The sequence below is a fragment of the Chiloscyllium plagiosum genome, unplaced genomic scaffold (genome assembly GCF_037043375.1).
Source record: "Chiloscyllium plagiosum isolate Xiang-an unplaced genomic scaffold, Cpla_swu_hap1 HiC_scaffold_30, whole genome shotgun sequence".
Classification (NCBI taxonomy): domain Eukaryota; kingdom Metazoa; phylum Chordata; class Chondrichthyes; order Orectolobiformes; family Hemiscylliidae; genus Chiloscyllium; species Chiloscyllium plagiosum.
The window spans coordinates 24211719-24272666 of NW_028270168.1; the positions used below are offsets into that span (position 1 = coordinate 24211719).

Genomic DNA, 60948 nt, shown 5'->3' on the forward strand with positions numbered 1-60948 from the left:
GCTAACGGGCTTCAGGCCAATTCACATCTGATAACCTGCTCTGAAAACATGCGCAGCTGTGACAAATTCCACAACATTTTGAAATGATCAACAATTTCCTAAATCAAAAAAAATTGCACAGATTTGCCCTAACTCCCAATGTTAACAGGCAGAACCTTTAAAAAAATTTCCAAGACCCAGATCCACACTTCTGGCCAAAACTGATCAATTTTTCCTTGAGCCACAGCCTATTTGTGTAGTCCATTTTAATGAACTATACCCATTACCTTTTGAGATATATTGTTTACAAATTGATTACTAGCACTATCTCCAACCACCATTGGTTCAGAGGTAATGACATATTAAACATCTGATTTTCGTTTCCTCACTTTTTAAAACAATGCCTTCCTCCTCTTTTTTCCTTTCTTTTCTTTTTCTTTCTACTATTTCAATCTGATTCTGAAATCCCTCACTGAATTTCCCTTTCCAGTAGTTAAATGTGGGAGGTCTTGTGGTGTAGCGGTAGCATCCTTGCCTCTAGACTGGAAGCTCTGAGTTCAAGTCCCATCTCAGACCGTTGAGTGGGATGAGATATCGTGTGCCAGAACATGTTGAATGTTGGCAACCAAACAGATTGATTATGAGTCTATAAATGCTTCTGACACACTTACAGTAGGAGAGATTCCCAATCAATCCAAACCATGTGGTAGCTGCAACCTATCAGCCTCCTCATCCTCATGTTAAAACAAACACACACACAAACACTTCTCATGAGCAACATTGTCCTCATTCTGAGGGACTACACGAATTAAACTAAGTCACTAACATCATCTTTACTTCACTACTAACTAAAAATGATGGGGTGAGTTTTAGCTAAATGCTTTCAACTTTCAATAATACCCCCTTCTGAAATACCTGGGTCATTTTCTCTTTGCAGTTTACACAATTGTCAAACCTACAAGGCTTTTTGCTAAGTGATCGAGACCAGTTTCAAACAAATCCTGGTAGACATTATCCCATTCTACTTCGTATCAGTCCCTTCACTGACACGCACCAAATAAGCTGCAGTGTTTTAATTTGGTCAGCAAAGGGAAAACAAGACAACAGAGGGGATCTTGCCTTTACCGCTTGGCCTGGGGAGATCTGATCACTCTGGACCCATCATAAAACCCAACTTTTACTCATTCGTCCAATTTCTGTCCCACCTGTTTATTCCCCACACTGTGAAAGATAAAAATTCACCCATCATCTGTATCCCTGCACATAAGTGTACAGAATATAAGGAGATATGAGACTGGGATTTGAAAATACAAAAGAGTGAGTTTGCGCTGCTTCCATTTGTGGGATCTTGCTGTTTGCAAATCAACAGCTGCATCTCCTACATCACAACAGTGACAAGCTGCATCAGTGACTTCACTGGTTTAAAGCACTTTGGGATGTCTTGAGGTTGTGAAAAGCACTTTACAAATGTTGGTCTTTCCTTTCTTTTTATCTGAACATGTCTAGGACAAAGGAATTGGAGTGATTTACCCATATATTGTTAAACACATACTGTGGTTTGATGAGAATGAAAAGGAGATCTTAAAGGAAAAAAACAAAAGAACTGTGGATGTTGTCAATCAGAAATACAAATAGAGATTGCAGGAAAAGCTCAGCAGGTCTGGCAACATCTGTGAAGAGAAATCAGAATTAATGTTTCAAGTTAACTCCAGTTTTGAGGAAGGGTCACCCGACCCGAGATATTAACTCTGGTTTCTCTTCACAGATGCTGGCAGACCTGCTGAGCTTTTCCAGCAATCTCTATTTTTGTTTAGGAGATTTTTAAGTCTTTGTTCAATCAGGAAAAGAAGAGAGAATATTTCAGCACACCAATGATGCAAACCGGTAACAGTTTCCAAACTGACTCCTCCACCATTTGCTGCACCTCATCTCAGATTAAGAATATGCAGTGGATAAACAGGAAATGCTGCAGGGTGATGATGAAAGAGCAAGGGGCTTGGGGACAAGTGCGCAGCTTATTACATAGAGCCAGAATAGACACAATGGGCTGAATGACTTTGTTTGTAATAATGCTGCCATATTTGAACTTGTGAAGTTGCTCAGATTCCTGATAACCACAGTGCTGACAAAGTGTAACTCCAGGCGGATAATCTGTCAAGACATGGTGCCAGCAGTCTTGTGTTTTTGAATCATTTCTAACATTGGCTGACCACAGAGAATTCAACATGCAACTAAACCAACAGGGAAGGAATTTAAACAAAGGTGATGAATCAGTATAAGTACACATTCTCCTCCAATGTACAATATGTGACAAGACAGGTCCTGCTGATGACCCTGTTTGCTTCACTTTCTCTGCATTGTGCAATGAATCACAAGGTTTCAATTTGAGTTCATGAGTCATGCCAGTAGCTTGCATTGTGTTGAAATGAAGGTTGTTTTTCTTCATCTTTTCCCAGTTTTAACATCTTTTCAGCTACTTCCAGGCACTCTGAACTAATATTTTACACAAGCTCTACTTGTTTTGATCACCTTTGGCAACTTCCCATTCCATTTCGTTCAATGGTAAAGACCAATTTCACTCCCTTGAGTCATTCATCGGCCTTTTCTCTTCTCTAACCTTGATGGATCTTCTCTGTATTCCCAGCATTTTGTCCTTCATTTTTTGCTATTCAACATTTTTTTGCACTTTTGAAAACCTCGTGCATCTTTTCTAGGCCTTAAACTGTAGCGATCTTTACTTTCCTAACTTTCCTAAACCTAAAGACAATTAAAAGTCAAGTTTCTAGCCACATAATCGTGCTTCATCATATATACCATATAGAGTGTCAAGCTCCTGGGAGTGGTCATCCACAACAAGCTTTCTTGGACTCTTCATGTGGATGCACTGGTTACAAAGGCCCAATAACATCTCTTCTTCCTCTGGCAGCTGAGGAAATTTGGCATGACAGTGAATACCCTTGCCAACTTTTATACGTGCGCCATTGAGAGCTATCTGTCTGAATATATCACTACCTCAGATGGCAACTGTACCATTCAAGATCGGAGATGGTTACGGAGTGGTGAACTCAGCCTGGACAATCACAAAGGCCAACCTCCCATCTATGGAATCCATCTACCAGGCCCACTGTCAAGGAAAGGTCTCCAACATTCTCAAATATCCATCCCACCCTGGCAATGTTTCTCTACAACCTCTACCATCGGGGAGAAGGTACAGAAGCCTGAACACCAGTCAGTTTCAAAACAGTTTCTTACCCTATTGTTGTTAGAATACTGAATGGACTCACAAACTCTTAATGTTCGACTGTACCTGTGTTTTGTTTTTGCCACTGTTTACCTATTATTTACTTATCTATGCTACTTAACTCTGTGATCTGCCTGTATTGCTCACAAGACAAAGCTTTTCTCTGTGCCTCGGTACACATGACAATAAATTCAATTCAGTTCAATTAAATCATTATCGTTTTTTTGTGTCACGTGTAAAAATGCACACATGCAACATGTTATCTTTGCTCATCAAAGTGAATGTCTCTGCTTCTTGAGAAGCCTGATAAAATGGATTTCAAACAATTGGGTTAAACGGTGGATTCAGAATGAGGTGTGTGAGTCATGTATCAGAAATTACACCCCTAGATCTTTCCCCAGTTTGTATCTAGCTGGGGATCTGATAGGAAAATCTCAGTATATGCAAGAGAACTGCCACCTCATCAGATTAACATCTGAGAAGGGCAAAAAAAGGCTTGGTGCTGGTGACAGATTTCCTGTCAAAATACAACTACCTGTCAGAGCTCAGGCATTTCCCACCGATGAATAGAAGATAATAAAAGGGTGGCTCAGTGGTTAGCACTGCTGCCTCACAGCACCCGGGACCCAGTTTCAATTCCAGTCTCAGCTAACAGTCTGTGTGGAGATTACACATTCTCCATGTCTGTGAGGGTTTCCTCTGGGTGCTCCGGTTTCCTCCCGTAGTCAAAGATGTGCAAATTATGTGGATTGGACATGCTAAATTGTCCCATAGTGTCTAGGGATGTATAGGTTAGCCAAGGGTAATGCAGCTTTCTTGGGTAGAGGGATGGGTCTGGGTGAGATGATCTTCAGAGGGCCAGTGTGGATTTGTTGAGGCCAAATGGCCTGTTTCTGCATTGTAGGGATCCTATTAAATAAAAAACGCCAAAGCAGCATCAGTTGGTAAAAGCTTCATAGGACGTTTTTTACAAATGTAAGTTTTTAACTAATTAATAATTTAGTAAGAATTTGTCTTAAAGTTTAACATTTTGTTCCTTAATGTTCTCTGGAAGAAGATTGTGACCCCTTTGTTCATTGATCACATAAAGTGAAGACACTTGGCCCGGAACTCTTCTGTATTACAATGAATTCCACAGTGTGATAACATTCAAACTTCCATTTGTATGGCTATCTGCTCATTGATCTAGACAATGTGAAAGAGTTGAAGAGAAATAATATGATGAAAGTAGGACAATCTCTTAAAAAGAGCCCCCCGAAAAAAGCCACAAGTGCTGAAAATCTAAGATAAAAATAGAAAAGACAAAGGTCCCTTAAATAAAATGCTTGTCTCTTCTTGTTCATTTCAGATGATGCATTTGCAGCAGGATATATTTAAATTATTACCTAATTCTCACAAAACAGAAACAGGCCATTGGACCTGACAATTCCATGCAGCAGTTTATGCCCCACACAAGCCCATTCTCACTCTCTCATCTCTTATTCTTTTCTCTCATCGTGTTTATCTAGCTTTCCATGCTTTTCATCTCAGCTCTCCCTGATAGCTGGTTCTAGATTCTAAAACACTCTCTGGATGAGCGTGGTTCTTCTGAATTCTCTGCTGGATTAATTAGTGACTATATTAGAGTTACAACCTCTTTTTCCTTCTAGTGTCTACGTTTATCCTATCAAACTCTACTGGTGTCCCAATCAACCAAAGAAACACCTTTCTGTTTAAACAAATGGTCATCTGCCACTTAATGTTTTACAACCTTTACTTGCGCAGATCAAGATACCAATGACATTTTCAGCCAGAGGCTATCATATCTACAAAATTCTATCACTTGGTTCAAGTTGACCCCTGGCCCTCTCCCCTGCCAAAATGATATCTGCTCTGAACAGCAAGAACCTGTACTTAGGCAGCACCAATAACATAGGGTGTGTCTCAAGGTGTTTCATGAGAGTGTAAGCAGACTAATATCCTTAAGGCAAAGAAACTGCCATCCTTACCTTGTCTGGCCTACATGTGACTGCAGACCCACAACAATGTGGTTGACTCTTAACTTAGGGATGGGCAATAAATGCTGGCCTAGCAAGTGAACCCTCATCCTATGAATTAATAAAAAAAAGAATCAGACACAAATTAACCCTGAGCCAAAGCAGAACGTCATTAAATCCTGGATTGAAGAGGTGGGCTTTGGGGATTGGTGTGAGGGTTAGTGAAGAGGTGGGCTCTGGAGATTGGGGTAAGGTTATTGAAGAGGTGGGCTTTGGGGATTGGAGTGAGGGCTATTGAAGAGGTTGGCTTTTGGGATTGGGGTAAGGGTTAGTGAAGAAGTGGCTTTGGGGATTGGGGTAAGGGTTAGTGAAGAGGTTGGCTTTGGGGATTAGCGTGAGGGTTAGTGAAGAGGTGGGCTTTGGGAATTGGGGTAAGGGTTAGTGAAGAGGTTGGCTTTGGGGATTGGGGTAAGGGTTAGTGAAGAGGTGGGCTTTGGGAATTGTGGGTAAGGGTTAGTAAAGAAGTGGGCTTTGGGGATTGGGGCAAGGGTTAGTGAAGAGGTGGGCTTTGGGGATTGGGGTGAGGGTTAGTGAAGCGGTGGGCTTTGGGGATTGGGGTGAGGGTTATTGAAGAGGTGGGCTTTGGGGTTTGGGGTAAGGGTTAGTGAAGAGGTTGGCTTTGGGGATTGGAGAAAGTGTTAGTGAAGAGTTAGTCTTTGGGGATTGGGGTAAGGGTTATTGAAGAGGTGGGCTTTGGGGTTTGTGGGTAAGCGTTAGTGAAGAGTTGGGCTTTGGGGATTGGGGTAAGGGTTATTGAAGAGGTGGGCTTTGGGAATTGGGGTAAGAGTTAGTGAAGAGGTTGGCTTTGGGGATTGGGGTGAAGGTTATTGAAGAGGTGGGCTTTGGGGATTGGGGTGAGGGTTATTGAAGAGGTGGGCTTTGGAGTTTGGGGTAAGTGTTATTGAAGAGGTAGGTTTTGGGGATTGGGGTAAGGGTTAGTGAAGAGGTTGGGTTTGGGGATTGGGGTAAGGGTTAGTGAAGAGGCGGACTTTGTGGTTGGGGTAAGGGTTATTGAAGAGGTAGGCTTTGGGGATTGTGGCTAAGGTTTAGTGACGAGTTGGGTTTTGGGGATTGTGGGTAAGGGTTAGTGAAGAGTTGGACTTTGGGTGAGGGTTAGTGAAGAGTTGGGCTTTGGGAATTGTGGGTAAGGCTTAGTAAAGAGGTGGGCTTTGGGGATTGGGGCAAGGGTTAGTAAAGAGGCGGGCTTTGGGGATTGGGGCAAGGGTTAGTGAAGAGATGGGCTTTGGGGATTGGGACGAGGGTTAGTGAAGAGGTGGGGTTTGGGGATTGGGGTGAGGGTTATTGAAGTGGTGGGCTTTGGGGATTGGGATGAGGGTTATTGAAGAGGTGGGCTTTGGGGATTGGGGCAAGGGTTAGTGAAGAGATGGGCTTTGGGGATTGGGACGAGAGTTAGTGAAGAGGTGGGGTTTGGGGATTGGGGTAAGGGTTAGTGAAGAGGTTGGCTTTGGGGATTGGGGAAAGGGTTAGTGAAGAGGTGGGCTTTGTAATTGGGGTGAGGGTTAGTGAAGAGGTTGGCTTTTGGGATTGGGGAAAGGGTTAGTGAAGAGGTGGGCTTTGGGGATTGGGGAGAGTGTTAGTGAAGAGTTGGGCTTTGGGGTTTGTGGGTAAGGGTTAGTGAAGAGATGGGCTTTGGGGATTGGGGTAAGGGTTAGTGAAGAGGTGGGCTTTGGGGATTGGGGTGAGGGTTAGTGAAGAGGTGGGCTTTGGGGATTTGGGTAAGGGTTATTGAAGTGGTGGGCTTTGGGGATTGGGGTAAGGGTTAGTGAAGAGATTGGCTTTGGGGATTGGGACGAGAGTTAATGAAGAGGTGGGGTTTGGGGATTGGGGTAAGGGTTAGTGAAGAGGTTGGCTTTGGGGATTGGGGAAAGGGTTAGTGAAGAGGTGGGCTTTGTAATTGGGGTGAGGGTTAGTGAAGAGGTTGGCTTTGGGGATTGGGGAAAGGGTTAGTGAAGAGGTGGGCTTTGGGGATTGGGGAGAGTGTTAGTGAAGAGTTGGGCTTTGGGGTTTGTGGGTAAGGGTTAGTGAAGAGATGGGCTTTGGGGATTGGGGTAAGGGTTAGTGAAGAGGTGGGCTTTGGGGATTGGGGTGAGGGTTAGTGAAGAGGTTGGCTTTGGGGTTTGGGGTCAGGGTTAGTGAAGAGGTGGGCTTTGGGGATTGGGTTGAAGGTTATTGAAGAGAGGTGCTTTGGAGTTTGGGGTAAGTGTTATTGAAGAGGTTGGCTTTGGGGATTGGGGTAAGGGTTAGTGAAGAGGTTGGGTTTGGGAATTGGGGTAAGGGTTAGTGAAGAGGTGGACTTTGGGGATGGGGTAAGGGTTATTGAAGAGGTGGGCTTTGGGGATTGGTGTAAGGGTTAGTGAAGAGGTGGGCTTTGGGGATTGTGGGTAAGGGTATGAGAAGAGTTGGGCTTTGGGTGAGGGTTAGTGAAGAGTTGGGCTTTGGAGATTGGGGTGAGGGTTAGTGAAGAATTGGGCTTTGGAGATTGGGGTGAGGGTTAGTGAAGAGTTGGGCTTTGGGGGTTGCGGTAAGGGTTAGTGAAGGGGTGGGTTTTTGGGATTGGGGTGGGGATTAGTGAGGAGTTGGGCTTTCGGGATTGGGGTGAGGGTTATTGAAGAGGTCGGATTTGCGGATTGTGTTAAGAGTTAGTAAAGATGAGAGAAAATTCCAGAACTTAGAGCCTTTAGATTGAGAAGCCCAGATGTGCTGCTGTCCATCCTGCCAATGGCTTGTTACATAAGGAGAGGGACAAAGTCTTTTTGACTTGTTTTCCTCCTGCCACTCCCTCAAACTGAACCTAAACATAGGAACTTGATGGTAAGTATACTTGGTAAAGCGTTATCTCCTGTTAGAAAATGTCACCTTTCACTACCATGGAATTCAGAACTACTTCTTGAAAATTTATTTTCAATATCTCATCTGCAGCTGCATCATACAGAAGGAGACAAACCAGTGAGAGAACAGTACAGAGGCAAGGAATACTTGCATAAGTGGATGATCAGTAACAAAAATGTTAACACACATCAGACAATTGGAGAATGCAGATTTCAGTGTCAGCTTGACTCAGTAACTCTTGCCTATGGGTCACTGGGGTCATGGGCTCAATCACAATTTGAGCTTTTGGACATATAATCACAATTGGCAATTGGGAGCAGTGCTGAAGGCATGTATTGGCAATCGTCCCATTGGGGTTTGGTAAATGAATCTACAAGATTCTGTGGTGCCGTGTGAAGAATGGGGCTTTCCACCAGTTCATTCCTCACAACTGGTTAACCATTTATTATACTTGTAACTTGTAGGACCTTGATGAACATGAAGCAGTTCTTACACTTTCGGGAGACAGAAACACTTTCTAAACTTCTCAAATATTCTATCAGCAGAGACATTTAGGACTTAATGAGGTTGTAAGTAAATGCCAGTTAGTTCTTTATTTCTATCAGTAAGCACCCAACATTTCTGTTCCTTTTTAAAATCTGACTACATTCCCTTGCAGAAGAATGCCATGTGTTAATTCATAGAAACACAGAAGTTAATTTTCTTCCCATTCTAATATCACAGCTCAACCAGTGAAATCCAAATGGACTTTCTAAATGTTCGCTGACTACTTGCAACATCATCGATAGACTAGAGACTTAGACTTCATACTTTGAGGTTATTGTTGGACAAATCTGATTTTTCTTTTCAATTGCTTGAACAGAGTTATGATGTGGAGGTGCTGGTGTTGCACTGGGGTGGACAAAGTCAGAAGTCACATGACAACAGGTTTATTTGAAATCACAAGCTTTCGGAGCACAGCTCCTTCACCTGATGAAAGAACAGTGCTCTGAAAGCTTGTGATTTTGAATAAACTGTTGGACTATAACCTGGCGTTGTGTGACTTCTTATTTTAGTGGAGTTGTTAGATCAAACAAAAGCAGTCATTAAGTTTTGCACTTGGTCAATTTACTATTTAAAATTTGGACCTTCTGCAGAGATTCCGAAATAATTTTGTTTGAACTGTCAAGAACTTCCCCCAGTAATAAATCTGTCCTTAGGCACCATTGATTTCAAGAGATAATTAGGTGAATTGATCACTCAGAGAGCTGGTGCAGATATAATGAACTGAATAGCCTCCTGCTGTGCTGTAACAATACTGTGATTGACGGATAGTTTCACTTCTTTCATGGTATTCGAACAGATGAAAGACTCACCAATCAAGGTATTTTTAATGTATAATTTCAGTTACATCACACTGTAAATTTTTGCTATAAATTCTGAGCCTTACAATTGTGTCCTCCACAACCATCTGGTGAAGGAGCGGCGCTCCAAAAGCTAGTGCTTCCAATTAAACCTGTTGGACTATAACCTGGTGTTGTGACTTTTAACTTTGTACATGCCAGTCCAACACTGGCATCTCCAAACAATGGCAAGGAAGCATGTCAAGAAACCTCCAGCAGTACGTCCAATTAGAACTGAAAACCAAATCTGAGGGTATCCAGTTCTCATGTAACTGCATTGTAGCCAGACTTGGAGGCTTTTAGGAGGAGAGGGAAATTGGAGAAAAGAAATGTTTTATTTTAAAGAGTTAATCCATCTGAGGGATGATAACAGGCTGACTCACTATGATCTCAGCAGAATGTTTGCATTCCAGTGGTCTGTCAAAACTAAGAACTGATCTAGAGATTGGAGCCATTGAAACTCTGATGAGATGATGGCACCTTGATCTGAGGGGAAGCATTGTTCACTGGCCAACTGTCGCCTGGGGGCTTCCTCTTAACCAAACAGAAGGAAGGGAAGGACTTTGATATCACTGATTCTGTGGTATTCAGGCTTACATTGAAGAGCATACTGAAAGAATCATCATCCAAAAAAAATTCCAATTGTTATCTTTCCTTATATCTTTGGACAGGCAATATCTCCACTCATTACTGTAACAGCTCATCTGTGTAGTTTAGAAATTCCAGCAACGCAGCTTTAACCTGGGTTTCTCAATGAATCTTCCGCATTAATCATTGACCCCCTCCACGCCCACCAGACTGCATGTCATCATTTATCATACCACACCCAGTCTATTTGAACCATTCCAAATGAAGTCATTCATCCTTTCTCAATGCATTAAAAAAACAGGAGTTAAAATTATAGGGGTCCTCACTCGACAAGGCCTGGGTGTATTTGCAAGCAGCTTGGCTTGGGACCTCCAGCATTCAAATAGAAAGCCACTTTTCTCCTTTTGTGGTGCCTTAATGTGCACAGGGAAAAGGTCCCCCCATAACGCCGAGCTACACGGAGGGAACCAGTAATTGCCAGGAATGTAACATGCACAAGGTCAGAAAGGTTTGAATGTGAGGAGCCTTAGAGGCCGAAATTACACCAAACTGTTAACAACTTTGCTTTGACTTTTTGCAAAAATCTTTAACCAGAATGTTGATAGCTGCAGAGATGTTGCAAACTTTAGAAGTTCAAATCTGAATCGAGCAGTGAGCAGAGTCTTGTTTCAATTTATTTTCCTGGTCAAAAACACAATGGAGGAAGGATATGAAGTCATTGTTGAGGACACAGGATTTATGAAAACCATTCAGAAGATGAGACTTTAGTTCTGTAAATGGGTTGGAGAAGCTGAGGATATTATCCATTGTGAAGAAAAATTAAGAGATGTGATTCAAGTGTTGAATATAGTGAAGAGCCTGAACAGATCAATGCAAGACTATCCCTATGAGTGGAAAACACAAAAACCAGAGGCAACATGAGGGAAAGCTTTTATTATACAGCAAGTGATTAGGATCTGAAATGAGTATTGTCAGAGTGCAATACAGGTAGATTCAATCACGACTTTTGCCAAGCAACAAGATGATGAACAGCAGACAAAGAAATTGCAGAGTAAGATGACTTAAGTTACAATGAGCAAAATTACCACCTTCAGTACCTTAACAATTCACAGATTCTATGAAAGCTTCTCAATGTCATATGTTATTCCAAAACCTGGGCAGCTCAGCAGAGAGATAACCCTTCTGCAACATCAGGCTATCAGTTAGAGGAGATTTGAAAACATGGGACCTATAATTTCCCCCTTCCAGGGTTAAATACATTGAAGGTGATTTTGAATTGCTTACACGGACCACAATAAACAATGTCTCATATCAGCTTAAATAAGAGATAATTATGTTTAACCATAAAAACAGAAACTCAACTGGAAACTTTGTTTTAAAAATCACAAAATAATATAGACAACAGTGCCACTTGCTGGCCAAACCTATTACAACAAACTACCTTCAAAAAATGCGTAGAGAAAGTAGAGTTAACTCTTTCAGAGAACAGAGGCTGCTGTCTTCAGGAGCTAGCCAGTGCTGGAGTAAATGTCAAAATTAACCATCAAACATTTGCAACCCAATAGCACAGACAAGACTTTGGTGTATGTATTAAGCAGTTGTACAACATTATAGATGACAGTAACCGTGTGTTTGGGAAAATTAACAAACAGTGAAATTCACAACTAATCTTAAAGGAACCTGTTTGGGAGAGGTCAGCACAGAAACAGCTAAGTGAATATTTTAAGTACGACCTTACAGTAAGTCTGCAGTAGTGAGTAGAATGGGTTATTTCATGAATATATGTTATATTGAGATATGTCTCTTGATTAAACATAAAAATATAAGCCATAAGTATTAATTTAACTTGGAGCAGTGTTTTGTAGAGGAATAAGACGGAGCTATTTTCTGGGTCTGCAGATTGAAAGAAGCAAAAATGGCCTTTAGTAGAGTGATATGCTCTTTTTGTCGGATGTGGGAGTTAAGGGAGAGTTTACAGGTTACTGAGGATTATATCTGCAAAAAATGCCATTGGTTGTGAATCCTATCAGATCGAATGGATTGGTTGGAGTGACAGCTAGAGGCAATGAAGAATTTACAAGAGCAAGGAGATGTGATGGATGGCAGTTATAGGAAGGGGGAAAAGTCGTAGATACAGTCACATAGATGGGCTAACTTCAGGGAAGGTAAGAAAAGTAGGCAGGTAGTACAGGAATCTTCTGTGGCTGTCCCCATTTCAAACAGGTATGCTGTTTTGGAAAATGTAGGGGGTGATGGATTCTCACACGAATGTAGCACGAACAGCAAATTTTCTGGTACTGAGACTGGCTCTAATGCAATGAGGGATATGGCGTGTTCCAAGAGATCAATTGTGTTAGGGGAGTCTGTAGTCTGTGGCACAGACAGATGTTTCTGTGGCCAGCAGTGAAAAATCCAAATGGTGTGTTGTCTCCTTGGTGCTAGGATCAAAGATGTCTTAGAGAGGGTGCAGAATGTTCTCAAGGGTGAGAGGGGCCAACAGGAGGTCATTGTCCACATTGGAATCAACGACATTAGAAGGGAAAAGATTGAGATTCTGAAGGGAGATTACAGAGAGTTAGGCAGGAATTTAAAAAGGAGGTCCTCAAGAGTAATAATATTTGGATTACTCCCAGTGCTACGAGCTAGTGAGGGCGGGAATAGAAGGATAGAGCAGATGAATGCATGGCTAAGGAGCTGGTGTATGGGAGAAGGATTCAAATTTTTGGATCATTGGAATCTCTTATGGGGTAGAAGTGACCTGTACAAGAAGGACGGATTGCACCTAAATTGGAAGGGGACTAATATACTGGCAGGGAAATTTGCTAGAGCTGCTCAGGAGAATTTAAATGAGTCAGCTGTTTGTCAGGGTGGGGGGGAGCAGTGTTACAGGGAGCTACTGAAAAAAGAGATCAATCTGAGACTGGTACAGTTGAGAACAGAAGCAAGTCAAACAGTGAGGGCAGGCAGTGGCAAAACAAAGAACAAGGTAGGACTGATTAATTAAACTGCATTTATTTCAATGCAAGTGGCCTAACAGGGAAGGCAGATGAACTCAGAGCATGGTTAGGAACATGGGACTGGGATATCATAGCAATTACAGAAACACGGCTCAGGGATGGACAGGACTGGCAGCTTAATGTTCCAGGACACAAATGCTACAGGAAAGACAGAAAGGGAGGACAGAAAGGGAGGTAAGAGAGGAGGGGGAGTGGCATTTTTGATAAGGGATAGCATTACAGTTGTGCTGAGGGAGGATATTCCCGGAAATGCATCCAGGGAAGTTATTTGGGTGGAACTGAGAAATAAGAAAGGGGTGATCACCTTATTTGGATTGTATTATAGACCCCCTAACAGTCAGAGGGAAATTGAGAAACAAATTTGTAAGGAGATCTCAGCTATGTGTAAGAATAATAGGGTGGTTATGGTACGGGATTTTATCTTTCCAAACATCGACTGGGACTGCCATAGTGTTAAGGATTTAGATGGAAAAGAATTTGTTAAGTGTGTACAAGAAAATTTTCTGATTCAGTATGTGGATGTACCTACAAGAGAAGGTGCAAAACTTGACCTATTCTTGGGACATAAGGCAGGGCAGATGACGGAGGTGTCAGTGGGGGAGCACTTTGGGGCCAGCGACCATAATTCTATTCATTTTAAACTAATGATGGAAAAGGATAGGCCAGATCTAAAAGCTGAAGCTCTAAATTGGAGAAAGGCCAATTTTGATGGTATTAGGCAAGAACTTTCAAAAGCTGATTGGGGGCAGATAAAGTGATGGCTGGAAAATGGCTAGCCTTCAGAAATCAGATATTGAAAGCCCAGAGACTGTTAGGGTGAAAGGAAAGGCTGTTAGGTATAAGGAATGTTGGATGACAAAAGAAATTGAGGGTTTGGTTAAGAAAAAGTGAATCCTTAGAAGAGTATAAAAGCAGTAGGAGTATACTTAAGCGGGAAATCAGGAGGGCAAAAAGGGGACATGAGATAACTCTATTTGCCAAAGCTAAGGAGAATCTAAAGCATTTAACAAATATATTCAGTACAAAAGGGTATCTTGGGAGAGTATAGGGCAGAGGCCTCACCTTCATTCCCCTACGCTCCCGGATTAACGAGTTCAACACGCGGCGTGACATCGAATAATTCTTCCGTCGCCTTCGCCTCCGTGCCTACTTCTTCAACCAAGACTCTCGCCCACCCTCTGACGACCCCTTCTCCCGCCTCCAACACACCCCATCCACCTGGACACCCCGTGCTGGCCTCTTACCTGCCCTTGATCTCTTCATAGCCAACTGCCGCCGTGACATTAACCGTCTCAACCTCTCCACCCCTCTCACCCACTCCAACCTCTCACCCTCACAACGTGCAACCCTCCACTCCCTCTGTTCCAACCCCAACCTCACCATCAAACCAGCAGACAAGGGAGGCGCGGTAGTAGTTTGGCACACTGACCTTTACACCGCTGAGGCTAAACCCCAGCTCGCGGACACTCCTCCTACTGCCCCCTTGACCATGACCCCACCTCCTACCACCAAACCATCATCTCCCAGACCATCCATAACCTCATCACCTCAGGCGACCTCCCATCCACTGCCTCCAACCTCATAGTCCCACAACCCCGCACCACCCGTTTCTACCTCCTGCCCAAAATCCACAAACCTGACTGCCCCAGCCAACCCATTGTCTCAGCCTGATCCTGCTCCACCGAACTCATCTCTGCCTACCTCGACACGGTCCTGTCCCCCTTAGTCCAAGAACTCCCCACCTACGTTCGGGACACCACCCACACCCTCCACCTCCTCCATGATTTTCGCTTCCCCGGTCCCCAAAGCCTTATCTTCACCATGGACATCCAGTCCCTGTACACCTCCATCCCCCATCATGAAGGACTCAAAGCCCTCCGCTTCTTCCTTTCCCGCCGTACCAACCAGTACCCTTCCACTGACACCCTCCTTCGACTGACTGAACTCGTCCTCACTCTGAACAACTTCTCTTTCCAATCCTCCCACTTCCTCCAAACCAAAGGAGTAGCCATGGGCACCCACGTGGGCCCCAGCTATGCCTGCCTCTTCGTAGGATATGTGGAACAGTCCATCTTCCTCAGCTACACTGGCACCATCCCCCACCTTTACCTCCGCTATATCGATGACTGTATTGGCGCTGCCTCGTGCTCCCACGAGGAGGTTGAACAGTTCATCCACTTTACCAACACCTTCCACCCCGACCTCAAATTTACCTGGACCGTCTCAGACTCTTTCCTCCCCTTCCTAGACCTCTCCATTTCTATCTCGGGCGACCGAATCAACATGGAAATTTATTATAAACCAACCAACTCCCACAGCTACCTAGACTACACCTCCTCCCACCCTGCCCCCTGTAAAAACGCCATCCCATATTCCCAATTCCTTCGTCTCCACCGCATCTGCTCCCAGGAGGACCAGTTCCAATACCGTACAACCCAGATGGCCTCCTTCTTCAAAGACCGCAATTTCCCCCCAGACGTGATCGGCGATGCTGTCCACCGCATCTCCTCCACTTCCCGCACCTCCGCCCTGGAGCCCCGCCCCTCCAATCGCCACCAGGACAGAACCCCACTGGTCCTCACCTACCACCCCACCAACCTCCATATACATCATATCATCCGTCGTCATTTCCGCCACCTCCAAACGGACCCCACCTCCAGGGATATAGTTCCCTCCCCTCCCCTATCAGCGTTCCGAAAAGACCACTCCCTCATCAGGTCCACACCCCCCATCAACCCAACCTCCACTCCCGGCACCTTCCCCTGCAACCGCAAGAAATGCAAAACTTGCGCCCACACCTCCCTCTTTACTTCCCTCCAAGGCCCCAAGGGATACTTCCATATCCGCCACAAATTCACCTGTACTTCCACACACACTATTTACTGCATCTGCTGCACCCGATGTGGCCTCCTCTATATTGGGGAGACAGGCCGCCTACTTGCGGAATGTTTCAAAGAACACCTCTGGGACACCCGGACCAACCAACCCAACCACCCTATGGCTCAACACTTCAACTCCCCCTCCCACTCCACCAAGGACATGCAGGTCCTTGGACTCCTCCATCACCAGACCATAGCAACACGACGGCTGGAGGAAGAGCACCTCATCTTCCGCCTAGGAACCCTCCAACCACAAGGGATGAACTCAGACTTCTCCAGTTTCCTCATTTCCCCTCCCCCCACCTTGTTTAAGTCCCAACCCTCGAACTCAGCACCATCTTCCTAACCTACAATCTTCTTCCTGACCTCTCTGCCCTCACCCCCACTCCAGCCTATCACCCTCACGTTAACCTCCTTCCACCTATCACATTTCCAATGCCCCTCCCCCAAGTCCCTCCTCCCTACCTTTTATCTTGGCCCACTTGGCACACTTTCCTCATTCCTGAAGAAGAGCTCATGCCCAAAACGTCGATTCTCCTGCTCCTTGGATGCTGTCTGACCTGCTGCACTTTTCCAGCAACACATTTTCAGCTCTGATCTCCAGCATCTGCAGTCCTCACTTTCTCTTAGAGAATAGGGTCCCTCAAAGATCAGCAAGGCAGCCTTTATGTGGAGCTGCAGGAGATGGGGCAGATACTAAACAAGTATTTTGCATCAGTATTTACTGTGGAAAAGGACATGGAAGATAAAGAATGTAGGGAAAAAGATGGTGACATAATGGAAAATGTCCATATTACAGAGGAGAACGTGCTGGATGTTTTGAAACGGTTAAAGATGGATAAATCCCCAGGACCTGATCAGGTATACCCTCAAACTCTGTGGTAAGCTGGGGAAGTGATTGCTGGGCCTCTTGCTGAGATATTTGTATCATCGATAGTCACAGGTGAGGTGCCAGAAGACTAAAGGTTGGCTAACGTAGTGCCACTGTTTAAAAAAAGGTGGTAAGGACAAGCCAGGGAACTATAGACCAGTGAGCCTGACGTTGGTGGTGGGCAAGTTTTTGGAGGGAATCCTGAGGGACAGGATATACATGTATTTGGAAAGGCAAGGACTAATTAGGAAGAGTCAACACGACTTTGTGCATGTGAAATCATGTCTCATGATCTTGATTAAGTTTTTTGAAGAAGTTACAAAGAGGATTAATGAGGGCAGAGCAGTAGACGTGATCTATATGGACTTCAGTAAGGCATACAATAAGATTCCCCGTGGGAAACTGGTTAGCAAGGTTAGATCTCATAGAATACAGGGAGATCCAACCATTCGGATACAGAACTGGCTCAAAGGTAGAAGACAGAGGGTGGTGGTGGAGGATTGTTTTTCAGACTGGAGGCCTGTGGCCAGTGGAGTGCCACAAGGATCGGTGCTGGGTTCACTACTTTTCATCATTTATACAAATGATTTAATGTGAGCATAAGAGGTATAATTAGTAAGTTTATTGATGACACCAAAATTGGAGGTGTAGTGGACAGCAAAAAAGATTACAATGGGATCTTGATCAGATGGGCCAAGGGACTGAGGAGTGGCAGATGGAGTTTAAATTAGATAAATGCGAGGTGCTGCATTTTGGGAAAACAAATCTTAGCAGGACTTATCCACTTAATGGTGAGGTCCTAGGGAGTGTTGCTGAACAAAGAGACCTTGGAGTGCAGGTTCATAGCTCCTTGAAAGTGGATTCGTAGGTAGATAAGTAAAGAAGGCATTTAGTATGCTTTCATTTATTGGTTAGAGTATTGAGTACAGGAGTTGGGAGGTCATGTTGCAGCTGTGCAGGACACTGGTTAGGCCATTTTTGGAATATTGTGTGCAATTCTGGTCTCCTTCCTATTGGAGATTTACAAGGATGTTGCCAGAGTTGGAGAATTTGAGCTATAAGGACAGACTGAATAGGCTGTGGCTGTTTCCCAAGAGCACGAGAGACTGAGGGGTGACCTTATAGAAGTTTATAAAATCATGAGGGGCATGGATAGGATAAATAGACAAAATATCTTCCCTGGGGTGGGGGAGTGCAGAACTAGAGGGCATAGGTTTAGGGTGAGAGGGGAATGATATAAAAGAGACCTAAGGGAAACGTTTTCACGCAGAGGGTGATGCGTGCATGGAATGAGCTGCCAGAGGAAGTGGTGGAGGCTGGTACAATTGCAACATTTAAAAGGCATCTGGATGAATATATGAATAGGAATGGTTTGGAGGGATATGGGCAGAGTGCTGGTCGGCATGGATGGGTTGGACTGAAGGATCTGTTTCCATGCCGTACATCTCTATGACTCTAACCTTTAGCAAAGTCTTGAATAGATCCAGTATACTGGAAATCTATTACAGCTGATGGTAATATTATGTACACTTGTATACCACACCAAATTTGCACAGTCTAAATTTGTTGTTCTGGGTTAACTTTCTCAACCCAATTACCCTAATTTGATATCTTTATTAGATATCAATTTGACTCATCATCTTTGTCGTTCTTCCCTTCTCACAGATCAGTGTTGCTGGTCTCTCTCACACTTGCCTTTATTGCTCAGTCCTGTGAGTGGAGGAGTTGGGAAGTCATGTTGTGGTTGTTCAGGATATTGGTCAGAAGTCTTCTGGAATACTACGTCCAGTTCTGGTTACCCAGTTATAGGAAGGATATTATTAAGCTAGAGGGGGTTCAGAAGAGATTTACCAGGATGTTGTTGGGTATGGAAGGTTTGATTCATAAAGAAAGGCTGGATAGGCTGGAACTTTTTTCACTGGAGAGGTGGCTGAGAGGTGGCCTGATAGAAATTTATAAATTAACGAGGTATAGAAGGAGGTTATAGTAGTTGTCTTTTCCCCAGGATGGGAAATTTCAACACTAGGGGCACATTTTTGAAAGGAGAGAGATTTAAAAAGACATGGGGGCAATTTTTTTAAAAATGTACAGCGGGAGATTCACATGTGAAATGAAATTCCAGCCTCCCACCCACTCATGCATGCGCTCTGTCTCTCTCTCTCTCATGCGTGCATTGAAAGGGGGGAGGGGGGCATGCACGCCACAGGATGGAAGAGAGCACGCACAAGGGACAGAATGAGAGACCGCGCAAGGAGAGAGCACGCATGAGAAAGAGTGAGGGGGCGTGCCCACGAGACAGAAGGGAGGGAGAGGGGTAGGGGAGGGAGAGGGGTAGGAGAGAGAGAAGGGTAGAGAGAGAGGCAGGGTGGGAGAAGAGGGAGAAAGATAAACACTCTACTAACAGCTGCAGATCCCATCCTTGGATCTAAACCACTTCCCTTCTCTCGTCATGACCTCTAATCCTCCCACTCAACTCCCAACCACAAACTGTGGTAAAGGCCTCAGAATGTTTGGGCCAAAGCCACCTGGTGTTAGCGATGGATAGCTGCCAGCTTCTAATTGGTTGGCAATTCCAATGTTGGCTAGTTAAGCCAGAGGCAGATAGGCCCTTCATTTTGTCAGATCCTCCTCACTCCATATCCGAAGCAATGTATGTTGTTCCCGATACTTGTAACCAGTGGGAGGACCCAAATCGGGAACATGAAAGCAGCCCCATCCCTTAAAGAAGACCCCAAGGAAGAGATTTCAAAGTTTCAGCTCTGTTGTTTGCGTATTAAAATATGACCACTTTACAAGGTGGAAAAAATGTAACAAATAAATCTGAACATGAGAAAAATATTGACAAGTTAACTCAACATCTGAAAAGAGGAGGATACATGACTATTCTCATGTGACAAAATCATAACTACTAATATTAGCTTATATAGGGACACCTTTCTGATTCAGAAAGTGACAGACCAATGTGAAAGGGATTTTGTGTTTTCCTTTTTATTGCTGGTTTAGAATGCTATGTTTCATTGCAGACATCATTGAACTTAGAAACAAAATTCAAATTTGATGAAAAGGTCTTTATTGATACACCCTACATTAGATTTATAAATGACGCATATTTTACAAATACAGCAATCTGCTCAGGAGTGACTAATAATAACTACAAGATTAAATACATATGTTTCAATTTTCCCAATCACTGATCTTGTTCTGAAGAAAGATAAAAACAACATAAAAAATTTTTTTCTTCTAACTGTTTCAAGGAGTCTCCTTTCGCAGTCAGCAGTAATACATTGCAGCAAAACACTTAGGAGAAAAGCACAATCAAATGCAGCAAAGTCCTTCCTTCCCTGGAGAATTTGTTAGTTTCATTACAAAAGGGAATTACCACTCAGGCAAGTGACTGAAGTGGTGCGACACCTTGTGACCAATGTGCACAATTACAGCATGGATTTCTGTGCTTGCAAGATTTGGTACCTGATCTTGTTTGCATAAATTGTCAATTTGGGGAAGGTAGCAAAAATAAAGATCTGAAAGGACAAAGTGATTTGCCTTCATTAACAAATGAAATTCACCAAGCACAATATCTTCTAAATTAGGCACAATTGGTAAGGCATATTTTGATGCTTCAAAAAGCTATTTAATTTTCCAGGCAATAAATCATTTCCTATACGTGGTTTTTCAAAAATCAAGGCAGTTTTCAGCAACTCATAACAGCTTTGTGGGTACAACATTTAATATAAAATTTCAAGATCACAATGTATAAAAAACTCATTTACCTTCCACTTGTTTACAAGTGAGGTTTATAAGTGGCAGATATCATTCCTAATTTTGAATTAGTACTTTTGATAAGCATTCAAAAGCAATAGTGAATGCTGCAAATCTTGACTGGTCTAAACATGCTGCATCATGTCACACTGAAGTGCTAAATCACTACAATAATAATTATTACTCCAGCATAGATTATATCCCTGCGAATGAAGTTTTCCATTTTAGAATGCTTTCCATTTTTAAAAAAAGTGACTTTTTTTTAAAAAAGAAAACAATCCTTTCTCTGGGGTACTTTACTTTGAAATCAAATTGCAACTAGCTTCTCAGTTGCTTCCAGAAGATTGCACCAGCTTCGTTTGAACACTCTTCTGCAACATCTACACAAACAACACAATCAAAATTTCCTTCCAGCACTCCCAAAATAATCACTCTATGGAAAGCACTTCCAGCTTCAGAATTAGTTAAAATATGATAGCTTTATCTTTCCCTATTTTCTTTGCTGTTATTTTTGTCCACGTTGATCCTCAAAGGTGAATAAAACATCATTCTCCTGCATATCTTTTAAATAAATCATCCCAGTCCCAGCCTTACTAAATCTGGTCATCTTTCTGCTTCCATTGGCAGTTTTCACAATGGCATGAGGAGTCTCAATAAAAGCCAACATTGTCTGGTGACTGTTTAATATCCCTTATGCATTGAAAGCTTTAAAAATACAACTTTCAAGTTTGCCTTTTTAATTCCGAAAATAACTCCCTTCTGATGCACTGTACCATTCATTATTTCTATGAATTATTTCAAAAATGTCACTAAGCGATTCAGTATTTTGCATTACTGTTTCGTTCTTGTTCCTGTAAACTTCAACTTTAAATCCTTGTTAATAAGTCTAAACAATATGCCATAAAACTTTGTAACCTCAAGTCACAGTTGCCTTATCACCCAAAACTCACATAAGTTTCTTAAATACTAAAAATATGCTAATGATAAACTAAGCTGAAATATTAATGACATGATGCACATATTTGCAAATATTCTGTGATTATATTTCTTGCCAGGCCACAGCAGGTCAAGTCGCTTTTAAAAATTAGGTCAGCTTAATGCACTGTATACGGAAAGGATACACCAGGTACAATTTTCAAAGTAAACAAAGTTAGAGGACAAGGAATATTTCAACAAGATTACATGTTCATCATTGAGCTCTTATCTCAAAGTAATACCACCTGCCCTTACATTTGCATTCAAATTGCCATGATGGAATCTGTCTATGTGAATATGTAACACTACTGCATCTTCCTACTTGTGGAGGCACTACAGCACCTCCACAGACAGGAGGCAATGGATACAGCAAAATAAAAAGATTTCCCTTCAGGTTTCATCAAAAAAAGTTTTTGATCACACTAAAGCTGACCAACCTGAGGAAGGTTTCTTAAAATATTTACAGATGATTTAAAATGGCAGCATCAAACACCAACTTTGTCAGACAGGAAAGGCAGAAAATGGTTTCATTATCTGTAACAGTTGTACAAGTTGCATTTCAAAAGAATATGGAAAATAAGTGACAAAAATTTAGTAAATACATAAAAAGACATCCTGATTGGAAACGAACAATCCCAAAATGGTGTGGTACCATACTTTGTGCCACAAGTATGAAGTATTGTTTAAGTTTCCATGTTTATAATTAAGGTAGTGGAAGAATTCAGTCCAATGAAAATATATAAAATAGCAGGTGGCTGAGTAGCATCAATTAGCTTAGCTGAAGTCACGATTTGACAGTATGAGAGGAGCAACCAGAGTCCACAGGTACAACAGGAGTCCAACCCAGCTGGAAGAGATCTTCACCCAGACAGCTGCCCAGGCACTCTGCACAGCCGAGTAATCAGAGTTGGGACTAGGAAGACAGTACAATTGGAAAACAATTAGTAAGCAAAAATCATAAATCTGCCAGTTAACAATCAGTAGCAAGGAAAAGCAATGTGCTAGGCTGACATTTGTTCTAGCTTTCAAACCATTGTTAGAGTCAGGAACCATGGTTTATAACTTAAAGGGTAATCGGCCCATCGGATAAACAGCAAATAAGCAGGAAACTGAAAACTATGACCCGAAGCAAATCCTGAGGGTCTGCAAGAGAGTTTCTGAACCCTGTGTTTTGCTGATACATATCTCTACACATATGCTTTCCAAAATGAGTCACTGAAAAGCAATAAAGAGCATTTTAAAATGCACCTCATAAGAGATTTTAAGATCAATTATTTCAGTTTTAACAAATAATAGAAAGTGGAATGTTCTGGTGTGGATTACTGCTGTACCAATGTGAGAGGAGTACCAGACTAATTATGATCAAGTCACTATCATCTGTTAATTAATTGGTCCTTCAAATTTTAGCTATTTTCTTGCTTCTGAGTAAATCCTTAATTGCTTAAGTTGTTTGCCTGCACAAAGCAATCGAGATGGGATCAGAATCTTGTCTTGAGGAATTAAAGGATCCAAACCATATTGAATGGCCTGTTCCTTCAGCCATCTCTGACAACAAAGCCATTAGTTTCACTTCTTTTAAGTATATAACACAGTAAAGATGCCTTGCTGCATTTTAAATTACACTACCAAATCAGTATCAGCAAAACATACCGGTACCAGTTGGTAAGTGTCATCATGATGTAAAGAGAGGCCAGGAACAGGCAGAAGTGGAAGAATGAGTAACTGTAGGTAACAGCATCCTGCTCATTATCCATTGCACGATGAAATCCACCTTCATGGGCAACAGAGAAGTCACCCACTGAGCTTTCACTTCCCTCAGTCATCATCAACTTGTTAACTTGTTCATTACTTGATGATCTGACGCTGTAGGGAACAGGAAGAACAGAACATTATTTGTAGAACAGTATGCTGCGGGCACTTTTTTTTTTGAAAAAAATGCTGAAGTTCACAACCAAAAATATGGAGAGGGGAGACAGTGGTGTAACGGTATTTTCACTGGACTTGACTTGCAGAGGTGCAGGTTAATCCTCTGGGAACACTAGTTCAAAACATGGCAGTTGGAGGAATCTAAATTATGTTAACAAAATCTGGAACTGAAAGCTACTCTCACCAGTAGCTCATGAAACTCCAGCTGGTTCACTAAGGTCCTTCAGGAAGAGACATTTAGCCTGGTCCCCATGCAAATCCAAACCCACAATAATAACTACTCTCTGAAATGGCCTACTGAGTTCAAGGGTAATGAGAGATGGGCAACAAATGCCATTCCATGAAAGTGTAAATAAAAACAATTTAACTTGATTCCTTTCATACCCCCTCATAACTTTTTCTGCTCTGAAGCAGAGTTCTTTACGTATAATTGACTGCTCTATCTTTCTAATGAATTATCAAAACAGTCCAGGTGTTGCCACAGGTAGCCACAAAATGTTCTGTTGGCAAACTAAAGTTGAACAGTTAGCCACATGAAGACTAGACAAGGCTGGCCAAAAAGATTCCACATAATCTTTTGGCCTTTACTCCAATTTGAAACAGTTTCAATGTCTATAACATTATATTCTCGTAAATACCAAAAGAAAATGCATTAGAAATCAAGTGGAAAATGCAGAACAGATTACTGGTTCTTTGAAAGCAACAGAGATGTCTGGGTTGATCAGTGACCAGGAGAACGGTGCACAGGAAATTGTTGAAGGATCCCATAATAAATGGGGTATTAAACACATTAAAAATTAAAAACTTGCATTTCATGGGGAAAAATCCAGATTTAAATCAAGAGTGACAATTTCCCTTTGAGAACTCCATTTTGAACAAAGAACAGGGAGGGCTACAAATACTATTCCCACCCCTCCCCTCCCGTCCAGCTGACATCTACACCAGGGATAAGTCTTTGCTCAGAGACCCACTTGATCCCCACTACCCTCAGGATTCCATTTAAATAAGAGCCAAAAACAGGAAAGCAAGATTTCAGCAATAAATAGCTTGCAATCAGTTGAGGTTTTGAATCAAATTCCTAACTCATACATATTAGATTACTTACAGTGTGGAAACAGGCCCTTCGGCCCAACAAGTCCACACCGACCCGCCGAAGCGCAACCCACCCATACCCCTACATTTACCCCTTTAACCTAACACTACGGGCAATTTAGCATGGCCAATTCACCTGACCCGCACATCTTTGGACTGTGGGAGGAAACCGGAGCACCCGGAGGAAACCCACGCAGACACGGGGAGAACGTGCAAACTCCACACAGTCAGTCGCCTGAGTCGGGAATTGAACCCGGGTCTCTGGCGCTGTGAGGCAGCAGTGCTAACCACTGTGCCACCGTGCCGCCCACAAATGTAGGGCAGCTCAGTGGCTTGCACTGCTGTCTCGCAGTGCCAGGAACCTAGGTTCAATTCCACCCTCGGACCACTGGCCATGTGTACATGAGTCTAGTCCAGGTGCTCTGGTTTCCTCCCATAGACCAAAGATGTGCAGGTTAAGTGGATTGGTCATGCTAAATTGCCCATAGTGTCTAGGGGTGTGCAGGCTAGGAGAATTAGCCATGGGAAATGCAGGGTTACAGGGGTAGGATGGAATTATGGGACACTCTTCAGAGAGTTGGTGTAGACTTGATGGGCCAAATGACCTGTTTACACATTGTAGGGATTCTATGATTCTACATAACCTCACATCTGCTCATGCTTTTTCTTCAAAAAAAAAATATTTTATGGAGAGAATTATTTGGAATTTTTCCAAGGAATTGCAAAACAGAAGACATGAAAGTACTGACCTTGCATAAAGCACACAAAGAAGAAAGATAACCAATCCGACAATGCTCTGGGCATCCCACCACTGGACTAACGAATGAGGTGGCGGAGCAACAGTCGAGTTGCTCATGGTTTGCTGGACAATGCTCAGTAGGCTGGGGTTACATTTTCTTTCTGCATAGAATGAAGGAAAATATTGTAAAACCCACACCACCAAGTTCACAAGCACGCAGAGAACACTGAACAAAATAGTCAAATGTTTTTGTGACACAAGCTTTAAACACTTAATTGCCATATATGACTACATATGACAGAAACTAATACCAAACAGCAACATTACCTGGTTCATTTGTCATGGCAGACCAGGTCACATACAGAGTATAGAGAGTGATGACAGAAGCTTGCAGCAATCCTGAATGAGGCTGAGCTTTCTGCAGAATTGAATTGAGAAGCAAACAATTCAATGAATAAACAAGCTCCCAATTTACACAGATGACCATTTCTATTGAGGTAATTACTGAGTAATGATGGCTAAATGAAAAAAGCTAGAGTTATAGAAGCATTAAGGCAAAGAAGAGTGACGTCCAGCCCACTGAATGGATACTGGAATCTAATTCTTCTTTTCTACCACCCTACTTTCATAGCTTACAAGTTTCACTATCTGCCCTTTCAATTAAATCATTAAAGATTTTTATTAATAGAACAATTTTTCTTCTGTGCTGCATCATTCTATGATGCTATAACATTAACTAAAATTAAATTAAGGTTATGCTGCAGTTAAAATAGAAAATAGACGTTCGCTGGTCACTAAACTTCTTTCAAAAACAATATTAACAATATTTGAACAATAGAGTACTCATTTTTATAAAGGCGTTTTATAGAATTGTGTAGAATTTGCTCACAGTTGATGGTGTGACACACTTTATAGATCATACAGCACTTAAATATACAAACAGAGGGATTAGGTTTTCAACAACTCTGCACAGATGTTACCAGACCTGCCGAGTTTTTCCAGCAATTTCTGTTTTTGTTTCTGATTTACAGCACCGCAGTTCTTTCAGTTTTAATTCAGTATTTTATTGACAGATTAATGCTTGGCTGCATCAAATTAAAACAGTTTCCTGCATCAATCGCATGGTCACTAAGAATTAAGTTGAATTTGCAAAGTTCAGTTCTAATCCAAATGGATTGCGCCAATTACAATTCATTCCAAAGCCTGTGTCAGAGTTTGAAATGGGAAACAAAGTTTCACATTACCCAGTTATAGCATTACTGCAACCCATTTACTTAACTCTAACTTGTAATTCCAGAGGTTAATAGCTTAGAAGTTTCAAAAATGAATCATTATCTTTGCACTACAGGGTTATCCCCCTCCTTTTCCAATGTACACTTAGTAGATCTCTTGTCAATTCAAGCTGATCTTGAATGAACCTTCAGTTCTTAAACTCAAATGTCTATGAAATAGGTCACTTCCCTGAACTTGAAATTGTACCAAGGATCCCAGCTGCCTCAACACTTTCAAACTATTCTTGTACAAGCATTAAGAAAGTGAATGTTTGAGTGACCCTGAAAGACATAGGAAATCTAGGAACAATCTTTGCAAGCCATCAAGGACACCAAGAGACAATACCAGACTAAGCACACAAACAATGTTGACTCTAGCAAGGCTTACACGGTATAACAGGCTACAAAGCAAAAGTGGAGTAGAATTGCTGACAACAATGCATCGATGCATCTCTCCCCAATGAGCTCAATGCATTCTATGCTCATCTTGAACAGAACATCAGAGAAACAATGTCAACTGCCCCGACAGCCTCAGCTACACCTGTATCCACTAAGAGGCAGCATAGTGGCATGTTAGGAAGACAACAAGCTCTCCCTCAATGTCAACAAAATGAAGGAGCTGGTCATCGACTTCAGGAAGCAGAGTGAAAAAAATGTCCCAACTGTATCAATGATGCCAAGATGGTGGTGGTGGAGAGCTTCAAACTCCTCGGAGTAAATTTCACCAATGATCTATCCTGGTCCATCCACATTGGTGTTACAATCAAGAAAGGACACCAACATCTTTACTTCCTCAGGAGGCTATGAAATTAAGCACGTCCACAATGACTGCCAAATTTTGATAGATGTACCACAGAAGGCATCTATCTAGATACATTCCAAGTTGGTATGACAACTGCTTTGCCCAATCATGAAAACCAGCCTTCCTTCCACTGACTCCAAGTACATTTCCCACTGCTGCGGGAAAGCAACCAACAGAATCAAAGACTCCTCCCATCCCAGTTATACTCTCTTCCATCATGCAGAGGATACAAATGTTCAGAAACTTGCCAACAGGTTCAAGGAGAGCTTTTTCCTCTGCTGTTATCAGACTTTGAATGAATTTCTCACATATTAGAGTTGATCTTCTGTGTTGCAGTACTGCTATATCCTGTTCTATTACCCTGATGTACATACATAAGGCATGCTTTGTCTGGGTAGCACACAAAACAATACTTTTCACAGTATCTCAGTATGTGACAATAATAAACCAAATTAAAATTAACTGCAAGCATAGACCATTTAGTGCCTCAATAAATGTATACTGATGTGATTCTAACCTCAACTCTATGTCCCTAACTACCCCTGATACCTTTTGACTCCCTTGACAGTTAAGAATGTATCCAGCAGCTTTAAAATATTCTGGTAAGAGAGAGTTCCAAAGATTCAATATTACTGAGATAAAACATTTCTCACCTTGGCTTCAAAAAGAATATACATCATGGCTGATTTCCCCTACGTAGCCCAGGGTTGTAAAGGCTAGTTGGAGCAAAACATTTAGAAATGCGTAATATAATCCAGTAGAGTCAGTATTCTTTGCAGTGGTAGACAAAAGGGAAGCAGTGGATGCAATGTATTTGGATGTTCAAAGGCATTTGATAAAGTACCACAAATTCTGCTCTTGCCTTTTAAGTAATCTATGGTGATTATATTAGCATGGAAAGAGGACTGGTTAACTAATAAAGGCAGAGTTGGAATAAGTGTACATTCAAGATGGCAACCTGTAACAAGGGGAGTGACACAGTGATCAGTATTGGGGCCACAATTATTTACAGTGTGCATCAATAATTTGGATGAAGAAAGAGAATGTACGATAGTCAGGTTTGCAGATGATATAAGAGTAAATGGAAACACAAACTGGAGAGAATGATCGTCTGTAGGAGGAATAAAGGGAGGTTAAGCAATTGGGTCAAAAACTTAGATAAAATATAACGTGGGAAAATTTGAGGTTATGTACTTTGACAGGAAGAATAGATGAGCTGAAATTATTTGTTATGAAGTTGTAGGTGTACTGTATCTATAAAGGAGCTGAAATTTCTAGCTAGCACAGTGTTCTGAACAAGGCAACAATGTAATATTTGCTCAAATAGCTAACTAAGAGCTGTGTTGCCTGGATACAAAAACAAATCCAAACTTGGCCAGTTTAAATTACATCCCAAGGTACCAAATTTCAATCAAGTTTGAATTTAGTATTTTGACAATATTAAAACCAATGAAACCATCTGATGCTTTGGGGTATAAATATCAGACGTTTTGAACAGCTACCCAGAGCGACAAAGAGCACAAACAAAAACAGAACAATACAGACTCCCAGCAGAACTGCTCTCTTAAAGGTACCTTTATTGATCAAAGACCTGTGAAGCAGAATCCCTAAGAAGAAAAGGCTACAGAGGAAAATCTATAGAGGACACTCAGCTAAGCTGCCTGGTTTTGAAACATGCTTTTCTTCGTAAATCGTAATCGGGATTTTTAATCAAACCAGTATTGTAGAGGGGAAGGTAAAAGATAGGTTGAGAGAAAAGAATGTAAATAGCTGTTAGTTAATTAATCTCTGTTAGACTTAAAAATAAAGTTGTTAATTTTTACTTTACATAGTGACTTTTGGGATAGTTCTTTGCTTCTTGAAATTTAACAGATTACAGCATGGGGTCAATCTTTTCTGTGTTGTTGGCTTAAATTAGCAGACAGGTTTACCCAGTGTCCTAACATACTGATTTGGAGAAAGACTGCAGAAAGCTACAGAACAGTGGGATTTGGGAGTCCTCAGCAAGCAGCCAAGTTCAGCAGATGATGGGCAAGGCAAAAGGAACGTTGGCCTTTATTTCAAAGGGAATTGAGTATGAAAGTAGGAAGCTTCATAAGGTACTTGTCAGACCACAACTGGAATATTGTGAACAATTTTGGGCGCTTTAATCAAAGGAAAGATACACTGGCATTGGAGGCAGTCCAGAGAAGGCTCACTAAGCTAATACCAAATATGGAAGAATAATCTGGAAGAGAAGTTGAGCCTGTACTCATGGGAAAATAGAAGTTTGAGAGGCAACCTTACTGAAACATTCTTAGAAGATTTGATAGGGTCAATGTGGAATGGTTGTTTCCCATTGTGGGGCAGTCTGGGACCAGACAGCATAATCTCAGAATAAGGGGTTGCATATTTAAGACAGAGATAAGGAGGAGTTCCTTCCTCAGCGGGTTGTGAATCTGTAAAATTCTTTACGGCTGAGGGCTGTCGAGGCTGGTTTAGATATATCCAAAGTCGTGACAGACAAATTTTTAAATCAGCAAGGCAATCAAGAGTTGTAGGGAAAAAGGTGTAGTTGAGGATTATCAGATCAGCAATGATTTCCTTGAACAATGAAGACAACATGATATCTAAATAGCCAACACAAGCTGGTCTTAGCAGCCCAGCTCAAATCAGTAAATTCAACATAGGTCAGACTCTCCTGGTCAAGCAATGCATTCACTCAAATGGGGTATCTAGTTAAGTCTTGTTTTCTGTCATAACAAAAAAAAATCAAACTTGTATTCAAGGTACTCTACAAATATTGTTGAAAATCCAGAATGCCCCAGTGTGGAATCAGTAAATCACACCTTTCTTTAAAAATCATTCATGGGATATGGGTGTTGCTGACTTGGCCAGCATTTATTGTCTATCCCCAGGTGTCCAGAGGGCATTTGAGAGCTGACACATTGCTGTGCATCTGGAGTCACATGGAGATCAGACCAGGTAAGGACAACAGTGTTCCTTCACAAATGGCATTAGTGAACCAGATAGGTTTTTATATTAGTTGCACAGTTGTCACAAGGCTAGTTTTTAATTCCAGATCCTTACTGGATTCGAATTTCACCATATGCCACGGTGGGATACAAACCCATCTCCTCAAACACTACTGCCTCCTCATAAAAAGAACTGTGAAACAGCTGGTGAATTTTTGATACGCACATGGGTGTTTATTTCTGTACCAACAATGCAAATCACAAACTCTTTAGTCATATTCTTACCTGAATCTTTGGCAGGATGGACACAACAGAAATAATAACACAGAAGATGAGGTTCAGACTGATGAACACCTTATTTGCCGTACAGTCATCAGGTTTTGTGTAAAAAATATACAACACTACAACTGCAGTGATTGAGAGGAGATAGTTTAGAGCCGTACAGGTAAATAAGGCTGTAAAACAGAAGATGGAAGATTGTGAGAAAATGGGCGCATTGGTTTTCAAGCTATGTTAATCAATAATTTATACCCACATGGAACATTTCATTATGATGAAAGCACTAAGATGCACAAAGATCTACATGGTCAGGTGATGAAAACTTTGGTCAAAGAGGCAGTTTTTAAAGGAGTGCCTCAAAGGAGACAAGGAGACAAAAATATAGGGCAGAAATTCCAGAGCTTGGGGCCTAGGCAACTGTTGGCATGACAATTGACAGTGCAACATTTATAATTAGTAACATGCTTATAGCATAGAGATCTTGGAGTTGAAGATAGAGAGGGGAAAGCTCATGGAGGATTTGAAAACAAGGCTGAAAATTTTAAAAGCAATAAATTGCTCGGTGTTGAAACTCCAGTAGGTCAGTGTGCATTGTTCATTAGGGATTTCTATTTGATCTAAGGTAAGACATAAGCAGCAGAGTTTGGATGACCTATCTGTTGTGGGAGATAGCCAGGAATGTGTCAGAACGCCAGGACGAAGTTTTGATGGTTGGAGGTTTGTTACTACACCTAAGATCACAAATTTTGAGCACACATTAATTAAGCCAGATAAACCTCCATATTCTACACATACATTAAAATGAAAAGTAAACATTCCTGTGAAATAGACAGCAATCAGTTTCACAAACAAAGACATGAACCATAAGCATAACAACAAAAATGCATATAATTACAAATATTTTGATACAGGGTGTATTTTCAATTTAACAAAAGTATTTGAAGTAAATGTCTATGTGGAGTTTGCACATTCTCCCCACATTTCATGGGTTTCCTCCGGGTGCTCCGGTTTCCTCCCATGTCCAAAAAAGTGCAGGTCAGGTGAATTGGCCATGTTAAATTGCCCATAGTTTTCAGGGATGTGTAGGTTGGGTGCATAAGTCAGGGCTAAACGTAGGGGAATGGGTTTGGGTGAGATACTCTTCACAGGATCAGTATGGACTTGTTGGGCCGAAGGGCCCGTTTCCACACAGTTGGGATTCTAACCCTTCTCATCCAATCTGGACCCAAGTGGAAAATGCATGCAATATTCTGTCGTCATTAAGCTTCAATATTGTTTCTACAGTGGCACTAGAAGGGAACACGTAATACACTCTCAAATTTTATGATACAGCTAATTAAAATGTGAAAATCTTCAAGTGAAGCAACGAAAAATAACTCCTTTCTCACTGTCTGATACCATTTTAAAATGATATTTAGACTGATGTTTGATCAAGCAATGGGACAGGTTACTACAGAAGTGGGGATACATGGCTGCATACGGAACGAGACTCCGCTGGCAACAAATAGCTGATGGATTTCTGGAATGGTGACCAGCCATCAATGGCAAAGGCCTTCTGCCTACCAATAGCTATGTGATTGTCTCTCAGGTAGCGAAACAGCTTGTGGGTGTGAACATTATGCAGAAGCTATTGGACCTCCAACAGGAATGAGCTGTCCTTTCTCTGCAGTAAAAGCTGGAAAAAAATAATCCCAGTTTGTTTTCTCTCATCAGTTGCTTTAAGCTGTGGCTCTTTGCCAATAAGTCAGAGATGTTACAAGTGCAAACCAATCACCTTGTGCATCCTGCAAGTAAGTGAAAGTACCTTGATAAGAAACGCCAAGGAGTAGCCTGTCCCAATCAGCCAAAATGATCATCTCAGTAAACCCAATGAAAAGAGACCAGTGAACAGTCTTCCTAGTCTCTCTCTTGGCCCACAACACCCTTGTGTGTCTATTTGTTTTGTTTGTGTATGTTGTGGTCGGGTACAGGTAGATTGGGTTATTTGCCATACTTATACAAATCTTAAACTTTTCTGATGGCTTCAGGGATACTTGGGCTTATTTCCAGTGTACTCCCCAGCAGACATATCATAGTCAGTTTGACTTACTAAACATCCATTGATGCCTCTGAAGTGTCATAATATTATAATGAACTGGTCTCTAATCAAGAATGTTATCAACAAGAGCAGGGTCCGTGATATATTTCTAGGTATCAGCTTTTGGATCAAACAAAGGCACAAAGTCCCTGAAACAGAGAGAAATAAAAACAAAAAAAAGCAGTCTCTCTAACTTGATGGGCCAGCATGTACTAAACAAGGTAATGCCAGGAATGGAAGTGGGTTTTGTGGAGATTTGTCTCCCTCTCCTCTCAATAGCCCATGAATGTTGTGTGAAGACATCTTTCGAAGCACTTTGTTAATGGAAACACTAAGGGTAAGATTGGCAAACATTTTTACATACCAGCAAACCAGCATTTGGAATTTCCCTCCTCCATGTTCTCAACCCAGAGCTGGCTCCAAGAGTGAGCAAAATCGATGAGAAGTATTAGCTGGATGAGAATGAAGCAGAAAGCTCCAACTACACCAAAGTAGAACCATACTGAGAAAAAGTAAAATATGAATTAGCTAGTTAAGAACATCAACTTAACAGAATAATATATGTTGCTGCATCGAGATATACAACCGAAAGTCAAGCTTCAATTCTCAGTCAGTACCAAGATGACCTGACTGACATTGACTCAAGCAGGCCAGTTGGTCAGTCAGCACCAAACCTCCTCCTGACAATGACATGGTGAAAGCTTTTAGAAAATTAATATCTGTGGATGAAGAGTGAGGCTCAACAGTAGAAGAGCATTCAGATTAAAGCAGTTGAGGGCAAAACAAAACTGAGCTGTGAAGGTCTGATTTGCAAAATTTTTCACCAGCTCTTGGCTTCATTACCAAAATAGTAGCACAGTTCCTAAAAATTGTTATGTTTACAAAAATGCAAATGCAGTTGTACAGTTGTCCTAAAGGATAATTTTCTTCCAATCAAGATGGATTTCATCCACTGGCATGTAATTAAGTGATTCAGCTTATTTGACTCCTCCACTGCTGCTCCTGCTAGCTGGTGTCAGCAGAGTCTTTGATAAGGATGCAACAGTTCACCTTAATTCTATCATTTGGAAGCAGGAATTACAATCTGCCAATAGTCCTGTTCCTTATTCTGGATAGAAATTGGTCATTTTGCTATCAGCGGAGGCCAGGATAATTTATGTTGTGATGCCCTTCACACAACAGATACCCACCGAAGAAGGGTTATTAGGACCCTGGTGAAGATTGGCTATGTAAAAAAGCTAATATACCAGAGGATCGCTGGTACCTCATAACCATACTCCAACACAAGTCCATGTTTTCAGAAGGAAATAAAAGAAAAATTGGGAAAACAAATTGTATATAATGTCTGGGAAAAGGTAATTGCAATGGAAAATAAAGGACTCCTCTGCATCTCCTACTCCAACCATCCACATCTCCGCCCCCTCCAGAAGTCCATCCAACATTGACACCCCAACCTAATCAATACTTGATCCTTTCTCTTCAGTATCAGTGAAGTCAGCCCCTACTTTATTGAAAGTGCTTTATCCTCTCAATGTAAACAGTCACTGATATGAGAAACATTGTATTTCTGTTGCACTTGGCCACAATGAAGGTCAAAAATGTGATGTCAATCCGTTAGTGCACTAGTCCCATGGATAACTGGATAATTTTCAATGTATTTTTGTTCAAGAACAAAAATGAGATTCGAATTCTTATGACACTTTTTACACAAATATTTTTTCTCATTTAAAGTTGTTATGCACAATACCTGTTGTAAAGGTACCATCAGGAATGAAGAAAGCGCCAACAGTGATTCCCACTAAGGCCAAAAATTTGAAAAACCAGAATCTAAACAAAAACACAAACAAATGGCCATTGGCATCATGAGTTACCCACAGCAGGAGTTACCAATGCACTCAAAAGGATTATAGAGGCAGCTAGTTTCCTGCTTCAAGGAGATAATGCATCAGACGAGTAAGTTTAAGAAACGAATGAAATAGTTCATTTCAAAGTTCCACTTGTATTACTTGGTCAACTGCTAGTTGGTGAATTGCTGATATCCTATCTGACAGTTACCCTCTAAATATGATAAGAAAGAACACACTTAAATCACAGAATCCCTGCAGTGGGAAATAGTCCACTCGGCCTAACAAATCAACACTGACCCTCCAAAGTGCCATTCCTCCGATCCAATGTTTAGCCCCAACTAATGCACGTAACCTACACATCCCTGAATAGTATTGGCAATTTAGCATAGCCAATTCACCTAACCTGCACATCCTTGGACTGTGGGAGGAAACCGGAGTGCCTGGAGGAAACCCACGCAGAATGTGAATTCCCAAATTGTTATGCAGTAGGCCCGGCTGACGATATTAAGCTAGAACGGAATTAGCAAGGCTGCAATGACCTTGCAGACTGCTAACACTCATGGCTGGGCCATCAAGTGAGTAAATATTGAAGGATTGCCTGTGCTGCTGGATGGTACTCCAGCTAGAATTAATGCCACCATCAGAGGCAAAGTGAAATCACCTTCGGTTTTACATTCCTCAATATTTTCATTACTTAAGTCAGCAATTACTTATATCAGCAATTCGTGGGTGGCACGGTGGCAAGCACTGCTGCCTCACAGCGCCAGAGACCCGGGTTCAATTCCCGACTCAGGCGACTGACTGTGTGGAGTTTGCACATTCTCCCCGTGTCTGCGTGAGTTTCCTCCGGGTGCTCCGGTTTCCTCCCACAGTCCAAAGATGTGCAGGTCAGGCGAATTGGCCATGCTAAATTGCCCATAGTGTTAGGTAAAAGGGGCAAATGTAGGGCAATGGGTGGGTTGCGCTTCGGCGGGTTGGTGTGGACTTGTTGGGCCGAAGGGCCTGTTCCACACTGTAAGTAATCTAATGTAAGTGCTCAGCTCTTTGACTAGTTCTTCCCAGCATCCTGGATGACATTTATCTCTCAATCAAATAGTGAACAGATTATCTGGTCATTATCACGTCACAGTGTCTGGGACTTTATAATACGCAAATTCACTCATGTGCTTCATGCTATGTAATAATTATAACACTTCAAAATAAATTCAACTGTAAAGTACTTTGGGAATTTCTGAAATTATGAACAATTGAATGTCCTACTTCCAATTCTCTGACATTTACTGCAGTTTAATTCTAAATTCATGGTTTACAAATCAAGATTCACTTATTTGATGTGGGGGCGAGATGATGTGGATTGGCAGTGACTAGTATCCTGAGTGGTCCTGCTTCAGAATTATTCTGCATTTCCCGACTTATTACCATGTCCTTTCAGTTGTTAAATCTCAGGAAGAGACAGCAGAAGCATCACTGCTCATACTTAATTCATTAGAAAAAGGTACAATGACAGAGGACTTGCGGAAAGTCTATGTAACTGCTGTATTTAAGGTGAGTCCAGTATGAACATACTGAAGGACAGATTGGAAGAACATTACAAAATGTAATAATGAATATTCAGCATGATCCAAAGATGTTTGACCTACCTTATGAAACTTTACAGTGAGATGATAAGGAGTAGACAAGGACAATGCAGTGGGCGTAATTTATCTGAATTTTTTTAAGCATTTCATTGATACCCTTTTTGTCAAAATAGACTAATCAACAAAATCAGAGGAACGGCTGGTAGAATGGACTGTTTGAAGACAGAAAGCCAAAAGCCGTATGTTTTTCTGGGATTTTTATGAAGGCACTGTCTAGGTTTTTCCAAAATATACAGTGGCAACAGTGGGGTAATATCAAGGGTACAGAGAAGATTTACAATAATGACAGTGACAGTGACCTGTTGGATATCTAATACATTCTAGTGATGTAATGTTTTTGTTGATAATTATATTCTTACTAGTGTTAAATCAGACATGTTGCACGATGTAACATACCCTCAAAATAAGTCTTTTTGATTATAATTTTACCAGTAACTTCAATGAACTTTGTTTGCAGTGGCTTACCCATTCTGCAGTCCAGACCTGGGGTCTTTGCTGCTCTTCACGCGGATCATGATCAAAGCAAACAGAAAGAAGAAGCCAGCCAGCCCAAAGCACATGCGATAGACAGACTTATAACCCACAATGATGTCACAGTTAACATTTGCCTGAATGAAGGGAATACTGGCACCTCCTTCACAAAATCCAGGAATCTAAATAACAAGAGAGAAATAAGAAATAAGAGATAATAAATTAAATGAGGTTAGATGGAAACTTTACTTTGTTCATTACTTTTGGCAACCTACACACCTCCTTGGAATGGAAAAGTGCTAATCTGATAACGGGGATGCAACCTGACTTTACAATGACAACAGCATGGCTGTGATGGTCTCAACAGATCAATAGATCTCAGTGGCAGGTGGTGATGGTGGTGGGGGGGGCGGGGGGGGGGGGGATGCAGAGCAAGGGAAATAGAGGGGAAGGGGGGTGAAATGGAAAGAAGGGGATGGAGAGTGAGAGCGCACAAGCAGGAAAGCAAGGGACGAGGGAGGGAGAACACATGAGAGAATAACAGCAAGAGAAAAGAAAGAACATAAGACACTGGTGAGGGTCCGTAGTGGAAATAAAGAGAAGCAAACTTCAGGAAAATGTATAGATTCATAAAGCACAGAAACTGACCCTTTGGTCCAAGTACCAAAGTAAGCTAGCCCCACCTGCATGTATTTGGCTCATGTCCCTCCAAACATTCCCTACTCTTGTACTTGTACTTATACAAATGTATTTTAACTATTTAACTGTATCGGCAGCCATTATTTCCTCTGTCAATTCATTCCACACATGAACCAGTGTTAAAAAAGTTGCCTCATGTCGTAAGATTTATCCTCACCTCAAATATGTGCCCCCTAGTTTTGAACTCTCCCACCCTAGGGAAAATACCCTTCGAATCACTTCATCGACACCCCTCATGATTTTATAAATCTCAAGGTCACCCCTCAACTTCCTCTGCTCCAGTGAAAATAGTCACAGCCTATCCTTATAACTCAAACCCTCCATTTCCCAGCAATATTCTGAGATATCTTTTCTGAACCTCCTCCAATTTAGTAATATCCTTCCTATTAATTAAACATGCAATTGTTGTCTGAAAAAGAAAAGTCCTTTTGACAGCTATGACAGTGCTTGGGCATATACTAGGTTGCAGACCATAATGGATTAAGAAAATTCTACAAGGTAGAATCTCAAATCATTCATGGGTAAAACATTTGTAATTCAAATCCAAATGTAACTAACCTGAAGGAAATTATAGTATCACTTCCAGTGAAGTCATTAATATCAATATTGTTAAAGTTATGCTAGACTGTGCACATTAATCCACCTTGTGGAATATTAGATCAGCATCTTCAAATCAGGAAATGACAATGAAAAGATGCTCATTTTCTTCTCAGATGATATTTGATTCACTTACTCAGTCTCTAAATCAGAAGCTGTTAATACTCAAATCTGGATGAAATGCAAGCTGAATTGTGGTTAATGCCTTAGAGTTTCAGAGGCATACTTGACATTACGTATCCATAGGGGAGGCAATGATGTGGCCATACGTTCACTGGACAAATAATCCAGAGACCCAGGCAGTACTCTGCAGGACCCAGGTTCAAATCATATCATAGTAGATGGTGGAATTTAAACTGAAAATAATCTGAATCCATAGTAGCGAACCCATCCGTTCATCAGTACCCTTCAAGGAAGGAAGTCGGCTATTCTTATCTGATCTGGTCTACATGTGAATTCAGATCCACAGCAATGTGGCTATCTCCTAACTATCCTCTGAAATGGCCTAGCAAGCCACTCAGTTGCACCAAATGAAGTCTCAAAAGAATGAAACCAGATGGTCCACTTTGCATTTAGATAGGTGCCAGAGATAAAAACTGCAAGGTTCACAAGGCTGAGTTTGCAAAGTCCTGTTTAAGAACAGCTGGGGGCTAGTGTCAAAAATAGGAGAGCTATCTTACAGATTGGTCATGGAACAACTGACACAGGCATACACGTGGAATCATACTTTATGACAATTCAGAAGGATGTTGTGAAACTTGAAACGGTTCAGAAAAGATTTACAAGAATGTTGCCAGGGTTGGAGGATTTGAGCTATAGGGAAAAGTTGAATAGGCTGGGGCTGTTTTCCCTGGAGTGTCAGAGGCTGCGGGGTGACCTTATAGAGGTTTATAAAATCATGAGAGGCATGGATAGGATAAATAGACAAAGTCATTTCCCTGGGGTGGGGGAATCCAGAACGAGAGGTCATTAGGTTTAGGGCGAGAGGGGAAAGATAGAAAAAGAGACCTAAGGGGCAACATTTTCACGTAGAGGGTGGGACTTGTATGGAATATGCTGCCAGAGGAAGTGGTCGAGGCTGGTACAATTGCAACATGGGTGGGTATACGAATAGGAAGGGTTTGGAGGGATATGGGCCGGGTGCTGGCAGGTGGGATATCTGGTTGGGTTGGGATATCTGGTTGGCATGGACAAGTTGGACTGAAGGGTCTGTTTCCGTGCTGTACATCTCTATGACTCTAATATCCTAGAAAACACTATCATCATCATTCCTGGCTATGCCCCATTCCCAGCAATGGTGGTGGGAGACAATTAGGAAGGAGTTGCCTAGGTAGTCCTCAACATTGACTCCAGTGACCATGCCTTATTGATACTGGCTGGAATTTAGAGGAATAGGGGGTGAGTTGATCCAAGTTTAAAAGATCTTGCAAAGTCTTGACAAGATGGACATGTAAACTATGTTTATTCTTTGTTGAGAACCCAGAGCCAAGGGGCAGAGTTTAAAAATTAGGGGTCACACTGTATGACAGAGATATGGGAAAGTTTTTCTCTTCACAGAGCATTGCACAACTTTGGAGTACTGACCCAGAAGACCAAGGCAGAGGCCATTGAATAGTTTTAAACTGAAGGTACATCAATATTTATAGGCATAGGAACATTGGGAGGTGAGGTAGGTGGAAATATCAAAATTGAACACAAACAGATCAGCTATGATTTTATTGGAAGTTGGAGCAGGCTTGAGAGAACACAGGGACCTCTTCGGTTCCTAATTCATGTTCACTGCAGGTTGAGCACCAGCTGAAGGAAGTAATAATGGAATTCAACATCCATAACCAATAGTGGCTCGCCAGCACCACTCTTGACTGAGCTGAAGTCCTAAAAGACATAGCTGCTAGACTGGTTACGTCTGCAGCAGGTGGTGAGAGAACCAAGAGGAAAAACATACTTGACCTCATTCTTATTGATAAGCTTGGCACAGAAGCATCTGTCCATGTCAGGCATAGTAGAAGTTTCCACTGCATAGTTCTCGTAGAGATGACACACTTTCTTCACATTAACAAAGAAATTGAGGGTTTGGTTAAGAAAAAGGAAGCAAATGTCAGGTATAGACAGTGAATCCTTAGAAGAGTATAAAGGAAATCAGGAGGGCAAAACGGGGACATGAGATAGTTTTGGCAAATAGAATTAAGGAGAATCCAAAGGGTTTTTACAAATATATTAAGGACAAAAGGGTAACTAGGGAGAGAGTAGGGCTCCTCAAAGATCAGCAAGGCGACCTTTGTGTGGAGCCACAGAAAATGGGGGAGGTACTAAATGAATATTTTGCATCCGTATTTACTGTGGAAAAGGATATGGAAGATATAGACTGTAGGGAAATAGATGGTGACATCTTGCAAAATGTCCAGATTACAGAGGAGGAAGTGCTGGATGTCTTGAAATGGTTAAAAGGTGGATAAATCCCCAGAACCTGATCAGGTGTACCCGAGAACTCCGAGAAGCTAGAGAAGTGATTGCTGGGCCTCTTGCTGAGATATTTGTATCATCAATAGTCACAGATGGAAGACTGGGGGTTGGAAAACGTGGTGCCACTGTTTAAGGGTGGTAAAGACAAGACAGGGAACTACAGACCGGTGAGCCTGACCTCGGTGGGGGGCAAGTTGTTGGAGGGAATCCTGAGGGACAGGATGTACATGTATTTGGAAAGGCAAGGACCTATTAGGGATAGTCAACATGGCTTTGTGCATGGGAAATCATGTCTCACAAACTTGATTGAGTTTTTTGAAGAAGTAACAAAGAGGAATGATGAGGGCAGAGCAGCAGATGTGATCTATATGGACTTCAGTAAGACAAAGTTCCCCATGGGAGACTGATTAGCAAGGTTAGATCTCATGGAATACAGGAAGAACTAGCCATTTGGATACAGAACTGGCTCAAAGGTAGAAGATAGAGGGTGGTGGTGGAGGGTGTTTTCCAGACTGGAGGCCTGTGACCAGTGGAGTGCCACAAGGATCGGTGCTGGGTCCTCTACATTGTGTCATTTATATAAATGATTTGGATGCAAAGAAAGAGGTACAGTTAGTAAGTTTGCAGATGTCACCAAAATTGGAGGTGTAGTGGACAGCAAAGAAGGTTACCTCAGATTACAACAGGATCTGGACCAGATGGGCCAATGGGCTGAGAAGTAGCAGATGGAGTTTAATTCAGATAAATGCGAGGTGCTGCATTTTGGGAAAGCAAATCTTAGCAGAACTTATACACTTAATGGTGAGGTCCGAGGGGGTGTTGCTGAACAAAGAGACCTTGCAGTGCAGGTTCATAGCTCCTTGAAAGTGGAGTCGCAGGTAGATAGGATAGTGAAGGCAGCGTTTGGTATGCTTTCCTTTCTTGGTCAGAGTATTGAGTACAGGAGTTGGGAGGTCATGTTGCGGCTGTACAGGACATTGGTTAGGTCACTGTTGGAATATTGCGTGCAATTCTGATCTCCTTCCTATCGGAAAGATGTTATGAAACTTGAAAGGGTTCAGAAAAGATTTACAAGGATGTTGCCAGGGTTGGAGGATTTGAGCGAGAGGGAGAGGCTGAACAGGCTGGGGCTGTTTTTCCTTGATCATCTGAGGCTGAGGGGTGACCTTATAGAGGTTTACAAAGTTATGAGGGGCATGGATAGGATAAATAGGCAAAGTCTTTTCCCTGGGGTCGGGGAGTCCAGAACAAGAGGGCATAGGTTTAGGGTGAGAGGGGAAAGATATAAAAGAGACCCAAGGGCCAACTTCTTCACGCAGAGGGTGGTACGTGTATGGAATGAGCTGCCAGAAAATGTGGTGGAGGCTGGTACAATTGCAACATTTAAGAGGCATTTGGATGGGTAAATGAATAGGAAGGGTTTAGAGGGATATGGGCCAGGTGCTGGCAGGTGGGACTAGATTGGGTTGGGATATCTGGTTGGCATGGACAGGTTGGACCAAAGGGTCTGTTTCCAAGCTGTACATCTCTATGACTCTATGACATCTTTCATCATGAGTGGCACAGCCATCATGGTAAATGGGACAGATTTCAAACAGGTATAGCAATGCATGACTGGGCATCGATGAAGTGCTGAGGGCCATGAGAAGCAACAGAACTGTTCTCAAAAACAACCTGCAAATTCATGGTCCAGCATAGTCCCGCAATTTATCATGGCCATTAAGCAAGAGGTCAACTCTAAACCAAGGATACAAGAGGACATATCAGAAGCAGCACCTAAAAATGGTGAAGTTACAACACGAAACTACTTGCATACCTTGAAGCACGAGCAGCAACTAATAAACAAAGCTAAACAATACCACAATCAAAGAATCAGATTTAAGCTCTGCAGTGCTACAATTTCAGTTGTGAATGGTGGTGGACAATTAAATAATTCATTGGAAGAGAGATATTGCTAACCTGTAGGAAATTGGATGGCAAGGCTAGGGTGAGATGTCTCTGTTCTACAGGTAGAATGTAAGGAAGTTACATTCCCATCCATTGCCATTCAGAGCCAACTGCATGGCCATCTCCTAGTTAATCAGAAGCCAAGTTACATTGTCATCTCCAACTATTTACATTTTCATCCCCCAATCAGAAATCAATAAGAACTTTACAGTTGAAATTTTGACTACTCCATGTAGTTTTAAAAAAAAATTCCCAACAGATTTGACCATGAAGGGATGATTGACATTATATTGTTTCTGGAAATGATGCGATCACTACATTGTGTCTTGAGTTTCCTTAGAGGAGGCAGCTCCACAAATATCTCCATCCTCAATAACAAGGAAGCCAAGGACACTGATGCAGAAGATCAGGGAGAAGTATTTCCAACAATCTTCAGCCAGAAATGCTGCCTGGATGATACATTTTGGCCTCCTCCAGAAGTCCCCAGCATCACAGGCACCAGTTTTAAGCCATTATGATTCACTCTATATTATCAAGAAACAGCTGTAGACTCTGAACATTGCAAAGGTTATAAACACCGAAAACATTCCAGCAATATAACTGAAGACTGGCACTCCAGAACTTAGCAACCCCTAGTCAAGTTGTTCCAGTATAGCTACAACACTGGCAAACTGGTAATGTAGAAAATTGCCCAGGTATATCGTACACCAATGCAATCCAGTCAATTGCCTCTCCAATCCACTCTTACTCCTCAGTACAGCGATGGAAAAAGTCATCAACAGTGGTATCCAGTTACTGACACTCAGATTGAGTTTCACCAAGGCCATTCAGCTCCTGACCTCAGGAAGGCCTTAGTTAAAACAAGGATAAGAGAGTTCAATGTCAAAACTGAGGTAAGATTGGCTGCCCCTGGGCTTCCAGCAGCATTTCAGAGTGTCATCAAGGAGCCCTTGCACACTTGAACTCAATGGGAGTCATTGAAACATACTTGGCTGGAGTCAAACCTATCAAAAATGAAGATGGTAATGGTTGTTGGAGGTCAGTCATCTCAGCTCCAGGGCATCTCTGCAGGTATTCCTCGGGGTAGTGTGCTAGGCCCAGCAATCTTCAGCTGCTTCATCAAAGGGCTTCCCTCCATCACAGGATCAGAAGTGGGAATGTGGGCTGATGATTTCATAATGCTCAGCACCAATCACAACTCCTCAGATGCTGAAGCAGTCTATGCCTAAATACAGCAATGCCTGAACAATATCAAGACTTGAGCTGGCAACTGACAAGTTAACATTCAAGGACCACAGGTGCCAAGCAGTCACCATCTCCAATAATCTAACCAGGGCCACTCATCATTCAACTGTATCACCATTGCTGAATCCCTCATTGTCAACATTCTGGACATGACAACTGATCAAAAAATTCATCTGGACAACCCATGTAAGTATGGTGTCTACAACAGGTCAGAAGCTAGGAATCCTGCAGCAAATAACTCATCTTTCCACTCCTCACACTGTGACCATCATCTACAACATATAAGTCAGGAAGATGATAGAATACTTTCCACTTGCCGAGATGTATACAGCTTCAACATGGCTCAATAAATGTGACACCATCCAGGACAAAGCAACCCAGTTCATTGGCATCACATTCACAAACAAGCATTCATTTCCTCCACTAGTAAGGCACAGTAGTTGTTAGGAGCATCAACAAGAGGCACGACAAAAATTCAAAGGTCCTTATACACTGCACCTTCCAAACCCACAGCCACTACTAACTAGGACAAGGGAATTTCAACTTCCCCAATATTAATTGGGATAGAGAAAGTCTGAAAGACTTAGCGGTGGAATTTTGAAACTCATCCAGGAAAGCTTTTTAAACCAGCACTTAGAAAGTCCTTCAAAAGAATGACTGCACTGGACCTAAATTTAGGGAGCAATGCCAAAACTATAAGTTCCAATGGGGGAGCATTTCAGTGATATTGACCACAACTCAATAAGATTTAAGATAGCCATTAAAAAGGTCAAGAAGGATGGACAAATATTGAAGATTCTGAAACTGGGAGCAGGATGATCTGAATATAAGATATGACAGGATCTGGCCAAAGTGGACTTGCGGCAACTAGGAACATCAGAGGAGTGGGAGTCCTTCAAAAAGGAAACAGCAAATATGAAGGCCAAACATGTTCTTGTCAATGTAAAGAACGGGACCAACAAGTCCTGGTGTAAGAATGTTCAACGTTGGATAAGGAAAGCAAATGAAGATTATGGTAGATACTGAGGGCTCAAAACAGAGAACCTTCAAGATGCATTTAGAATATGGAGGGAATTTCTTTTTCAAAAAAAAAGTGAGGAATTGAGAAGCAAGCATGAAAAAACACTGGCAAATAAAATACCATCAAAAATATTTTATTAGGTTCAACAGGATAAACAAGGAAAAAGCAGGGACCAAAGTGCCAAAGACATGTGTGACATTTTAAATCTTTACTTTGTATCTTTACTCACTGAAAGAAACGATAATTTAAGATATAGGAATTTGGGAGGAGGACTGTGATATACTTGAAATCACAATTGAAAGGGAAGTGAAATGAATGGATAAATCCCTAATTCAGATGAGATGTATCAGAGGTTGCTGTGGGAGGCAAGGGAGCAAATTGCAGAGGCCCTACCATTAACTATCAAATCCTCTCTGGCCAAAGGAAAGGTATTAGGAGGGCGGAGGTCAGCAAATGTAATCCATTATTCAAGAAGGGTGGCAAGGATAAACAAGGGAATGATGGACCAAGGAGTTTAACATCAGTGGTAAAGGAAACTTCTGGAAAAATTTTTGAGGGATAGAATTAATTTCACTTGGAGAGGTAAGGATAGTCAGCATGGTTATATCAGAGGGAGATCATGTCTGTAAGGTTTCGTTGAGTTTTTCAAAGATGTGACAAGGTGCAGATGAGGGCAGTGCAGTCTGTGTAGACATCAGTAAGGCTTTTGACAAGTTGTCACATGGAAGACTGGTCAAGAAGATAAAAGCCAAGGGATCCCAGGCCATTTGACAAATTGGATCCAAAATCGGCTTAGTAGCACGTGGCAGAGGGTGTATTAGAAGGTTTGTTTTTTTAAGTGCAAGTCCATATCCAGTGGCTTGCTCCAGAGTTTGGTGCTGGGTCTATTGATGTTTGTTATGTACGTTAATGACCTGTACACAAATGTAGGAGGCATGATCAGCAAGTTTGCAGATGACATAAGAATTGCTAAGCCAAAAGGCTTAGACTACAGGACATGGACAGGTTAGTCAGACGGGCAGAACAGTAGCAAAAAGAATTTAATCCAGCAAAGTGTAAGGTGATGTTGGAGGAGTAACAAGGGACGAATGATCAGATCCAATAAAGTATAAAGTACAGATAATCCAAGGGAACTTAATGCTTACGTCCCTAAATCCTTGAAGGCAGAATAGATGGATAAGGTGGTTATGAAGGCATGTGGGATACTTGCCTTTATTAGGTGAAGCTCAGAATACAACAGCAGACAAATGATGATGGAACTGTACAAGACATTAGTTAGGCCATGGCTAAAGGGGTGAGGTTGAGAAGGCGGAACCTTCACAATGATCTCAGCTCAGGCAGGAATTGAACCTGCAATATTGGCAGCATGCCATCCAGCCAACTGAACTAATCAACTAGAGATGCAGTGACTCCCAAATTAAGACATCACCAGTCATTTCTCTCTAATGGTACAGATGCTCTATGGTCCTGTAAGACAATGGGAATCTTTTGCTAAGCTGTATACAAACCGATCTACTGAAACTAATCAGATGAACTAAGGTGTGTCAGATATTGCATAACCTTACAACTGTACAGAATGCCCATTGGTACAGGAAACATGAATTCAGTGCAGTGGGTGGATACCAAATGGTAGAAAGAAGCATGCATTGTAATAGTCAGCAAATCAAAGATTCAAGTAAAACAAGCGAGTTGTCAACAACATTCAACAAGATGCTACAATACATTCCTCGAGCATCTGACAAGTCAAACAGGTTTCTTTACTCTTAGAACTATAAAAGGAATGATATTGCGTCAAATTCTGTGTGCCATTTAAAACATCTAGCTTTCAAGAGGAATTTAATATACTGTAGGAAGCACAGGTCAGAGCAAGTAAGGTTACAGAATCATAGATAAATTCCAAGATATAAAATGCTAACTTAAGGATCAAACTGAAGTCTCTTGTATAGAAATTAATAATAAAAAAAGTATCCTTGACTTGAAAAGTCTCTTGTTTTTTGTTCTTAAATTAATTTACATCCTTAAAAATATGACTTATTAGGATAGGGTTTCAGGTTCCAGAATTCTATCCTTTTATAATTTTCATGCACTGCATCATACATCACACAAAGAATTACAGTGAAGCATTTGTTAGGCTGCTGGATTCCAACAAAGCAAATCCCAGCACTGAGACTTTTGACAGGCTGGACTAAATTCAAAGAAATATTACATAGGCACCTTCTTTAGTTGAACTTCAATGCCTGGTGCTATCATAATACACGAAACAACTGTTCCTAGGAACAAGAAGAAGCCATAGGCAAGGCGAGTCACCACAGAGTTCTTGGCAGAGGGACAGCAGGAACAAAGCAGGCATGATGCACTTCCACACAGACACGAAGCCTAAAATAGAAAATAATCAGAAATATAATTCAATACCACTTTCAATCCACTTTTTAAATAATAATTTACATTTAAAAATTACTTTTAATGTATTAAATGAAACCTACCGCATTTCACAAAAACTAAAATAGTCATTAGTCATTGTCTTGTTTTAACCCTGTAAAGCATAACAATCTCAATATTTTTCATTCCCTTTGTTCGATAATGAACTGCAATGACTCTCATTCCCTAAAAGTGAATAACCAAGGGAGGGGCTGGTCGATATTTCACTGTACATACTGACTTGATTTCCATCCCGAGAATGCTTGTTAAGAAAATGCATCCATGCTTAATCTTAGCCAAATAGTGTCAACGTTGGGGTAAAAGAGATTCATGTAAAGAGGCAAGAAAAGGAAAAGAGATGAACAGGGTACTAGCCATCATTAAAATGTTCCTATCAAATTATTAGGCTACGAGAGAGCCTTATTTTAATATTCATTCCTTTTATTTACAAAACCATTGGCCCAGATTTAACATTAAAAATAAGTGTAGCCAACAACACTCACTGGTATAATGGTATCTATGGACAGCAATTTCCAGAGTAGCCACATGCAGCCAAGAATTTACATTGTAATTATCCTGCTTCTTCATGGGTTGATCTACAACAGTAACTCATTGATAGATTCATACAGTCATGAGTGTTTGGGGGACTTAGCTGCTAAAACCGCTAAACAAAAATTAGGATTAGTGCATTCAAATGTAAATGAATTTTAAATCTGTGCAACAAGTCACCTTTGTTGTGAAACAATCACTTTGGCACAGGCAGGATTATGAATTTGGACGCTCATTCCTCTAGAATTTAAGATGTGGAAATGTAAGGTCTTTTTCCTCTCTCAACCTCACTTTTTGCTTAGTTTCTAGAAATTATTTAAAGCTCAACTCTACTTCTTGGTTTAGATTCTGCAAGTTTCAGGATGGAATTAGATGAAAACGCACACCACTGACCAGTTGCCTTTCTCACACATACTAATTCACTTTGAAAGGCTGCTCAATGAAATCAAGTCTCCACTCAACATCCTGTACAAAAACATATGGGAACTATGAAAGTAGTGAAAATTGACTGTCATTCCTGATTTGCTGATTGCAAATTTCAGACCAGTTTCTTTTGAAGCCTGCACACAGTTTCACCCAGAGGGCTTCAGATGCAATAAATCTCCCATATTAAGTGTTCAATATCTTTCCCTGTACCAAAGCCGTCAGATATGGTTAACCTAAGAACTGTGAATTCTCTGACCTCAACAAATTATTTGATACCTGCAACGAGATTATTGCATGTTAAATGACACGGGTGGATTGGTTGTAGAGTTAAAACTAAGTTAAAGAGGATTATTCCAAGATGAGTTCATAAAAATGATGGTGTTATTTTGCAGCGCTGCATTTCTTTTTTTTGGACATCAGCATTCTTTTGCGGTTATTCGGCAACCAAGCAGAATATTTTCTTCCTTCATTGCTACCAAAGATTTCTCTACATGAAGCACATACCCAGATTAGATTACATTAGATTCCCTACAGTGTGGAAGTAGGCCATTTGGCCCAACAAGGTAAAAACAATGACTGCAGATGCTGGAAACCAGATTCTGGATCAGTGGTGCTGGAAGAGCACAGCAATTCAGGCGATTTTGCCTGACCATTTGGCCCAACAAGTCCACAATGATCCTCTGAAGAGTAACTCTGCATTTACCCCTGACTAATGCATCAAACACAATTTAGCATGGTCAATTCACAACCTGCACATCTTTGGATTGTGGGAGGCAACTGGAGCACTCGGAGGAAACCCATGCAGACACGGGCGAGAACGTGCAAACTCCACACAGCCCGAGGCGGGAATCGAACCCGGGTCCCTGGAGCTGTGAGACAGCAATGTTATAACCCCACAGAACCCATTCTTCGTCTGTAAGCTGGATCAGGCAGAGTCAATTATTTAATCACAAGGGCAACACAAACAAACTGGAACCAGTCCTTGCACTACGTTTCCAACAGCAGTAAATGGAAACAAAACTTAAGGGAAGCAACTCTAGCTCATTTTCTCTCCTATACCTGCAACCGCCATAGATATAAGACATCTATTGTCATTGTGCCCATACATACTTAACAAGTACCAGGAAATGGCTAACTCAAACAAAAGAATTAACCATTTCACCTTGACATTTAACTGTGTTACTATTGCTAAATCCTCCACCATCAACATTTACAGAAACCGAACTGGAACAGCCATATAAACACTCTGGTTACAAGAGCAGCTCAGGGATTGGGAATTTTGCAGAGAGGAGCTCCCCTTCTGAATCCTAAAGGCTGTCCGTCATCTCAATTAAAAATCAATCAACTTCAAACAAACCTTCAAGTCTCTAGTTTTGAATGATTATTTCAAGTTTCCTCAAACAAATTAACTAACTACTAAGTATCAGAGAAAACAATTAATTATAATATAAGCATGAAAACTACATAAAGAGAAGAAACTAATCAAAAATAAATGAGGAAACATTAAAATTAGAATACATTTTGACAGTTTAAGCGTTAAAGGTTGGAGACTACTTACTTCCCAAAATGAATGAGATTCTGTCTCTAGAAAGGAGGGCTAATTGTCGTGAATGCTTTTCAATTCATAAGAATACCATGATCATAATTTGTATGCTGAACATCAGTGCAGGGGAAATATGACTGCATGTTCTAGATTTCAAAGCTCTGCGTTATTTGATTCCCAAGAGAAATGAGTAAGCTGCTCTCATCTTTGCAAAACTGAATCTCCAATCAGCTGACATGCACACAAATGCAATATGACCAATTTGCTCTGTACGAAGCAATGGCCACAAATCTGCATCATAGCTTTGATAACACATCAGTAACAAATAACTATCACATTGAAAGCAGAACTGACAGAAAGGCACAAATCTTTGCATTGTTGTTTACATTCTTAACATCACACATTCAGTTTCATCAAATTCCCATTTTCTCCAGAGTACAAAAACAGTTAAGCCATCTGAATATACACTTCAGATATTTCAATACAGTTTTTGTTTTCTGCCAGTTCTTTCCCTCGTCTCCAGAGGCTAAACAAATTAAGCACTTGAACAGATGAACAAATAAAAATCTCCTACTCATTGACAAACATTTGAACTGCAACAGGCTTCAAGATGTTCACTTTCTCACGGTTTCATATAAACTACCAAAAATCGCTGGGCTTGTGATGAATGAAGAACTTGCATTTATAAATGCCTCATTTTTATTTCAAACATCCCAAAACAAAGGAGCATATCATACTGCTGATTCACCATCAAAACCATCATTTCACTTCCAAAACACCACCTCACTATATACCAGAAACCTCAATCTACAACATTTTAATGAAATTATGGCTGGATATTTCTTATTCCCTTTTCACGTAATTGTATCTAAAAATGCAGCTTCCATCCTATTCTGACATTCAAGAAGATCATGGCATACCTTCTACTTCAACTCCAACTCACCTCCCTTCCCCCATCATCGAAATGACGCCATTGTCCGTCATGTCACACCCAGTTCTCTCCAACAGCAAAAACACTATTCTGAGTACCATGTCTTTCCCTCCAGCCCTACCAAGGGTTTTACCAAACACCCTTTTTTTGTTAGCTGAATGTATTTATATGCACCATATTCTGACACTGCACTCCAGATCTTATTTGCTCTTTGTCAATTCTTTCACAATCAACTTAAAACAGTGTTCTCTGATTTTCTGTTCTGTCCAGACCAACACGATTTTGAAACTTTAATCAAATGTCTCCTCAATCTACAATTCTATTCAGGAAAGCAACTAAAGTTTCTACAGTCTATCCTCAATTTCATATGTCCATTCTTGAAACCATTCTCAAATCTGTTCTGCATCCTCTCAAAATCTCTCCCATCCTTCCTGAAGTAGCTTCTCTCATTTGGGGCCCAAAAATTGATCAATCTTAGTCTTGAGAATATACTACAATTAAGTATCCAACCTCCTCTGGGGAGTATTCTAGACACAGCGACCACAATCCCAGGGCAAATAAATTCATTCTAATCTTATTACTAGATCACCAACTCTTGTCCAACACCAAGACACAGACCCCTCAGCAATTGCCCTATCAAACCGAAGAACTTCAACTTCAATTAGCCCATTTTGCATTCTTACGAACTTGAGAATCTATGAAGAGGGAATAGAATTGAAGACCATCCTGTCAGCTTTTGTCAGTTCTAATAATGAAAATAATCACATCAACACCAATACTAAGTCTTGTGTCACTACCGGCTGCGTCTTCAAACAAGCTGCATACACTTCTGGGGTTCCATTGATTGCCCTGACATAGTCATCCATCTCCTCCACCATCCCATCTGATTACTACTACTCACTAGCAATACCCCGAATGATATTTGCATTTCTGTACACAATTAATGCAAAGGCAATGCAAATTTCTGTTATGTGGGCAAGAGGAAGAGGTTTTTTTGCAGCAAATGATAAAACACTCCCTCATTATTGTACAGAAGTGCCAGTTTAGGTTATGTACGCAAGATGTTGAAATAACAGCCTTCTGACTCAGAATGCCACCAACTGGGGTAGAAAGCAAGGACATGTTGCAATATAATGGCTGATCTCACCAAAATTTATTTGCACTCAATGTGATCTACACCAAACATGACTTATGTCTCAGTTAATTTATCGTCACAGGAAAATCTGCATGTGGCTCTTCCAGAGTGGCCAGCTGTCATGTAGCACTTCAAATATTCACATTTTGTTGAAAATAAAATGCACCATTTTTATACTGACATGCTTCATATTTACAGGACCGGGATGAATCAGATTGCTCTTTCAAAGAATTGGTGCTAATATGATTGTCTCGTTCTGTGTTGTCTCATTCTATGATAAGCTGTCACAAAAACCTAGGGAAAAATGTAAAACTGGAGAAACAGAATTAATATCCTGAACCCAGTATGACTCTGCTTCAGAACTTTGGAAGGAAGGTCATATCGTACTCTATGGATTGGGAAACAGAATACTTCTTTCTCCAGATACAGGCAGAGCTGCTGAGAATCTCCAGCACTTTCTGCCTTTAGTACAAATCTCCAGCATCCACACAAAAAAAGGTTTTCATATAAAACTGGAGTTCGGTAAGAAAATAAAATGGGAATAGTAACTCCCTAAATATCTTGTAATTTCATTCATAACTTTACTTGAAATGTCTGAACTTCCTTTCGCTCCACTGCGCATATTTGTCCCTAATCAAGAAGTACAAACTAGCACAGTCCAAGGTCCAGGATGACTTGCTGAATAATACATTAAAATTTGGAGCAATTATTGCAGAGTTGGAATGGAAAATATTTCTGTCTAAAGGCTTTCTGACGTAGCACATCAAGGATTGGAGTCAGTAGAACTTGATGTACAATATGAACATTAAGTGTACTGGAAGTGTATTGATGTCAGAGTGGAACAATGTGCCTGCAGAATACTTTAGTTTACTTCAATTTCAAATGTTTTGCTCTGAGTCTCACATGGAAACATACACTGTAATTATTAATGCTATTATAATTACATTGAAACATCCAAGTAGAGAGAATGATGTATGGCAACAAGTTGTATTTGTTGCAGCTTTTGTAACTTATGTTTTACATCCAAACTTTTTATTCACCACATCTTTAAAGGCATGCTAATGCCGTCTAAACTATAACAACTTATGAGTAAAATCTGGAAACTAAAAGCCAGCATCAGTTAAAATGTCCACCAAGTTGCCAACTAGTCATGGAAGCCAATAGGCTTTTGAAAAGGAAGAATTGCTAACCCCAAGCTTTGTGCAACTCGAGGTCCACATCAACATGGTTAACCCTTATGAACTGTGAAACGGCCTCACATACCATTCTGTTGTTTCAAACTGCTCCTGACAACTCAAGGGTGTCTGCTGGCACCTTATCAGGATAATTAGGGACAGATAATAAATCCAAACTTTGGCAGTTACACCATAGCCCAAGGATAATATTTTAAAATCTAAATTTTGTTGAGAAACAGTGAACCAATTAAAATTGGAACATAGGTACACATTGAAATCAGACAGAAAATAAAGCATCTTTTGGAATATACACTACTGTGCTATTCAAGGCTAAGGTATTATTGTATCTTAAAGTTTGCTTTTTTCAAAGCATAGAAAATAGGTGGTGGTCATTAGGCCCTTTGAGCCTACTTCAATATGATTATCCCTGTTCCTGTTATCTCCCTGCAAGCTGTGATCTCTTTAGTGCTAAGACAGATATCAAACTCCAACTTGAAAACATTTAATGTTTTGCCCTCAGCCAACCACCCATGACAGAGAATTCTGCAGGTTCAATATTCATTTGTTTTATAGATTTCTCCTCATTTCAGCCCTAAATGGCCTATCCCATAACCTTAAACTATAATTCTGGTCCTGGTCAAGACAATCACAAGTTAAATTTTATCAAATTCAAACATGCTAGAGATAAGCTACTGTGTGTATTTGATTCTCAGTGCACATCCTTTGTTAAAAATTCACAGAGTGTACAGGTACAGTCACAACACATTCTGAAAAAACAAATAACCATAACTTCTTGATGGATTTATTTTGAGAATAGAGTCATGCAATAATAATAACCAAGCAAAAATACAACTGAATCTACCTCTTGGACAAGAGTTTAAAAGTTTGAAACTTATGAACTTCCAGCAAGTACCACATGGTTTATTGGGTTATAGACTAGAATAAAGGTGGGGAGCTCAAAAGAGCAAGGACCAATAAATCTCAGTTATAGGGACCACCGAGATTCATTAATGCCTTTTAGGAAAGGAAAGCAGCCATTCATACCCAGTCTGGCCTCCATGTGAATCCAGACTCTCAGCAATGTTGCTGACTCTTGACAGATCTCTGAAATATCCATAAAACATAGGGGTAAAGATCAGGCCATTCAGCCCATGGAGTCTGCTCCGACATTCAACGATGGCTGATGGGATTGTCAACCCTATTTTCCCACTTTCTCCCCATAACCTTTGATCCCCTTGGCATTCAAGAACTTATCAATGAGACCTAACAACTTACTCAGCTCAAGGGCAATTTAGGGATGGTCTGCAATGCTGGTCTTGCAGCAATGCCCGCCCAAATCCTACTTAGGGGAGAATAAATGATTGAATACTAGCCTTGCTACACAGCAAAAGGGAATGCTACATCTGTTCCGCCCTGGGATTTTCCAACATTATGAATGATTTGGACTGCCAAATTCAGAGTACAACTTCTAAGTTAATAAAAGGAGAAGTGTGACAAACAACAGGAAGACATAAATAAACGTTCAGAATTGTCGTCCCGTTTCCCCCCCCCCCCCCGCCTCAGTTGGAGCAAAACACTCAGAAAGAGACAGTGCGGTTTTATCTCCTTCATTTTATTCTGTGCCCTGGGCTGGAGAGAGAACGATTACCCATGTGCAAAAGGACATGAGTTCAGAGTCTTCTCTGGAACAGCAGTTTCTCAATTAACTATACAGTCATTTTACAGGGAGAAGCATCCAGATAAGGCAATATATATATTAATTGGGTGACTGTTACAATCAACAAGTATTAATAGTAGCGATCAAGCCCTTTACTGTTATATAATGGGTGTTCTTAACCTTGTTAATTGGATTCATACAATGGATTCTTTTCCCCTTGTTAGCTGACCTCACATACTGAATGGTTCCAATATTGTTGAACGGCTGTACATAATGATTGGTTTTTCACCTTGTTAGCCCATTGCCTTTGCCTCCAGCATCCCATTGTTAACAGTAAGTTCTCATCTGATCTGAGAACTTACTGTTAACTCTTTCCCTGCCTGCTTATGCCCTATACACATTCTCAGAATGAGTGTTAATTAGCAAATAAACTGCAATGTTGATAAAGGCAAAGCACTAATTTCTAGGAAGAACTGGTAGATCGTACATGGCTTTGTGCATGGGAAATCGTCTCACAAACATGATTGAGTTTTTTGAAGAAGCAACAAAGAAGATTAATGAGGGAAAGCGGTAGATGTGATCTATATGGAATTCAGTAAGGCATTTGACAAGGTTTTCCATGGGACTCTGGTTAGCAAGGTTAGATCTCATGGAATACAGGGAGAACTCGCCATTTGGATACAGAACTGGCTCATCGGTAGAAGACAGAGGGTGGTGGTGGAGGGTTGTTTTTCAGATTGGAGGCCTGTGACCAATGGCGTGCCAGATGGCGTTAAATTTAGATCAATGCAAAGTGCTGCATTTTGGGAAAGCAAATCTTAGCAGGATTTATACACTTAATGGTAAGGTCCTAGGGAGTATTGTTGAACAAAGAGACCTTGGAGTGCAGGTTCGTAGCTCCTTGAAAGTGGAGTCGCAGGTAGATAGGATAGTGAAGGAAGTGATTGGTATGCTTTTCTTTATTGGTCAGAGTATTGAGTACAGCAGTTGGGAGGTCATGTTGCGACTGTACAGGATTTTGGTTAGGCCACTGTTGGAATATTGCATGCAATTCTGGTCTCCCTCCTATCAGAAGGATGTTGTGAAACTTGAAAGGGTTCAGAAAAGATTTAGAAGGATGTTGGAGGATTTGAGCTACTGGGAGAGGCTGAAAAGGCTAAGGCTGTTTTCCCTGGACCATCTGAGGCTGAGGGGTGATCTTATAGAAGTTTATAAAATCATGAGGGGCATGGATAGGATAAATAGACATGTTTTTCTTCCCTGGAGTGGGAGGAGTCCAGAACTAGAGGGCACAGGTTTAGGGTGAGAGGGGAAAGATATAAAAGAGACCGAAGGGGCCGGGTGGCTGGCAGGTGGGACTAGGTTGGGTTGGGATATCTAGTCAGCATGGAAGAGTTGGATTGAAAAATCTGTTTCCGTTCTGTGCATCTCTACGACTCTATGACATATCTCCTGAAAGACAAGTATGAACATGGAGTCAAAAATTCTTTAAGTACAGGCACACAAAACTCTAAAAGTGATTGGGTTTTTTTAATATTAAAAAAACCGTTATTTCTAGAACAAATAAAATGAAAAAGCTGAGAAATTATGTTATGCTCATGTGGAACCTTGGTCAGACTTTGCTTGGGAATACATGTAAAGTTCTCTATTGTACCAAAGTATACAAAGGCACTGTATATGATTCCATAGTACCCACCTTGGAGCGAAGGTTTAGGTCCCATTCACTCCAGAGGGGTGTCATAACATTGCTGAATAGGTTGATAAAAAACATCTCTAATCAGACTAAATGCATTTAGAACTCTTGCAATGCAATGGTATTGTCCCTGCCTGAGCCCCATTTGCCTGATGCGTGTCATAACACGTCTGAACAAGTTGATTACAAAAACAATAAAGGCCTTGGCGAAGATTCAAAAATAGTTTTATTAAAATTGCATTAGGGTGAATGCATCTTTAGGAAATTAACTGCAACAGGGTGATCTTACAGAAGGGGTGGCACGGTGGCTCAGTGTTTAGCACTGCAGCCTCACAGTGCCAGGGACCCAGGTGCGATTCTAGCCTCATTCTCTTCACGTCTGCATGGGTTTCCTCCGGGTCCAAAGATGTGCAGGTCAGGTGAATTGGCCATGCTAAATTGCCCATAGTGTTAGGTGCATTAGTCAGAGTGAAATGGGTCTGGGTGGGTTACTCTTCAGAGAGTCGGTGGGGACTTGTTGGGCCGAAGGGCTTGTTTCCACACTGTAGGGATTCTAATAATCTAATCTAATCAAAAACATTCCCACTTCAAGGAGAAACCACTCCAAGTCCAATGAATATAAAATACTCATTGATAAACCAAGTTAAAAATCACAAACACCAGGTTATAGTCCAACAGGTTTATTTGGAAGCACCAGTTTTTGGAGCGCTGCTCCTTCATCAGGTGGTTGCGGAGTATAAAATCATAAGACACTGAACTTATAGCAAAAGATTACTGTGTCATGCAACTGTAATGATATACTGAACAAACCTGGATGTTTGTTAAGTCTTTCGTAGAGTCAGAGATGTACAGCATGGAAACAGACCCATGCTGTTCATATTAATGAACCGAAACCTACAACCTGTTCGAAAAGATGAAAGACTTAACAACAATCCAGGTTTGTTCAATATATCATTTCACTTGCATGACACTAATCTTTTGCTATAAATTGTGTCTTATGCCCTCATTCTCCACAACCACCTGAAGGAACAGCGCTCCAAAAGCTAGTGCTTCCAAATAAACCTGTCAGACTATAACCTAGTGTTGCGTGATTTTTAAACTTTGTCCACCCCAGTCCAACACCGGCTCCTTCACATCACTGATAAACCAAACAGAGAATTCAGGACAAAGGATTTTGAACCAGAGAATGGGATTCAGTACAAGGAATAGCTAAGGCGATGAACACATACATTGTAGGACAAGAGAAACATATGAGCATGAAAGAAGAACAATGACAGGTTAATAGTGGGAGGTAGCTTAAACACCCACATTGATTTGGCGTGCAAAGTTTCTACACTGCAAATATTATTCTTGGATTATGTTTTGAGGAGCAGTTTGGCAAATTGTACCTAGTCAGATAAATTAATAATTCAAATAAATAACCTATCAATTCTAATTTAGTACTTAAATATTTGGTCAGTTTGATAACCAACCATAATATTTGTACACCTAACATATGTGTAAGCTCATCTCAACAGCATGACTGTCTAATTAACTGAGGGGACGAGAATCAAGTCTCTCAAATAATCATGATACCTCTCACAAGCAGCCCCAATGTTCCAGTTTAAAAGCAATGCAATTTTGAGCCTCTCCCGCCGAGACTCAGCTGCTGTCAGACGTCTACTCTCAGGAGAATAGTGAAAGTAAATAAAATTACGTAAGTTACAACGATTAGTGTTTGCAATTCAGTGCCATCATGGGCTCATTCCAAACAGCACTCCTCTTTACCAGCAGGAAGTGTTGCTCTAAAAGGACAATGTCACGACGGAAAATTCAACATCTGACTTGTGACGATGCAAATCCTAAACTACATCGTCAAATGTGAGCTACAAGAAAATAACAAACTATTACTCAGATACAGATAAAATATGTCCACAAAACATACCGCAAGAACGTTGTTGCTTAAAACAAAATCAAAACGAAAGCAAAGAAAGGAAGAAAGATGTTATGAGTAAACCCAATCTGGTCTGACACCAAGTTTATTAAACAGGAAGTGAGATATTTATTATACATAAAAAAACAATCCAACTGTACAATTCCCAGCTCCTGGAGAGAAAGCTAGTAATTAAATGCACATTTATAAATAAGTAGAAAAACATTAATGTGGGGAGGGAGTGGTCAAATTTATAGAAAGGAAAGCCTGTCTATAAATTCAAGACATAAAGGCTGGAGTTTATTGTTAGGTTGTGTAGGAGGAGGAGGCCACAGCCTGTGGCGGTGTAGAGTTAAGGGTTGACAGGCCACAGCCAGGCGGGGGGAAAGCCCCCAGACTGGGGTACAGCAAGAGGCCCGGGACACCACACACCTTCCGGCAGAAGGACAGGGGATACACATACTCACACAACTCGCCAGCGAACAGATTGCCAAGCAGGCTCCCATGATGGCTCACACCCCAGCACCGGACCTCACCGATGAACACACACTGTCGTGACCGCTCACTCGCCCCAGCGACTGCCGACTGTCTTCCTCGGCTCTTTCCGGCGTCACTCGGCTCTTTCCGGCGTCACTCGAGGTCGGGTTTGGACTCAATTGCCGCTGGGGCTCAGCTGCGCCACCCAGCGGGCAGCGAGGACCGCTCGCCGTCTCAACCACCCGCCTCCTCCACAGACACCGCCGCCTACAGGCTGGGAGGACCACAGCTTCTCAATGATGGGACGCAGTGTGAATGATCTGCGCTGATCTCAGTGATCAGGGTGAAGTGGCACACCAGAGTCTGCAGCCCAGTACTCTGGCCTCAACTGGAGTGTTGTGTCCAGTTTTGAGCACCGCACTTTAAAAAGGGGGTGAAGGCATTAGACAGAGTGCAGACTGGGTTTTTGAGAAGGCTGCAAATTGTACAAATGTCACCTCTAGGTGGTGCAAAGAGTGCACATGAACAAAGATGAAGCTAACAAAAACACAGATTGCTGGAAAATCTCAGCAGGTCTGGAAGCATCTGTATATAGAAATCCAAGTTAAAGTTTTGGGTCCAGTGACCCTTCTCTCGAAATTAAAAAGCTAGAAAAAAGCTTTTTTTTATGGAGAGGATAGGGAGGAGGTAGGAGTAAATAATAGGTGGAGATAGAGCCCTAAGGGAGAGAAGAATACAGGAGTGGATAACAGTCAGCCCAGGAGAATGGATAGCTGCTAGTGGGGCTAACAATGTGTGGAGTGTAATAGTAGACCATGTGATAACAAGACCTGGTGTGTGGGGATTGAGTTATTGACATGGAGAAGTGCCTTAAGTTGGCATCATCAGAACAGATGCAGTGGAGATGGAGAAACTGGGATAATGGGATAGATTCTTTACAGGAAGTAGGGTGTGAGTGTGTATAGTCAATGTAACTGTGGGAATCATTTGATTTGTAGTGAACAACCTATCCCCAGAAATGGAAATCAAGATGTTGTGGAAAGGAAGGGAGGAGTCAGAGAAAGACCAGGTGAAGATGAGAGCAGGACGGAAGTTAGAAGTGAAATTGATAAACTTTTCCAATTCCGGATGAAAGAGGGAAACAGCACCAATGTTATCATCAATAAACTGGAGAAAGAGTTGTGGGAGGGGGCCAGAATAGAACTGGAACAAGGGATGTTCCGCATTCCCCACAAAGAACAGGCATAACTGAGGCCCATGCAAGTACCCATGACCTTCGCTTTCTTTGAAAGATGAAGCTAGCATTGTTCAGAGAGATGGAAGCACTCAGTCTAAAACATGGTGAACTGCATCTTAGTTCCTCCTTTGTATTATACTCAGTTCCCATAAATAACCCCATCACAGAACAGTGTAGCATGTAGCCCAGGAACTTCCAAAATCATTCCACTCCCCCCCCCGCCCAAAATAATTCCAATAAATCATCTCATATTAACCACTCTGACCTCCAAAATTTATCAATCGCACTTTTTAGTGTCTAAAGGCTTTCTGTCACTGTTCGGTTAATCGACAAAAGAGTCCAGTAATCTTCCTCCACAGCTAACAATTTCATAATTTGCAGTCAAAGCTGAAATAACTTCACAAAGGCCAGTATCTCATTGCCAAATCACGTTTTACTTACACTGGTACAGCCCTTGACACAGATCCAGCTCCCTCAGCGTCAGCTCTCAGAGTGAACAGAACCTTTGACACTCCTGTTTATATCTGTTAGCCAGGGTTCCCAGACTAACAGCCCCAATCTGGGAACTCATATTCTATGAGGTGCACTGAGCTGACCTTGTTGCAATTATTATAAAAGCTATCTGTGATTTCTATGACAACTTACAGTAACACTTCAGTGGTGGTATTCCTAATTTTTAGCTGTCTTTAAAATGGGGCCTACTTTCCAGCTTTCTTGGATATAAAAGATCCTGCAATGAAATATAGGATGAGCAGAGAGTTTATCAACAACAGCAAATATTTATTCCTCAAATAATATTGCTACAAAATGATGATCTTGTTATTTATTTCATTGCTGACTGAGCTCAGTCTATGCAAATTTGGAACCACCAAAAATACAACAGTGGCATATTCCAACAGTACTTCATGAGTTCCACACTGGTTTGGAATGTCTTGAGGTTGCAAAAGGTGTTATACAAATGGTAGCTTTTATTTTTCTGTTACACCTGATAACTTGCCCTTCATGGATGACCATCACTATTATAAAAACAACACATTTTAACTTTAGTCAAAATTAGGAAAGGATACTAATTTAAACCATGTTTTGAAACATGTTACTGAAACTCATTGTGAGTTTTATTTACACAATGGCCTTGTTTGCAGTGGAGGAAG

General features: G+C 41.3%; 1 protein-coding gene across 1 annotated transcript; it reads right to left on the reverse strand.

The window, feature by feature from the left end:
• Positions 1-19890: 19890 nt before the first annotated feature.
• On the reverse strand, positions 19891-58696 carry LOC122563626 (serine incorporator 1-like). The gene is made up of 10 exons (XM_043717602.2): positions 58551-58696; positions 46859-47020; positions 36667-36854; positions 34465-34544; positions 33082-33219; positions 30647-30816; positions 25662-25752; positions 25345-25495; positions 23228-23440; positions 19891-22490 (listed from the first exon to the last, which is right to left on the reverse strand). Exons 1-10 carry the CDS (start codon positions 58587-58589, stop codon positions 22352-22354), a joined length of 1371 nt encoding a protein of 456 aa, XP_043573537.1. The 5' UTR covers positions 58590-58696; the 3' UTR covers positions 19891-22351.
• Positions 58697-60948: the final 2252 nt, after the last annotated feature.

Coding starts and splice junctions, on each gene's coding strand:
- LOC122563626 (XM_043717602.2), bottom strand. CDS start 58,589: ATGGGAGCCTGCTTGGCAATCTGTTCGCTGGCGAGTTGT. Junction 25,753..30,646: donor CCATCCTGCCAAAGATTCAG/GTAAGAATATGA, acceptor TCAATTCTGCAG/AAAGCTCAGCCTCATTCAGG. Junction 22,491..23,227: donor ACACTTACCAACTGGTACCG/GTATGTTTTGCT, acceptor CTGTCTTCCTAG/TCCCAACTCTGATTACTCGG.